The sequence below is a fragment of the Tenrec ecaudatus genome, chromosome 3, assembly GCF_050624435.1.
Source record: "Tenrec ecaudatus isolate mTenEca1 chromosome 3, mTenEca1.hap1, whole genome shotgun sequence".
NCBI lineage: Eukaryota > Metazoa > Chordata > Mammalia > Afrosoricida > Tenrecidae > Tenrec > Tenrec ecaudatus.
In genome coordinates this window covers 37,442,683-37,514,771 of record NC_134532.1, presented here as the reverse complement: position 1 = coordinate 37,514,771, position 72,089 = coordinate 37,442,683, and the positions used below count along the sequence as shown (strand labels likewise).

Below are 72,089 nucleotides of genomic sequence, written 5' to 3'. Positions count from 1 at the left end.
GCTCCTCTTCAGAGCAGGCCTGTTCTTTCTGCCCCTCTCAGCCATTGTGCCTTCTCAATATAGGCTCATTTCTTAGTTCCATCTTTACAGTCTCCTCTCAGCTCCTTGGTGATATGGTCCTCTTGATCTTGCCTGCCTGTCCGACAATCTTGGCTGAAAAGCTCTTTGTGGATCTCTCACCATTGGCTCTGTCACTGTGTCCCATCTGCCCTGGTCATTATCTTCATTGGTATATCTCTTGCTCCATGAATATTGCAGTTCATTTTGCAGGACCAGCAGTAGACCTGTCCCTATGAGGTAGAGGTTCAGGATGTTCCATGATTTGCCCTGCAGTATCTCACAAAACTAAATAGCCACCAAGTAAATAACTCTTCAAGATGTGGAAGCTGGTGAGTCCCAAATCCATAGGTCAGTTATCACTCTGGAGCAGTGGTTCTCAACCTTCCTAATACGGCAACCTTTTAATACAGTTCCTTACGTTGTGACCCCCAATCATAAAATTATTTTCCTTCCTTCTTCATAAGAGTAATTTTGCTGCTGTTAGGAATCATAATGTAAATAGGACGTGTTTTCATTGTTACAAATTGACCATAATTAAAGCATAGTGTTTATTCACAAAACAATATGTAATTAGATATTGTGAAATATTTGTTTCTAATGACAAATAAATGAAATTTTGTTTTGAAGCAATGTGTAGTATGGGTAATAGTCTTCACACCCGGTACTCATATGTGGGAGTATCTGCACGTGGGTGGACCTGCCTGGATACAGATAGAGGAGCGGTGTTTTGGTTCCTAAGACATTGGAAATATGTGTTTTCTGATGGTCTTAGGTGGCCCCTGTGAATGTGCCATTTGATCCCCAAAGGGGTTGAGACCCATAGATTGAGAACCGCTGGTCTGGTGGATTCACCTCATTGATGTGTTTACAAAGGCTGATGAACCAGATCATCAGGTGAGACCACAGTCCACTGCCTCACAAAGTGAAGTTGTTGAATCTGGTCAGCTAATAGGTTGCAGGCTGAGGAACCCAAATGGGAAGGTCACATAGCAGGCTTTTGGTTCACAGAGTGGTGGAAACTCTGAAATTAGGTCACACAGGTGACTCCCAGTTACAGGGTTGTCAAGGAAATGGCTCCTGCATTTCTGGAAGCTGGAAAATTCCCAATTCAAGAGTTCAAGCTGAACCATGTGCCTGCAAGAGCTAACAAAACCAAACCAGCAGGTCAGATGACAGGCCAATATTCCACTGTCTCTTCTCAACCATGCCTGCAGGCAGTTCTCTCTATCCCGCCCCTCACTCTTTCTGTCTCTGCATCTTGACATGATGGCTTCTTGGGCCCATCTAGCACCTTTCTCGCCTAGGCAAGATTAGAATGGCAACAGAACTAGGAGAGGCCCATTGGAGAGCATATAGTGAAAGATGGGAGGTCCAAGAGGACATTGTAATTAAAGTTAAGTCAATACTCTCCAAAGGTGGCTGAGAAGAATTTGTCCGAAGGTAGGCAAGAGGACCTTGTTCTAAAGTGGCCTTTAGGAGTATAGAACGTTGTTCTGCACTCAGGAAGGTAGATATTGCCTATAAACTTTCTGTTCTTGGTCCTGAGTTATAGCATCTTGTTCCTGATCCTGAGTTGTACCTTGTTCATTAATAAATCACTTTTATCTATGAGTTTTGTGTGGCCATAGCAAAGGATTAATAAACCCAGAAGAGAGACAATGCTGTGGGCAGAATGACTTATGTAAGAATTGACAACAAATTTTGGACAACTGAGGTATCTTTGAACTTCCATCATAGGGATCAGTTCTGAATTGAGCCGGATAGCTGTCAGCACTGAAGGTATAGAACATCTCATAATGGAGATGCTGTTAGGACTCCTAATTCCATTTCACATATACTGTTAACATGCTTGTTAATATAAACAGGTCTGTGTTTATCTACTGTGTGTGAGTATAAATCTGAGCTCTTTCTAGATCATTCAGATAATTTCACTTCTGAAAATTCTAGTTTTATGAGTGGGTGCATTATTGTTGGGGCATGGGTGGCCCCAACACTCAAACGGGTCCTCAGGAGCAACTTTGCGATTGTGGAAAATATTAAAGATAAGACAGACAACAGGCACAGGGACTCCTCTTCCCATGTCAAAACTGAGAGGGAATGTATTTTCCAATGGGTATAAATAAAGGGGCTTACAAATCTCTCATAAGTCAAGTACATGTTACAGTTAACTTATATAGTCAATGGGTAATATAAGCAGGTAACAATTAAAAAATGGAGGTGAGTCGCCACTTTGACCTAGTGGTAGCTGACCTCAAACCTTCCACCCCCACTCCCAAACCTTCCCAGGTTTTGCTACAATTATGGATTGTTTGCTGTAGAACAAGATTGCTCTTATCTACAGACAGCATTCAGGCATAGCTACTTATCCAGAGACACAAATGAGGAATCTACTATGGTAGCTCCTTTAAGACTGCTCCGTAATGGAGTGCTTTTGCAGGGGGCACTTTATTTGGCCTGAAGAACGTGTATTGAAACCATTTTTATCTCAGAACAATGAGATCTTTCTCAAAATAGGGCTAGTTTTTTGTGCCCGTGGTTGCAAGTTTAGCAATAAGTTCAAATAGTTTCTCCCAACCTTCAGTTTACCACAAATTATGGAATGCACTATCACAGAATAGTTTTTATTACTCTCTTGCTTTCTTTATTGTAAGATACACTCTCTTAAATCTTCAAATGGAAAATACCTCATTAAATAGTCTCCTCTTTCTACAGGAATCACTGACATTCGATGATGTGGCTGTAAAGTTCACCTGGGAGGAATGGCAGCTCCTGAACTCTGCTCAGAAGACCCTGTATCAGGATGTGATGTTGGACAACTATTGCAAATTGGTTTGCATTGGTGAGAAGAATTCCCACCTTACGTATTAAAATCTTTGCAGTGTCTGTAGTGAACTCAAGAGGTAGATTCTCATTGCATCCTCTGGTCCTAGGTTAGAGGGTGCAGTCTAATACACTTGAACGAACACCCTTTGCTTTGTTGCTTTGAATATTATTTCCCCAGAAATACACCACTACAGGCTTCACAAACCTATGTTTAATTTTTGTGTGTCTAATATTTTGCAATTTATTATGAATTGGTTATTTTGTTGTCAACCCAGAAGCTTTGTCTCAATTGGAACAAGAACAACTGTGGTCTGTGTGAGAAAAAAGCTGTAGTGGAAGTTTTTCAGGTGTGTGAGCAAAAAACCTTAAGGGGAATTTTCTGGGGGAGTTGATTCAACTGGCATAAGGCCTCGCATCCATGATAGGTGTCAGATCATACACTGAAACTCCGTGCTTCAATGTGAGTCCTCACTTTCCATAGATGTACAGAGAAAAACTCCTCTAGCTCTGTGAGATTAGATTTCCTTTGATTTGTATGTTTGGTTCCACAATTTTCTTTCTTGGAGATTCCCAAACCTTTCCCTTTTTTATGTTCTCCCACCTTACTATGAAAGTCTTAACTTGCAAGCTTCTCTCCAAACAGAGAACTTTTAATTCTTTTTTTTTTTTTAGCACATTTAATTTTTAACCATCCTCCAAATACAGCACATTCCTCCCCCATTGAATAAGAATGGATTTCCCTTTGTAGTATCTCTCCACCCCCAGCTTGGAGCTCCCGCCATAAACGGGTCTCTCTTGTGCTTCCTTTGCTTCCCCACTTGGATTTTCCCTTAAATTTCTCATTTCCATTTGCTCATTTGTTCTCCTGTCCCTTTAAAGTTTTCTTTATTCTTTCCTTTTTCGAATAGAGATGGTCAAATTGCCTTCACTGTTGGGATTTCTTAACATACACATTTCTCTATATTTTACTCCTTTTGATGCAACACGTTTATGACTTGTGTTATTTTAAGGTATTTAAGGCCATCTTCCCAGCAGAAAAGTTATCAATGTAGGCTATCCCTTAGCATTCTACCTTCAATGTTTTTCCACCTGTGAGATTATCTTTAAAGTTGTTTACTCCTCTGATAATTTTGTCAGTGAAAATGAGACATTTTAAAAATCCTGTATTCTTGGTTCTGTCATTAAATGCATGTCTGCAATTTCAGTCTGCAAAAGTCAGGTCAAATTTTGAATATATTTTTAAATCATTCTATTGGGAGCTCTTATACATATCAGAACATTCCATAGTTAAATCACATCCAGCAGCATTTTACAACAGATACCACAATCAGTTTCAAAACAATTTCTTCTTGAAGTTCTTGATATCAACTCCCCTTTATCAACCGCACCCCACCCCTTAAATTTCCTTTTTGTGGAAAACAGAACCTGGATAATAGACTAAACAGGTTCCCTTTGTTGCTGTCACTCTAGGAGTCAACTGTTTCTTTGTCTCTTAAATGCCTTCTGGATGAGTGCTAAGGGATAGTTGTGTAATTGAACCACAGCTCTAAAAAGGCAGACAAAAGCATGTAGGCACTCGCCACCTCCTTGATGCCTGGTCTGAGTGGGATAGAGAAAGAGACTGTATTCTATCACCAATTTACATAGTCTAGGGCCATGCAAGCCATCCCCCCACCCCAAAACAGGTGTCTCCCTTCCCCCAACCATATATAAACCAGTTTACTATCCAAACTTACACACACATACATACCTAACAAGGTGGTCAGTGTCTGACCATGGAGGTCCCTGAACTAGTTGGTTGAGTTACTTAGCCCCAGTGCTGAGAGCAGATAGAGGGGAGTGACTTATTCCTTGAACAGGGAGTACAATAACACTTCTGTTCTTACAGAAAAAACTGGGGGCTGCTCGTGATTAGCCATGCACTTTTATGAGATATCATTAAGGTATCACTTTAATGGGAGGATATTGTGAGGATGATGGTGATGAAGTTTAATAGAAAAATTATGACTGCGAGTCTTCTGTAGCCCACCGATGCGAAGGCTCCCTCCACCCAGAATCCTGGTCTTACAGGCTTCTTTAATTTTGACAATAACGAATTTGTCTGCTTCTATTCTCTTCCTGGTCCTCAATTCCCACAGCTTGATACTTGTCATGAAGCGTTCTCCTAAAAGAATCAGTCTATCCCAGATTCATATTTTGCCCATTTTGTTGTATATGCCTGCTGAAGGCTTGCATGCCTTGCTACTGTATAAATTCACTGTTAAATGAACTCGATCACTTATTCGGCATTGCAGATGAGGCCTCAGTACCCTGTCTTTGCTGTCTGCTTCGTCTTCCTTAATTTCACATGCTGCTCCTAAGGACTCCTTTGACTATGGGGCTTGATCCCACACTTTGTTTGATTTAACACTTGGTGAAAAAATTTAAATAACACTTGCAGTAACTGGTTTTGCAGGCACATAACTCTTAACCTACCACTGACAACATTGAACTTCAGGAAAGATTTTGCAATGTGTTTTTTGATGTTGAATACAACACTAGTCTTCTTGAATTTGTCAATCTCAACCATATAAACCACTTGATTCTCTAATTAAAATGGCTACAACTTAATGTCCAATAATACATATACTGTAAGCATTTGAACATTTCATTTTGCTTTTGACAACTTAAAATTATTCTTGATAATACTTCATAAATTTCATCTTCTAGTTATTTTCACTCATTTTCATTGATGCCATGTCACCCACTGAAGGTCCCCAAAGCGTTACTCCATTCACATCATTGCTGTTGACTGTACTTTGAGAAGTTAGTACTTCTAAAATGTTATTCTGGTGCCAGTAAACCTGAGGGGCTCATGTTCTAGAAGTAAATTACCAGTTCCTGCTCCCAGTCTGTCTTTCTGGATATTCCACTAAGACCTGGGCACCATGGTTGATCCTACTTGAATTTGAAGTACTGGGTGGCATTGCTTCCAACATCACAGCAACATGCAAGACACCACAGGACACTGGAAATTGAGTTTTGTAAGCTAGAGTGTAGGCTCTCCATTAACATAAGGAATATCTTTGTGTACTGTAATAACTTTCATATATACTTATAAAATTTTTTCTCCTAACTAGAACAATCTCCATTTTTCACATTCCCAACTTTGTCTAGTACTCAGCTGTCTTCCATTAAAGATTGGTAGAATGAATATCTGACGTCTAGCAACTGAAATTAGCAGTCCTTACCACCCCTATGGTCTAGGGGTCTCAGTGTCATGCTTGTGTTACGTTCTTTGTATATTTTCTTGGGCATATTTAAGCAACTACTAAATATCGGTTCATTCATCATTTTCATATTTAACCCGGTTTCTACAGTAACTGTTTTTACAATTTGGATTGTTTACACAATTACATTTGTAATGGTGGGCAAGAAGCATTAAGCATAGTATTTTATTGACATTCATATGAGCGTTGTAACTAAAGATCTACCTTGCATCAATGCATGTTTTTAGGTTCCATTGTAAGTCGAGATGATGAAAAGATTCAATGTTCTGTTCTTTTACAGAGATCCAAAATGTTGATGATCATGCGCTGCAGCACTCGCAACATAAAAGAAATCTGGACAAAACCAAAAAATGCTATAAATTTATTTACATTGGCAAATATTTTTCATCACAAAAATAATTTTCCTCAACAGGAAATTTATGAGATATTTGGCTTACATGAAAAAAAATAGAATTAGGTTTAATCATTCTTGTATTAAATCTGAAGAATAGCAGCAAAATAAAGAAGTCAGTTGGGCTCAATGGGGATGAGAACCCTTTTCTTGAAATTGAACAAGAGCAATTTTGTACTGGAATGAAATTCTCAGAGTGTGAAAAATCCAGTGGTATGAAGTCACAATGCATTCAGCATCGGGAATCTGACAAAATTGAGAAATCACACATAGGTGATAAATGTGGGAAAACCTTCATCAAGGAGTCTATCCTCTGTGAGCATCAGTTCATTCATATAATAGATAAGAATTGTGAATGCAGTCAGTGTGGGCAAGAATTCGACAAAGTATTCAAACTCACTGCACATTATCGAACAACTGATAAAGGAAAAAAACCATATAACTGCTTGGAACGTGGCCAAGCTTTTCATAGAAAATCATACCTCAAGAAATAATGAGAAATCGCATGTGGCAGGGATGCCCTGTGTATGCAGTGAATGTGGGAAAGGCTTCACTACTAACAGTGATCTCATTGCTCATCAGCGAACTCATGCTGGAGAGAAATCCTATGAATGTGGCAAAGGCTTTATTCAGATAGCACATCTCAAAACTCATCTACGAACTCATAATGGAGAAACCCCTTATGTATGTGATGAGTGTGGTAAAGCTTTCAGCCAGAAGCGATACCTTAGAGCACATCAGATGTGTCACACAGGAAAGAAACCCCATGTATGTGGTGAATGTGGGAAAGCCTTTGTCAGGAAGTATGTTCTCACTAGTCATCAGCGAAATCATACTGGAGAGAAACCCCATGTATGTGGTCAATGTGGAAAAGCTTTCATCTGGAAGGATGAGCTCACTGGTCATCAGCGAACTCATACTGGAGAAAAACCTTATGTATGTGGTGAGTTGGTAAAGGTTTCAGCAGTAAACATTGCCTTAAAGCACATCAGACATTTCATACAGGAAGGAAACCCTATGTATGTGGTAAATGTGGAAATGCCTTTACCTGGAAGAATATTCTTACTGATCATCAGCGAACTCATACTGGAGAGAAGCCCTATGTATGTGGTGAATGTGGAAAAGCCTTTACCTGGAAGAAGGGCCTCACTGTTCATCAGCGTACTCATACTGGGGAGAAACCCCATGCATGTGGTGAATGTGGAAAAATCTTTATCAGGAAGAGTGAGCTCACTGTTCATCAGCGTACTCATACTGGGGAGAAACCCCATATATGTAGTGAATGTGGAAAAGCCTTTATCACAAAATATGTTCTCACTCTTCATCAGCAAACTCATACTGGAGAGAAACCCCATGTATGTGGTGAATGTGGAAAAGCCTTTATCCAGACATCACATCTCAAAACTCATCTACGCATTCATTCTGATTAAAAACCTTATATATATGGTGATGGTGGTAAATCTTTCAGCCAGAAACTGTGCCTTACAATACATCAGATTTTTCACACATGAAGACCATTAAATGTGGAATATCTAATATGCAGAAGTCAAGTATAATTCAACATGAGAAAATTCTTAATGAGAAAACCTTTCAATGGGGCAAGTGTAACAAATCTTCCAAAACAAAGAGGTACTAGGGCTTGGTCTGGGCTGATTGCGGGACCAGATAATTGTAACTTACCATGTGACTACACATTCTCTGAATGGCTGTCACTTTACTGACATGGCCCACTGTTGTGGGGAGAGGGTCTTCCAAAGTTCTGCACAGCGCATGGGCACCTCCTTGCTCTTCAGGCTTTCAGTACCCAAACGAGAGCTGAATTTGGTGTTTCTGGATCACAGCTATGCCAAGCAGCAGAGTGCCCTCCCAGATGCCAGTAGTGTCCACTCCATCTGCATGCTCTTTGTTACCACCCAGACACAGCACAACAGTATCATAAAATAAGACTGGAGAAAATAGAAGATGTATGGGAACAATTAGTTCAGAGGATGAATGGACTACAGCAAACCTCAGTCTCCACGACCCTGAGACCAGAAGAACTAAGTGGTACCCAGCTACCACTGCTAATTACTCTGAAGAGGATCTCAAAAGAGGGTCCTTGTTAGACTGGGAGAACAAAGTGGAACAAAACTCAGTATCATAAAATAGACCAGACTTACTGGTCTGATGGAAACTAGTGGAATACCAAGACTATAGCCCTTCACTCCTAAAACTGTCCTCACTCCTCTGACCCAGGTTTAAACCCAACAATGTACAGGCTTGGAGGGGAAGAATAACATTCAAGAGGTATACACTCCTTAAAAAAATCAATCATTCCAAATAAAAAGGACAGCATTTGCTTATGGATAAAAAATCTTAAAAGCAGGACAGAACAGAAAAGAAGGATGAATAATGATGGTAAAACACAGGGAGGGCGAAAGTGGGGAGCGTGCTGGTACATCTTGGGGATTGCAATCTACATAGGAAGTTTTGAATGGAAAACCAATTTACTCTCTAAAGTTTTTTTAAAAATTAAGAGTTCATGTCTCATCAATTATTTCTTGTAGGATAGTCCCATGTAGCTGTAGTGCGTGTGGGTAAACTTTTACCAGTGTTCTTGACATAAACACACGACAGTGAAAAGGCTTAAGTTCAGTCAAGATGGGAAAACTCTCCACAGGGAATCACTTGACATCACATAACACTGATCGCATGCAGGAGGAAAGCTCTGGCAATATAGTGACTGCAAATTTTTTGGCCTCATCTGTCAGTAAACTACATTAGGATTCTAACTGACATAGTTCTGGTTTGGGATTTGTATAGCAGACACCTCATGAATACATGAAACGTTACCATGCATATGCTTTTGGTGACTGACAGTGCCTCCAGTATCCAATTACATTTTATTTTATGTTCCAGAAAGCCCATAGGATAAACTATGATGTAATAATTGGACAAAAGGGCTGAACAAAATGTCTGCCACATTGTTTGAATACAATGTATATCCTGCAGGAAACCACATGAGTACAGAGACTGGGAAAGCTGATGGACTCATCCTGTGTGCATATGTACCAAGTCCAATGTCTGATTTTACATTTGATCTCTCTTGACCCATGTTAATTCCGTTAATTGGAGAGATACTGTACTATTAAACAAGAATGTGAATGGCCTTGTTGTCATGCAGAATTCTTTGGAAAGTGGATGATTGCAGATGCAGTTAAGGTAAAATATAAACCTTTATCCTTTGAGATCCTTTTTGACTCATTTAAAATATGTAGTGTTTAATATTCCTTTTTGATGGACCTTTATCTTTTTTCCTTTGTTGTTTTTAAAAATATATTCCTCGGTATAATACTTCCATGATGTCTACTAGTGGTATTGCTGGTTTATATGGGATTTCAAGTACTGGTTGTTTTAAGTAGTGAGATGGTTTTTCACAGTGGCTGCATGGTACTTGTGTGTGTCTGTATGTATTTATAAGTCCACCAGCAGTATATATGACTCCCAATCCTTCCATATCCGCCAGCATTTGTCGTTTTGCTTCTTTGGTTTTGGCTGGAATTAGGTGTTAAGTGCTCTCATTGTGGTTTGAATTTGCATCTCACTGAAGGCTAGTGATCATGGGCATTTTTTTTACATCTGTTAATCATTTGTCCTTCATTTTTAGTGAACTGTGTTCATATCTTTTCACATTACTTGATTGGGTCTCTTGTTATTTTCTTTTTGAGATGTTGTAAAATTCTGTATATTTTCTTAATCAGCCCTTTGTCTGATGTGTCATTGGTTAAAAATAAATAAACGTTTTCCTAATCCGTGGGCTCCCATTTCACTCTTCTCATGCTGTCTTTTGATGCGCATAAGTGGTGTGATTTATTTATGTCTAAATTGGGAGACTATTCTAGCCAGTGAGCTCTGGGAAGATCCATGTGTCTCCGAAAGCCAGTTTGGCAGTCGAGGGGCTGAGGGTATTACGTTTCTCTCAGTGGGTAAGCAGGGAGAGGCTGAGGACTCGACTCTCCTTTTACAAAGGCTAAGGCAAGTTAATTTTTCCTAGCTTTTGGAGGGGAAAAGCTAAAAATGGGTTGGTCTTTTTTATGCTGGTTGGTGCCTCTTTCAGGGACTGAACTTGGACATTGTGAGGGGCCTCACTATGGGTGTGTAGAGGAGACAAACCCTGGTCTTTTGATTCTCCAGGAGTCAATGGGGCACTTCCTTCCTGCAGGGTTTAGCATAAGGCTGGGGAAGGTCAGACTCCCTGGGAAGAGTAGGGTAAACTACCTTAGGGACGGGATCCTGGGCTAGCTGCTGCACTACCCTTAGTTGTCAACAAAGGTCCTGTGTGGGAATTTGCTAAAATCACATGGAGATCTTTCTGCTTGGCACATTTTAAAAAATCATTCCAGGATTCCATACATACATCAATTATATAAAGCATATCTGTACATTCTTTGCCCTCATCATTTTCAAAGCATTTGCCCTCCACTTAAGCCCTTTGTATCAAGTCCTCTTTTTCTCCCTCCTCCCTCATGAACCCTTGATAATTTATCAATTATTATTTTGTCATATCTTGCCCTGTCCGGCATCTCCCTTCACCCCCCTTTTTGTTGTCCATCCCCCAGGGAAGACGTCACATGTAGATTCTTGTATTTGGTTCCCTCTTTCCAACCCACTCACCCTCTACCCTCCCCTTATTGCCCCTCACACCCCTAGTCCTGAAGGTATCATCCACCCTGGATTCCCAGTGCCTTCAGCTCCTATCTGCACCAGTGTACCTACTCTGCTCTATCCAGATTTGCAAGGTAGAATTCGGATCATGGTAGTTGGGGGGGTGGGGCGGGGAGGAAGCATTTAGGAACTGGAGGAATGCTGTATTCTTCATCTGTGCTACATCGCACCTTGACTGACTCATCTCCTCCAGTATACCCTTCTGTGAGTGCATCTCCAGTGGCCGACGAATGGGCTTTGGGTCTCCACTCTGCACTTCCCCCTTCATTCACTATGGTAAGATTTGTTTTGATGATGCCTTATACCTGATCCCTTCGATACCTTGTGATCGCACAGGCTGGTGTGCTTCTTTCATGTGGCCTTTGTTGCTTCTGAGCTAGATGGCTACTTGTTCACCTTCAAGCCGACCCCAGACACTATCTCTTTTGATAGCCGGGCACCATCAGATTTCTTCGCCTCATTTGCCTATGTACCCGTTTTCCATGACGATCGTATCATGGAGGTGTGCACCCAATGATGTGATTTTTTTGTTCTTTGATGCCTGATAACTGTTCCCTTCGGAACCACGTGATCACACAGGCTGGTATGTTCTTTCATGTGGGCTTTGTTACTTCTGAGCTAGATGGCCGCTTGTTTATCTTCAAGTCTTTAAGACCCCAGATGCTATCTCTTTTGATCGCCAGGCACCATCAGCTTTCTTCACCACATTTGCTTGTTCACCTGCTTTAGCTTCAGCGGTTGTGTAGGGAGGGTGAGCATCATAGAATGCCAATTTAATAGAAGAAAGTATTCATGCATTGAGGGAGTGCTTGAGTAGAGGCCCAAGGTCCTTCTGCCACCTTAATACTAAACCTATAAATATAGGCACATAGATTTATTTCCCCATCCTCATATATATATTTGCATGTGTACATGTCTTTGTCTCATCCTCTATAAATGCCCTTTGCCTCCTAGCTCTTTCCTCTATTTGCCTTGACTTTCCTCCTGCCCCACTAGCATGCTCCGTACCCACCTGGGTTACAGCTATACCTCTTCGTTACCTTACCCTTGATCACTCCCTACCAGGCCTGCCACTCCCACCTCACCACCAATTTGGATCCCTTGTTGTTCTCTTGTCCCTTGGTTTGTTAACACCACTTCCTTACCCCCCACCATCCCCTATCCCCAGTTCCCCCGGAACTGTCGGCTCCGTTGTTTTTCCTCCAGATAGTTCAGCCTATTTTATTTAGACAGACCTGTAGAGATAATAACATGCACAGAAACAAGACAGAGGAAAACAATGCAACTGTATACAACAAAACAACAACAAACCACTGACGATCAAAACAAAAGACATCGAGAAAGAAAAGCTTGTAGTTAGTTCAAGGATCACTTTTTGCCCAGATCCAGGCTTTTTGTCAGGCATTTTGATCTTCTGTCAGCCATTTTCCTTGAGCAGCATTGTTTCTGAGCTCAATATATATTATTAACACTCATATTTTGCCATTTCACACAGGAATAACCAAAGGCTACAACCAAATGTAATAATCAAAACTTTAACCTCATATTTCCAGAAAACGATTCAGTAAACTGCTTTGATATGACTTCTGGCTAACTAAAGTAGAAGCACATCCACTCTCCATCTTTATGATTTGTTTCTCCAGTATCCCACTCCTGGAACCATAATGACTTAGTCTAGGTAGACTAGAGAAGCAAATCCACAGAAACTCATATGTGTATAAGAGAATTTTATGTAAAGGTTAAGTGTACATTAAGAAAACATCCCAACCCAGTGCTGTCCAAGCCCATAAGTCTGACATTAGCCCATATGTCCAACACCGATCTACAAAGTTCTCCTTAATCTCACAAAACACACCTAATGTGGGAAGAAAGCCAAATCAGTGAGTATGTAAGCATCTCAGCACTGGGAGGGGTCTCCATGAGGCTTCTCCAGCATGAAAACTGCATCAGGGTAGGTCCATGTGGCTTCTCAGGGATGTCTCAGGAAGTGAGCCTTGCCAGCTGAGGCAGAGAACTAGGTATGGCAACTGCACATTTGTCCGGTCATCAGAGAACAAGGGACAAGATGGGCTAGGATCACCAAGCCATTTATCTCTCTGCCCTTCAATTAAAGTACCCTTTAATCCCACTTGTGTTTATAGGCATGTTGGAACAATAAACCTTAACTATCACACCTCCTATAGCAGTGTTTTCAACCTTCCTAATGCCTCGATCCTTTAATACAGTTCCTCATATTGTGGTGATCCCCAACCATAAAATCATTTTTGTTGCTACTTCATAACTAACTTAGCTATTGTTATTAATTGGGTGGCCCTGCAAAGGGGTCGTTCGACCCCCAAAAGGGGTCATGACCCACTGGTTGAGAACAGCTGTCTTACAGGGTTGTCTTGCCGAAGAATTGAATGAGTAGCTGAGAATCTGAGTTTTCTTGAAAACCAAAGGGACACTTCTCCTATTTTCTATAAAACTGCTCTGACTAGCAATAGACAAGATGGCAGTAAATTTGTGCTAAGTGCAGAGGCCAGATAGATAAATATTCAAAATGTCAAAAGCATATGGCATGAGATTCCGTTTGATAAAGCTATTTCTGGAAGGGTATTGCTCACACCTCCTTCCCTTTCACATTTTTCTGTTACTTTAAACCACTTGGGTTGGTAATGTGTAATGCCTGAGGCTGGGTATCAACTTCTCTAGGCCAGGATTCTCAGAGAGTTAGCAATTATGATAACAGCAGCCCGGGTGACTATGCTTGATATAATGCCATCACTTCAATGAAGAGATTTTCTGACAGCAGCCAGAGAGTTGGAGGTGTTATCCTGGTGGGCGTGGTTTTCCCCAGTAGATTGGTAAGTGAATCCTCTCTGTTAGCTGTGTAGCTTTTGGCCATGTCCAGGACCTCACCAGATGGGTGGATCTCCAGACATGAGACAGCATCTTGCCATATTTCCTATGTAGCTTGGATTCATCCATCTGCACAACCCATGAGGAAGCAGCCTGCCACCTGATCCACCCATTTTGGGTTCATGAGGCACTGGACTTACTTGAATCAAGACAAGGGTCCAGACTGATATCTGAGCCTCTCTGGCCTCTACAACTGTGAATTGAAAAGGTGAGTACTGTGAATAGAATTCTTCCTATTTGTGAGACTCTGTAAGCATGGCTGGACAGGAGAAAACAGGGCTTTGTTTTGGGGTAGAGGCTCAGAAACTCACATGGGGCCATTTATCTTTTCTATAGGGTTTTTATGAGTAAGCATTGACTCAATAGAGTGAATAAGGATGTTGAGGGCAAGATTATGGAGGGCCGCAGTAACCAGCTTGGCTCTCTCTGAGGTCTCAGAAGACACAACTTACCATTCACAGGCAGGATTCCTTTTGGAGCAGATTCATCAGAATGAGTTCAGGGACCCAGTATTTTGGAATTTGCCATCCTGTGTTTGTTGAAAAATGAGGCTTTACCCATGGCCTCTCTGGAATGGCTGACCATAGAACTTTCCCACCATTGTTCATAGCAGCTGTTGCCCAGAGATATAGGGAGACAGTGGAAGTCACGGTGGAGTCCTGGCCCTTCATCTCGCTGCCCCTGGTTGTTCTAGTGACATTCTCACAGGCCACCTTTTGCTTGTGAGAGGCAATTGTCTTCGTATTCTCAGTTTCAAGAGTGTTTAGATAACATTTGACATTCCGTTGCTTTTAATTTATGTTTGTCAGAGAAGAACCATGCCTCATAGTGTTTTCAAAGGTTGATTTTTCAAAATAACTCACCAGACCTATCTTTTAAATTTTCTCTGAGGAGAAATGCACCAACTTCTCAGTTAGCTGTTAAATATGGTAACTATTTGAATAATTAGGGGCTCCAAGTTTAAAGAAGTTACTATGAATTTCAAATTTATTTCAAGAAGGAAAATGACACATTGTGATGCTTTAATTTGAAGGGGGTGTTAACTTTTTCTAACAAAGTTGTTCCATTTAAGATCTTTGTGTTTGCATTTATATTTGTTTGATTGTCTAGTAAAATTCTCTAAGGTTTTAGGAAAAAGACGTTGCATTCAGTGTGCTCTTACTAATGTTTCTGAGATGCTTGCTAGGTGTGACATAAGAGTGGATCGATTAGAAGGTGGGTGGAGATAACATAGGCTTAAATAAGACACTGTGATAGAATTTTCACATTAGAATCTGGGTAGGTGTAACCCAATAAGAATTGTGTTAGGAAATTTGAATTAATGTGGTGAGAATATTTCATTTAGAAGCATAATTCATATATTGAATTCTATTTATGGATCCTAAAATGCCTATCTCTGACACAGAGCTTTATGCATTTCTTGTTAAGAGCCATGGACTCTGTCCTGACTCATCCTTATCCTCAGTTCTGACTCACAGTCAGCCTTTGTTAAATTGGAGACAATACTGTCCAATCCATTGTCGCTCATAGGATCCTAAAGGATAGTATCTTATGGCTTTCACAACTGTCTTTCTGTAAGCAAACAGCCTCATCTCCCTTCATTACAGTAGCTGATATGTTTAGCCCACTCATTTGGCTGTTTTTGACTTAACCCACTAAGACAGGAGATCTCCTTTCATTAGTCATTAGAGAAATATAAATCAAAATCAGGGATTAGATATCATATTACACCAATTCAAATGGCAATCACTTTTTAAAACGTGATTAGAAGTTTTGAAAAGGATGATTTAATAGTGGGACCCTTATCCATTACTGGTAGATTATAATAGGAAAAAGCATGATATGGATAAGTAGAGGCTGTGGTGTTAAGAGCATTTGAGCAGCCCTGTGAGATGGAACTAGTGGTAACTGCTTGAGAAAGGAGCAAATGAAAGTCTCAGAAGAACAATAGTCAATAAAAACAATAAAAAGATAAGGAAAACAGGTGCTGCTGAATATCACTACAAAACACCCTGATAAGATCAGTATGGATCAGGATGGGAGAGAAAAATGTATAGCAGATATCAATTTCTTTACCACTTTCAGAATTATTTCACCTCTCTTTAAAGTTGGAGGACACTGATATGGTTTTCCTCAAATTCTCTTTCGAATTTGAACAGAAATTGCCCCCTGGAATCAACTTTTGTTGAAAAACAAACAAAGATGGCACAAAAATAAAGAATATTACTATTTAGTACAGGACTCCATTTAAAATTTAAAACGATATGTACACACATGGGTACAGAAAGCAAGTGATTATTATAAGGAAAAGATGAGAAGATCAAGTGGAGATTAGCAAGAAACAATAACAACATGGTAATAATTTATATAATTAGTGTCCCTGAAATATGTGTGAGAAAAATGTCAAATAAGAATCTAATTTGCTGAGTTAACATCAAAAACACACTAAAATTTTATCTTTAAAAAGAACTACAGAGAGGAGAGTGAGACTGGGAAGTGGGGCAGGTGGAGGGAGAATTGGGGTGGGGAGAAACTGAGTTGATGTCACAGGGGGAACAGGGCACTAACCCACCCAAGGGGAAAGTATTGGTTGTGTCCCCAAAGAACTGGAATGTGCATATAGATCCCGCCATGACACACCAAACCAGGAGGGTAACGTAACACGTGGAAGAATCCACAAAAAGACTGGCCCATACACCGGCCCTAACCAGAATCAGCCCGACCCCCACCATGGACGGGCATGCCACAGAAAATGAAAACAGACCGTCTGGTGAGGGAAAGAAACTGACCTACCATACCCAGAAGGAAGCTGAAGTAAATGAAGGAGGTGGAAGGGGTGGAGCACACCTGGGCCCACCAAGCTCAGAAGATGATAGCCCAGCTAGAGTGCCCAATGCACAGAGAGGACCATGTGGTCTGCCCCACTGAGAGATGTGACATGCTGCACTGACCCATGCCTCAACATGGGACAGCACCGGAGACATTGTGGGATGTGTGACTGAGTTGGCCCTACCACACTGAGGCAAAACACTGGAGCATGTAGTTGAGCGTCGGGGAAAGCAGAGCAGGGAGGCCCCGGGGGAGTGTAAAGGATGGACTTTGGGGCCAGGACTTGACACCCTATCAGACTCATCCAGAAAACACTCCTAAAGGTCAGCAAACAGACCTTGGACTGTTAGCAGGCTTTTATTTCTTTTTTTGGTTTTGTTTTTTGTGGTGTTTTTTTTTTCTCTTTTAAATTTTGTATGTCAGTGACTTTTTTGTTTGTTACTTTGTCAGTGTTGCTGCCGTCATTGCCATGTTCTTATGTGTGACTTTGGTGCTTTCGAAGCCATCCACAATTTTATGCACACATTATTATTTCTGCAGGTCCATCTAGATAAGATAGGCTGGATAAGCAATATGAGAAGAAAATAATGGAACCAATGGTCCTGTAGGGACATGAGAGCATTGGAGGTGGGGGAAGGGAGGAGTTATTGTCCAACCCAGGCACAAGGGAAAAACAAGTGGTTCAAAGCCAGTGGCAGAGAGGAATGAGAGGACTAGTAGGGAGTGACCAGGAACAATGTAAGTGAGAGGAATTACTGAAACCAGAATGAAGGATGAAAATGGTATTGGGACAGGAGGAAAGCATAAGGAAATAGAGGAAAGGAGTAGGAGGCAAAGGGCATACTTACAGGCCTAAATACAGACATGTACATATGTAAATATATTTATGACTATGGGGGAAATAGACCTATTTGCATATAATTATAGCTTTAGTAGTAGGGTAACAGGTGGACATTGGGCCTCCTCATACACATTCCCTTAATACAAGAGCACTTTTCTCAGCTAAACTGTCATTCCGTGATACCCACCTTCCCTACATGATCACTAAAGACAAACGTGTGCATAAGCAAACATGGTGAAGAAAGCTGATGGTGCCTAGCTATCAAAAGATATAGTGTGGGCTCTTAAAGACTTGAAGGCAAACAAGCTCAGAAGCAACAAAGCCCACAGATAAGAAGCACACAAACCTGTGTGATTGCGAGGTATTGAAGGGATCAGGTAGCAGACACCAAAAATCAAAAACCATCATTGTGTGATCACCTTCCCCATATAAACGTTGAAGTCAAATGTGTGCATAAGTAAGTGTGGTGAAGAAGGCTGATGGTGCCCAAGTATCGAGAGATATAGCATCTGGGGTCTTAAAGGCTTGAAAGTAAACAAGTGGCCATCTAGCCCAGAAGCAACAAAGCCCACATAGAAGCAGCACACCAGCATGTGTGATCATGAAGAGTCATAGGGACCAGGTATCAAGCACCAAAGGTGAGGGGGTGGGATTCATATCATCATGAATGAGGGGAGCATGTGATGGGGACCCAATGCCCATTTGTAGACAACTGGACATCCCTTGCAGAAGGGTAGTGGGGAGGAGATTAGTTACTCAGTGTTCAGTGTAGCAATAATGAAACACAACATTTCTCTAGTTCTTAAATGCTTCCTCCCCTCCAACTATCATGTTCCCAATTCTGCCTTGTAAGCCTGGTTAGACCAGAGGATGTACAGTGGTGCAGATGGGAACTGGAAACACAGGGAAACCAGGACAGATGAACCCCTCAGGACCAGTGGTGAAAATGTCAATTCCAGGAGGGAAGGGGCAGTAGAAAGGGGAAACCTATCACAAGGATCTACATATAACCTTCTCCCTGGGGGATGGGCAACAAAAAAGTAGGTGAAGGGAGACACTGGGCAGTGTAAGATAAGATACAATAATAATTTATAAATTATCAAGGATTCATGAGGGAGGCAGGGGAGGGAAATGAGGAACTGATTCCAGGGGCCCAAGTGGAAAACGAGTTTGAGAATGATGAGAGCAAGGAATGTATAAGTGTGTTTTACTCAATTGATGTATGTGCAGATTGTGATTAGTTGTATGAGCCCCAATAAAATGATTTAAAAAAAATACTACAGAGAGAAGATTGAGACAGTCTTCAGGAAATGACATGAAAATCCCAAGCAAACAAGAGCAGGATATTGTTTGGAAACAAAGTTATAAATTATTACATATGAGAATGCCACTAATGAGGAATGATTTCTTTTGATCTAATCTAGTACAAAAGACATCCTATGTATCTATTTATGTTACCAGAAAAATATGAACATGTTTTAATCTCTAAAATATAGCAACATAATCAAATCTGAGAGTATAATTCCATTTCAACCACAATGAGCATAATGAGACATGGAAGAAACATTGCTTCTGAATTCTGCTGCTTAGTTTTTGCAGAAGACTGGTGTTCTGAGGGCTAGCACAAGCCAAGGCCAAGAAGAGCAGATTCCGTAAACGAAGCATAGACATGCTTATGAGAAGTGAGGCGGTTCTCTAATGGGTGAGTTTGTATTCAGGTAGCCTGGTAAATTTCCTGAACATTTGGAGGGTTCCACTGATATAAAAGAAAGTTCCTCCTACCTCTCTTTTTTTTGTGTTACTTTACTCAGGGTAAGAAGACTTGCATCTGAAATGAGTGATTCCAGTTTATATGGTCTTCTCTGCACTTTCTCTCATAAACATTTCCCCCAATTAACTGGATGCCCTTAACCCCTGCTGAGGCTAGCATGCATATATACATATAATTTTTATAAAGCTGTTTCAAACCTTTATTCTTTCATTGTAGAATCAGTTTGTCGAGTTATAAAAATATATGCTGGCCTCTTGTTTGAATGTGAATTGAATTTTTAGATGGTTTGGAAACAAATGACATTTTAAAAATTCACTTTATTGGAGGCTCTTACACTTATAACAATCCATACATCCGTTTTGTCTAGCGCATTTGTATATATGTTGTCATCATTTTCAAATCATTTTCTTTCTACTTGAGCCCTTGGTATCAGCTCCTCATTATTTCCCCACCCTTCCTCCCTCCCTCATGAAGTCTTGATAATTTACAAAGTACTATTTTTTCATAGCTTACACTAACCACTGTCTCCCTTCACCCACGTTTCTGTTGTTCATCCCCCTAAGAGGGGATTATATATCTATTGTGATCGGTTTACCCTTTCCCCCCTCACCTGCCTCCTACCCCCATAGTGTAGCTACTCCCATTATTGTTCCTGAGGGGGTTACCTATCCTGGATTCCCTGTGTCAAGAGCTCTTATCTGGACCAGTATACATGCCAGATTTGTAAGGTAGAATTGGGGTCATGATAGTTGGGGGAAGGAAGCATTAAAGGACTAGAGGAATGTTGTATGTTACATCGGTGCTATATTGCACCCTAGCTGGCTCCTCCCTTGTACATATTTTTTACAAAGTTTTTAAGCATATGAGCACACTTAGTAATATAAACTGGAAAAAAAGAACCATTGATTAGGTGAATTTACTGAATTAGGGGTAAAGGAAAAAATACTAAGTAAAATAGTTCGCATATGAGCAGTGTGTACACATCACTGCTTGCCCTCCTGTTTTCCTGTTCCTGTAGTTCATCCATTTCCCCCCTAGTGCAAGTCATGTGAGAGGAAGAATTGAGGTTTAGGGTGAGGGATGATGAGCGTGTAGGCAGCTAGAACTGTGATATTTTGCAGCCATGTAAAAGATCATGTAGACTATCAAGTGTCAAAATGGGGGAGAACAAAAATTTAATCAATATATGCAAATGTGTTTTCCTAGATAGGACGTTCCATAGGATTCACGAACTTGAAAATGTATCATTGTTAGAATCAGTCTGTAGTTAAGATAAGAATCTAGGTTCTGGGATTAATCAATGTTTCCAGTTCAAGAAATAGACTCAAGGGATAGAATTAGGAGTTAAGTGTCATGAGTCAAGAGTCAGGTGTTAGTGGCCAGATTAAAGGGTCTCATCATTAGAAAATGTAGTGTTTAAAAGATTATGTTTTGAGTTGATTAGGAGCATATGTGTTAAATTGTAATGATGTAGAGTCATGGCTTTAAGATTAGAAATTTGAGGCTTTGGTTTCTGAATTTCAGATTAAGGGTTATAACATTAGAATTAAGATTCTAGATTATATTCAAAGTTGTGGTGCCAATTTAAAGATTTGGCTTACATGCATTAGACTAGATTTAGAGTGTATGGTCATAGGATTTGTGAAGCATGTTGAATTTGCTGTGGGTAGCAGGGAATACTGAGGGTGTTCATAGAAGTTCTGTATGCTAAGGGGTTTTTCAGGTGGTTAGGGGTGCCGTGCTTTAGGACGTATCAGTGATTTGTAAAGATGCTAGTATGTTAATGTGTAAGGGTTAATGGTTTGGAAGTTGGTGATTAGCAGTTAACAGTTAGGGATTTAAGTATCAAAAGTCATTCTGTGTGTTCAAATGCAGTCTACAACTTTTTTTTCTTACATTTATTAACTATAGTATTTATGGCCTATTTGGAATCTTTTATGTATGAAATCATTAATTTTTGATGAGCAAAGAATTTTTATTTTGGGGTAGTTTTTCTTCCTTTAAAAAAATCTTTTTCAAGTTTGTTTAGCTAGTACAGACAGTACAATTTTTTATTGAGTGGTGAAAATGAATATGTATGTTTTGCCTATTTCTGAGGTGGGGTAATGCTTTTGTCTTTCCACTAAGCCTGATATTTGCAATGTCTGTTGTTGTTCTCATGAATGTATATTAATATATTGGGTTATACCTGTTTCATGTGCGATTTGTAACTGTTTTTTTTAAACATTTTATTAGGGCTCATATAACTCTTATCACAATCCATACATATGCATACATCAATTGTATAAAGCACATCTGTACATTCTTTGCCCTTATCTTTTTTTTCTTTTCTTTTTTTACATTTTATTAGGGGCTCATACAACTCTTATCACAATCCATACATATACATACATCAATTGTATAAAGCACATCCGCACATACCCTGCCCCAATCATTCTCAATCATTTGCTCTCCACTTAAGCCCTTTGCATCAGGCCCTCTTTTTTTTTCCCCTCCTTCCCCACTCCCCCTTCCCCCATGTGCCCCTGGTAATTTATACATTGTTATTTTGTCATATCTTGCCCTATCCAGAGTCTCCCTTCCCCCCCTTCTCTGCCGTCCATCTCCCAGGGAGGAGGTCACATAGGGATCCTTGCAATCAGTTCCCCCTTTCCAACCCACTCACCCTCCACTCTCCCAGCACCGCCCCTCACACTCCTGGTCCTGAAGGTATCATCCACCCTGGATTCCCTGTGCCTCCATGAAACACCTTTGATTTTGTATAGTATATATTCTGTGTCTATTTAGATAATTGATTCTTTTTTTCCATCAACAGGTGTATTTGAGTACTTATTTTCTTGTGTTAAATCAATTATGGGAATGGGATACATTACAATTAATCATGATGTATGCTTAGTTACATAATTTGTCTGACTCAGTTTTCAATTTTTTGAAAGAACTCATTCAAGCAGCCTCATTATCAATATTAGTCTACAGTTTTCTTAAAGTATCATTTTCTGACATTGGTGTCAGGTTTATTTCTGTTCTCATAGAAAGAGTTATCTTCCAAAATTATTGTTGTGCTTGAACCCAATAACTTGAACATAAACAGCAAAAAGGTGTTTATTCATCCTATGTAAGTACTCTGGTTTCTAGCTGCCAGAATCTTCAGTTTTCATCTATCTTACAGTTAGGCTAGAAACTTCTCATGAAATTTTATTGATTCAATTGATTATAGACTTTCTAAATGGGCTGAAACCCACTTAAGTATCATCAATCCCTTGCTCTGATATTCCAGGTGACCCCTCAGTGTAGAGGCCTATATGATTCATGCTTCCCTTCAAAGATAAATAGCTGCTCACGACTGAGTGACTGTGTGCTGCCCTTACACTAGAGTCCATGTTCGTGAAAATACTGTGCCATAAGGCATCCTGTGTGGACTTTAAAGAATCTTCTTCAGCTCACCTCCAAAAGAATAGTTTCCGAGGGGTAGGAATTCCTCAATGCTTTTGTCATCACCTTGTTTGTTCTATTTTTTAAAAATCAAACAAAAGTAACCACTTCCCCCTTTACATAAGAGAAATAATAACTTTTGTAAACACAACTAATATACTAGCATGTTTTTGTCTATGTCTTGGGTGCTTATTAGTGGTTGCTGAGGCTGTTGTTATGTTAGCTGTCATTGAGTTAATTCCATCTCACAGGGACAGAGTGCACAACAGAACAAAACACTGCACTCTCCTGTGCCGTCCTCACAATTTAGGATGAACCCATTGGGGCAGTCACTTTGTTAATCCATTTAGTAGAGGAATTCCTATTTTTCAATGCCTCTCGTCTTTACCAAACATAATGTCCTACTCCCGAGACTGTTCTCTTTGATAACATGTCCAAAGTACATAATTTGAACACTCACCATCCTTACCTCCAGTAGCACTCTGACATTACTTCTGCCAAGGCAGACTCATGTGTACTTTGAATGTCCATGGTACTTGGGATATTGTTGGCCAGCACTACAATTCAAACACAGTGAATCTTCTTCAGCCTTCCTTATTCAGTGTCCATCTTTCAAATGCATATGAAGCCATAGACAATAGCATGTTTGGGTCAAATGAACCCAGTCTTCTAAGTAATATCTTTGTTTTTCCATCACTCTAAAGAGGCATTCTTCAGCAGATTTATCCAATGCAATATATGTATTGATCTCTTGATGGTTACATTCACCATTCAAGGTTTTTTGGGGTTTTTTTCTTCATTTTTTGCCCATAAGCTAACCATTTTTCTGGAAGGAGTTAACATTTACTCAAGCTTAGATTAAGAACGTTGATCAAGGAGGGGCCTGGTATCCAACCTTGTTCTTCAACCCACCTGCCTCAGAGCTCGAAGAGTGAAACCTGGACTTAAGACCTAGGGAAATGGTGAGTCTTACATTTCAGATATTCATGATGACTGGGCAGGAGACAGTCAAAAATAAAGTGTGTATTTTTCTAGTAGCCTGACTTGCAGATTAGTTTTATAGGGGCACTAATCTACACCCCTGTCAAATAACGGCCACTTCACAGGACCTTGCCTTAGAAACTCTTTGGGGCTTTCAAGAGGGCAATGCCAATGATATCCAAGTAGCCACTCAGGCTAATGCTGCCTACTTTATCAAAGCATAGCCTCTTCCCTCTGCACTCATTTTGGCTTCCTACCCCTCCAGTCTTCCTGGTGGAACATATTTTACAAGCTCATGCCTCCACACTAGCTTTCTTCCCCCTCCCTAGAAGTCCAAGACTATGGATGGGACATCCTAACCCAAATCGATAAGCCCTCTCCCACAGTTTGTGTTATTTATCATCAGTCAGCATTACTTGGAGAGATTGAAACCCTTGCTCTAGGCCCAGATGACATAATGGATAAGGCATATCTTTCCTTGATCCATCTCATGTAATTTTAAGCTTCTGCCCTCACCCTGGCTCTTGGCATCACCTATCTACCTACCTTTAGCCATTCCTTGAGTGCAAGTTGTAGTCTTTTACAAAGGCTTTACCATTGGGCATCCTTAAACACAAGAGCTGCAGAGAAGAGAAAATAAACATCCCTTTGTGCTTGTTCCCTAGTTAAGGTTGTCTCTGCATTGACAAAGTGACCTCTAGGATTTGTTGCTCATGTCCTTCTGTCCCTTGTTATCCACTTCTAAAGAAGTTTCTCTGGCTACCACACTCTGCTGTGCATATTATTATGGGCCTTTAATGGACTCCCTCAACCGTAGTCATTTCTTTTTATTTCTTTCAGTTTTTTGTTTTGTTTATTTCTTTAAAAATTAAAAAACCATTTTATTGGGGACTCTTAACAGCGCTCATAAAAATCCATACATCAATTGTATCAAGCACATTTGTACATATGTTGCCATCATCATTTCCAAAACACTTTCTTTCTACTTGGGCCCTTGGAAACAGCAGTCATTTCTTAACACACAATAGATATTTTATCTAAGGGCATGGGCGGTGCTAAAGTTTTATGAAGAGCTCAGCATGGGTTTCAGCGGCATGGATGAGCATGATTCAGTTGGATTACTTTCGCCAACCATGCCAAGTGTTACGGACAGTGGTGGAGTGCGGTCTGGTAAATAACTTCCTTTATAACATATAACTTCCTTAAATTAAATGTCTTGTGAAAAAAGTTGTTTATCTTTAATGGGGCTTGAGGTTATTTATATCTTAAAAACATCCGATTTACTCTAACACTGAATATTATATGTAAAGAATATGTATTAAATGTTGTGCTAGACAGGGTTCTCTAGAGAGACAAAACCAGATTGCTAGTAATTTTCTATATATATTTATAAAGATAGATATATAACACAAGAAATGAACTATTAAATTATATACAGATAGATAGATATATGACATAATAAATGAACAGTTAAATTATAAAGCAATACAAATTACTCAGTGCAACTCACTCCCCTGAGAGTGTTGGTAGACACTAGCAGTCCTTTAAGTCTTGAGGGCTGCCAGTTCCACCTCTGTAGAGCTGGGCTGTATATCCCCAGGCAGCAAACAGCAAGACAGGTCACTAACTGTCACCAACTTTCGGTCCCCAGCTCTAGAGATGTACATTCCAATCATGTGGGCTTAAAGGGACCTCAACTTACAGTGACACAGTCCACTGGCTATGCGTCCCACAGGTAGTGTAGCCTCTAAATTGAGGCACAGAACAAGCATGGCAGCCGCACACTGGTCCATTGATCAAAGAGGAAGGGACAAGAAAGGCGAGACTCACCGAGCCACTTATCTCTCCAGCCTTCAATTAATCTCACTTGAGTTTATCAGCCAGGCTGGCACAATAAACTATCGCAATCCACCCCTTGGCAACCTTTCCAGACATTGATGAAAACACACTTATACTTATCATCAATCATCTATCATATATGTAAATAAAAACACACTAAGTCCAATTGTATCTGATATATCATACCTGAACAAAGGAAAGATATGCAATAAGCACATAAAAAGAAAATACATTGACAATTACAAACCTCGCTTTTGCAATTGATCACGTGGTCGTAATTGATAAGTAGAACTACCTTCTACTACTATCAATTCTGTGTTACCTTTGCTCTCAGCAAGCACCTCAGCTGGTTGCAGTTTTTTTGCCTGGTGGAGTGAACCAGGCCTTCATTCCTGAGGGGTCTGGGTCATTATAAGTCCTGTCAGGATTGGGTTGCTATAATTTACCATTTACTTTAATTACAGGGCATCGTAACACTAAGAGTCAGCCTATGGGACCTCCTGGATTCCAGACATATTCTTCTTTACCTCCATTATGTAGTACCAGTCCAATTTCTCCTTGGTAATCAGGATCAATCACAACACTTAGTACAGTTACACCCCTTCCTGACCTGTTGATCCAAAGGCCTGAGAAGCCCAAAGTGGCCAGGGGACATTATAAGCTGCCAGTTCAGTGAAATCCATGCTGTGTTTCCAGGTGGGAGAGTTCCTTCCCTCGGGACCAGGACTTCCAGGCCTGAGGAACACAGGGTTGCTGGGACAGGAAGCAAAAGTGCTGCAAGTGGATCACTAGGAATAATAGTGAGTGGTGCCATTCCAGCTTCCACCATTTGGTTCCTGGACCCATGAATTCTGGATATTGGAGACACAGCACCATATATTGACCGCTGGTTTAGAACATGTACTAAGATTGACTTAGTACATTAATATCTTACTTGATCTATTAAGATATATATTATTCTGGCAGACCTGTGATTTACATTGTCAGTGAACATTATTATAAATTTTGCCTGATGACCAACCCCATTGTTTGTGTAATAGCTTCCAGTCATGTAAAGATTAATTCTGTACAGGTAAATAACTCAGTTATTGTAATGTGCAGCTAGGCTATACTGGTCCAATATCCATCCCTCAAGAATGTCTTAAAAATTGGTATTAGGCTCTAATCAATGACACTATTAATGGAAGAGTCTTAAGCTCCAAGGTTATGATTAATAAGATTCTCCACCATTAATTCACAAAGATGTCTCTAAGGCGAACCAAAGGCAGATTAAAAAAACAATGTCATTCCTCTTCAATTCTTATTTCCTAGCATAGTAAATCATATGACTGCATGATTCAAAATGGCCTGTGCAAATCCATTTTTAATGACTTCTAATTTTCCAAGACTCATATTTTGTATATACCACATCATGATTAATGGATGTTTCAATGGTGTCTTCTCAGTTTGAGTTATGCCATATTACCCAAGGAAGGTCATGAAAAGACTTGCTTCATCTCAATCAGTGGTTCTCAACCTTCCTAATGTCGTGACCCTTAAAACAGTCCCTGATGTTGTGCTGACCCACCCCAACCATAAAATGAATTTCATTGCTACTTCATGACTGTAATTTTGCTAGTTATGAATTGGGCAACCCTTGTGAAAGGGTGGTTCAATCCCCGTGAAAGGGTCACTCAACCCCCAAAGGGGTCATGACCCACAGGTTGAGAACTGCTGACAAGATCATTAAGGTCAACTCTACTTAGAATATTGGAAGTGACCTGTAAGAAGAATAAACCATATCCAACTTGGAGGAAGAACAGCCAGAATACTCCTAAGACGTGAGGATGGTAAGCCTTAGTCTCACGTATTTAGACATGTCATCAGGAGAGTCCTGTTACTGGAAAAGGTTATCACACTAGGTAAAATGGAGGATCATTGAAAAAGAGGAAGGTCCTGCATAACAGTGGCTGTCACATGGGCTCAAACACAAGGGCAGGGTGACTATGAGTTGGCGCCAACTTGAGGATCTCTGAGGACCTATCTTTTGAGGTGGCAACTCTTCCCTCATCCTAGTTTGAGTGTCGTCCTACCTGAGGGATCATCTTCTGGCACTGCATCAGATGATGATCTGCTGCTATTCATATTGTTTTCAGTAGCTAATGTTTCAGAGGCGGTCTGCCTCTCAACCTTAGTCTGTGTGAGTCTGAAAACTCTGAAGCCTGACTACCATGTTTGGGATTTGAAAAAGCAGCTGGCATAGTTTCCAGCATGACACAGACCACCACATTCTGACCAACTGACAGATGAACAGTGACATCCACTCTGATTGTGTATAGACCCAAAAGACTTGAAAGCAGATCCTCATAGAGGGATGGGGATACCATTGTTCATTGCAGAAATGTCAGCAATAACCAAACAGCTCCAATAAATGTTCATCAACAGATGAACATACAAACAAAATGTAAATACAAGTACTGCTGTGCCAGTAGAAGAAATGAAATCTGGATACAATAAGGGCAGAGCTTGAAGACATGCTGAATGAAACAAGCCAATCACAAAAGGACACATATTGTATGACTTCACGTATATAAAAAGACAAGAAAAGGCAAATGTTTAGATATCAAAGTTTATTAATAGTTACTAGGGTCAGGATAGAGAAAGTGGGGGGTGGAGGGAAGGGGTGATGGAAAAACTACATGGATCATGGAATGTTAGCTTGCAAGCAGATTCTTGTAATTGCTGTCAATAGGCTAAAACCTGGAAATAATAAACAGGCAAACGTTGTGTGATGCAGATACAAGGGGGCTTCAAGAAGTTGGTGGGAAACTTCCATTATTTTCAATTTTATTTGCAGTCATCGCTGGGGCTAATTTTTGCTGCTGATTTGTTTGCTGGCCTGTTCTTGCACCTGCCTGACCAGGACCAAGGCCTTCCTGAAAGCTGGAATGACATGGTCCACTGGGGTGACCAGTGTTCCCCAGGCCCCATACTCACTCAAAGCAGAGCTGCCAACACCTGTAGTTGCCCAGGAGCCAGCAAAGGCCCCCCACACTCCCTATCCCCAAAAATCCACACCCCCTTGCAGCCAGCCCCACCTTGCAGGAATGCGAGGTAATTGGGAAGCATGGCTATGGTAGGATCTTCTTTGTTCTCAATTTTCTCCAGATCACAGTCCGGGTGCTTCGTCATTTGGGAAAGCTTGCTGCAACATGGAGGGAAAAGACCCAGCCAGTCAACTTAGCAAGCTATTCCTGGGGCCCTTGCTCTGGTAAGCAACACAAATGCCTGCATAAGATGCCCACATCCTGCCTCCTGATCCACATCCTGGTCTCCAAGCTGGACTCCATCATCTTCCCCACCCTAAAACTGTCCCCTCGGTCCGATCTGTTCCAATGACCACATCACAAAGTTGAGTGTCAGCTTCATTCTTTCACCTTATATGCTACCAAATCCTGCCAGCACCTCCCACCATCTGCCCCCACCCCAAAATGGCCCCAGTATCTCCCATCAGCCCCCACTCCTTTCCCTTGGCCATGGCCACACCACATTCTTGAACTATCCCAACAACCTCTTACCTGCTCTGGCTGCATCCACACCTGCACCTTCTCCACGTGCCTGCACCAGGCTCCACACTGAAGCCCCAGTGACGTACCTAATATTGCCCTGACCACGTCACTGCTCCACTCAACTCCCTACAAAGGTTCTCTTTCCTCATCAGGAAGCCTGATATGAGTTATTGGAGCCCGGTTAGCACCAGGACCTGGCTGGCCTGTGTACAGCTCCTTCTTCTTGTCCTTTCAAATGCCTGTGCCCCTGAGGCATTTGAAAGGGAGGACAGGCCCCAGCAATGTTCCTGCACCTTCATCCTCAGCTGTAGGGCCCCATGACCTTGATTTCCACTCAGCCCAGCATCATTAGGATGTGTGTGCACACCTCTGGGTCTCTCGGAAGCACAGATCACAGCAGTAGCCACAGACTGCACGCCAGACCTGCACTGAGTCACTTAACCCTCAATGCAAACATCAGGCTCACGTTAAAGACCAACCACTAGAGGCCCAAGGAGGCTCAAAGACTTTCCCAAGGAAATCAGCTAATGAATAGAAGACTAGAATTTGATCTGTAGCTGTAGAATTCTCACTGTAGGGACCTGTCAGCCTACACAGACATGTTGGAGGGCTTTGGTCTCTACACAGGAGCTGGCATCTTGAAAGTACAGTGTGAACCTTCACGGAATGAACAAGAGCATGTCTCTGTACATGAATCACCCTCCAGACTCAGGCAGGGACTGGAGCAGAACTTCCCCCTGGCCAGGGGCCTGTAGGGATTCCCATGTGGCTTGGCTTTCCTAGACCCGCTAGATTGGGAGGTGGAGAATTAAGACTACAGTAAAGAGCAGGCATCCTGGTAGTCTGGTGGGTTGCATGCTGGGCTTCTAACCAAAGAGCCATCAGCTGGAAACCACTGGCTGGAAAAAGATGAAGCTTTCTACTCCTTTGAAGAGTTACAGTCTGGGAAACCCTCAGAGGCAGTTTTACGCTGTCCATAGGGTCCCTGGGTCAGAATCGCTGGCAGTGAGTTTGGAGGGGAGTGCTGCCTCTTGTCATGTGAGCACGTATTCAGGGAGTGGTGTGGGGCACCAGGGCCAGTCCCTCAGTCTCTCACTGGCAGAGCCACGCTGCACCTGGATGATTTCCTTGAGCAACTCTATGGCCTCCCAGATCTGGGCCATGGCTTTGTTAAAGCTGGAACTTTTTCTAAAACCGCTTATTCAAAAACCAAACCCAAAAGAAGCCCCCAAACCAAGCAACACACTCAGGGAATTTTTATTAAAATAGAGATAAAATTACTCCAGGAGGGAATACACAGTTAAAATGGAGTCTGCATACATCTAAACATAGGACAAGCTACCAGAAACTTCTTCAGAGGCAACAGAAACGGAAATTTCCCTGTAGGCAATAAGCAGGAGCAGCTCCCACACTCCCCCACACTAACAAATTTGCAGAAATATGGATCCAGTTCAACTGCCTGGATGTCTTTTACTGGCTACTTTCTCTGCATGAAAAGCAATTAATTATTGAGGGCAATTTTCCCCTGTTCCTCTTAAAGAAACCTTCTCTCCAGCTGGCTGTCCTCCACGAGGAACGTTTTCCTCCAGCTTCTTTCTACTGCTAAACACAAACAAACGGTTTGGTAAAAATTAAAGAAACAACAGGCACAATTTTTGAAGACTGGATGTGGGACCGGGAGAGCTTCCTTACTGGAGGGATCTTGCTCTTCTATGGAGACCTATACACTTTCCCAAAGAAAGACTAGCCTTCACTTTGGCTGAGTTCCTGCTCACTGAACCCCATCTTTGTACAGCTGTGCCCATCTCTTTCTCCTTTCACTTGCCACCTTCCAGACTGTTGACTGATAGCAACCAAACTGGGTCACCTCCCTTGAGGCCCCCAGTCCTGGAAGGAATTAGCCCAGCAACCTGGGAATGCCAATCATGTCTCAATGCGCGGTGGGTGTGCTGGAATATCACTTCAACACCCTCAAGGCTGGGTGTACTCGCCGCAGACACCCTACTGGCTGGCAAGGAGCCAGGGTGTTTCCAGACCGGGTTCTCCCCCCAACCCGCTCCTTGAGAAAGTTACTGCACAGATGACAACACTGGGCAAACCTCAGGAGGAAGCCCTAACGTTCTGTGCACCAGCTGCAGCCACTCGCTTCCTGAATAACGTTCAGGAATACGTAGCGAGAGAAGAAAGGGACCCGGGGCTCACCTTTGAGCTGAAGATGTTCCAGGAGTCTCGGGGAGGAGGCACCGCTGTATGGAGACAATGTAGGGGGGCTAGGAGAGACCTGCAAAGCGACTAATCGGGAACACTGACGCCCCAAACCAGTCTGGGATCCCCCTTTCTCAAACAGGGATTCTCACAAGGAATCCCAACTAATCCCCAAACAGGGGGATGGGACCAGTCTCTCGGACAGCCCCCAGCCAGGCTGCTGTGTGCAGCAGGGTCACCCCAACTGGTCACCAACGCAACCCCAACGTGGGCGCGCTGACTACACAGAGCTCAGGATGCAGGCGCTTCTCTGGCTCCATACTCCGTGCACAGCAAGTAGGTTCCGTGCACAGCAAGTAGTTACCGAGCTATGACCCTCACTTCCGGCTAGGACACCGCCACTTCCGCCCTGTTGCAGCGTGACCCAGAATAGGAGAAGCATAGTCATGGGTGTGATTGGGAAACACATAAGTGAAAATTCAGGCAGGACTTAGACTTCATTAAGTATAGCTATTCAGGAAAATACGGATGTGGCAGAAATTAATATGGATGTGGCAGACATCAAAAACAGTAGTTCTTAAATTCCCACCAACATATTTGAAAGTTTGTTCTTAATAACACTGACCATACAGGAATGAATTCAGATGAATTGGAAATAATGCAATATATAGGTCTTAGTGGGGGGGGGGACCCACCAGATTCTTATCCTGACAAACGGCTAGATTATTATCAGATGTATGATCAAAGTCACATACCCCATACAGCACTGAGGTAAAAGCACCAACCTGTCTGTGACATTGAGTATCCACATGGTAAAAGGTGACACCTGAGTCACTGTGATAGTGGGTCAAGATGTCATTCTCTTACAACCAGAATCTCACAGCTGTGCTCAGGGCCACATAAAACAATTAACAATACACTTCTACCATATCGACACAGTTGTATACAAAACAAACTGAATATGTTCTTCAGCTCTTGGATACTCCAGTACATTTTAACTTCCATATGGTGCTTCTACATGTCTGAGACTGAGAAAATCAACCACTACATCACCTGTCTAGTTTTGGACTATTGTCTATAAGGACACTACTTGCTGTGGTAAAGATGAAACATGTTCTATAAAATGTAAAAAACAAAAGCCCAAGGAGCTGTTACTCTGCTCTCTATGGTTCTATGAGTCAGAATTCACACAACAGCTCTGACTTTATTCTTTTAAATGCATTTTCTTATTCCATATAAGTAAAACCTTAGAGTTTTGTGTATTTGCAAACCGGAGGGAAAAACAAGAGATACATCACTTCAACCATGGTGCTTGGCAAAGTATAGGGGCAGCAAACAAGAGGAAACTTTTTAGATTGATAAAGGTGAGACAACGGGCTCAAATATAAGAACAATTATGAGGATGGTTTAAGGCAAGCCAGTGTTTCTCCCTGTGGTAATAGGGTCACTATGATTTGGAACTAACTTAGTGACACCTAACAACAACCTCTCTTGTACAGGGACTGTATGTACAATAAGTACTGAAATGTTAGAGTGTTTCTTTTTTAAATAAGCAGTAAAGTAATAATCATTCCAGAATCTTGTTGAAAATATATAATCATGTTGGTTTTTTTTAAGGGTAGAATTAATATTTTATTTTCATTTACAATCAGATGGTAATTGATTGTTCCTTTTTTAAATACAAAAAGATTTACACAGCTGATGGCTAGTTACATTTTCAGGAAGCATAATTAACTCATTCATGGTAGCTTCAAGTTTTTCCTTATTAGCACCAGAAAATTCACCCACCTTTATACAACTGAAATGCTGGCATACATTTGACTTCGCACTCAGAAGCGACGTCCTAGCAGTCATCCTCATCAACTTCAAGGCAGGCCGCATTGCCAGACTTTGCACACAGGGAATGACAGAAAGGCCCCCACTATGAGGCTGAGAAGTGAATCACACCAAGCTTCTCTCCAGCACTGTTCAGCGCAGCCTGAGAATCCTCCTTGCTATCACTCTGCTTCACCATTTTGACCACTGGGCTTTGTTGAGTGACCGGGGTCACAAGAGGAACAAAACAGGACAAGGCACTGGACTGAGCTTCACATATATATCTTAATAGAGAATACATGCTGATGATTATCAGACAATATCTACAAGATACAAATTATTATGAGAGGCAGAGGGTTGCATGAAAAAATCTCAAATTCCCTTAGGATATTTTTCCAACCTTGGGCCTCTACTCAAGCACTCCCTCAATGCATGAATAATTTCTTTAATTAAATTAGAACTCTGCGATGCTCACCCTCCCGACACAACTGCTGAAGCCAAAGCAGGTGAACAAGCAAATGTGGTGAAGAAAGCTGATGGTCCCCAGCTATCAAAAGAGATAGTGTCTGGGGTCTTAAAGGCTTACAGATAAACAAGCGGCCATCTAGCTCAGAAGCAACAAAGCCCACATGGTAGAACACACCAGGCTGTGTGATCACATGGTCCTGAAGGGATCAGTTATCAGGCATCAAAGAACAAAAAAATCATATCATTGGCTGCACACCTCCATGATATGATCGCCGAAGACAAACGGGTGCATGAGCAAATGTGGCGAAGAAAGCTGATGGTGCCAGGCTATCAAAAGAGATAGTGTCTGGGGTCTTAAAGGCTTGAAGGTGAACAAGTGGCCATCTTGCTCAGAAGCAACAAATTCCACATGGAAGAAGCACACCAGCCAGTGCGATCACGAGGTGCCAAAGGGACCAGGTATAAGGCATCATACAAAAAAAAATATGTATACCTGCAAGATGAAACAATAGTGAAGGACAAAATTCAATACATGTCGATTTCTACAAGAAACCTTATTTATTATTTTAACGCATGAGAAACTTTAAAAGAACATTTTATGACTATAGAGAATATGGGGTAAAATTATAAAATGGACTCTAGAATGTGTTACACAGGTGTTTTAACAATAAAGGAACATATTTGATGATTACATAACTCTATTGGTTTAGGAGAGTAATTAGATCATACATCAGAGCAGTTTATCTTTACATTTGTGGAAATGGGATCGATTGAGTTAGAGAGCGCCTATCTCTGACTTTGAGTTCATATTTCAACTTCACTAAGTGGGATTATTACCAGGGATACAATAATGTAACCGACCACATAAATAGGACAAATAATATGATATGGTGAAGACCCATATCATATTAATAGATGCATAAAAGGCATTTGACAACATCTACCACCTATTCCTGATAAAAACCCTCAATAACATAAAAATAGAAAGGAGAGACCTCAACACATGAAATATATTAAAGGAAACACATTCTGTGTAGGACAATTAGTTGACTGGAACGTGCTCAAAATAGACACTTGTTCACATAGAAAGGTTTCATAAAAAGAGAAATACAGAACCCACAGATTGGGGGGAAATAAATTTTAGCGGTGAGGAGAGGGAGAGAGCAGGGGAGAAGAAGACAAATGGAAAACTGGCATTTTCAGGAATTCCCATCTTGATGCTCACCTGATCATACACAGGGAGCAGAGCCTGAAATCAGTGTCTGAGTTTCAGAGGCGTCCAGGTGAAAAGCAGGAGAGACGTGGTCAGGTGGAGCAGATGGCAGCAGATGCTGTCAACTGTGTGTCTCTGTGGCCCTAGGTGCTGGGGTGTCTCTTGGGGAAATTCCCACTTGGGAAGCATGCCTTCTACCCACCACTTTTCTTTTTTTTTCTTCCACCACTTTTCTTTCAGTTGGTCTTTGAGCCTGGGCTTGTGTGGTGTTGTGATTCAAATGCAAACGCTTTTCAAATGCAAGCAGGGCCATCCAAAGTGATCAGGTTTCAGCAGGGCTTCCAGACTAAGAAGAAACTACTAAGAATGAATTCTTTGCCATTCCAGGCCCAGAACCTCACCTGCAGGCCCCTCCCTCCACGACACCCTCATTATCTCCAGGCCCCGCCCTTTTGCGCAGACACCACCCCACCACCTCCCCAGGTGATACAATTTCCTGCTGAACCCACTTCCTCTGAGTGAGAAGGATCCGAGAGGAGAGGGCGACCCACGAGTTTCTGCAGGTGAGTGAGTTTCTGTGCTGACCCCAGGCGCGGAATCCCCCGCAGGCCTGGAGTCCCCAGCTGTGTCTGGGTTCCCGTGGACGTTACACTTCCTGCACCCTGTCCGACAGCGTTCCATGTCGCCGCGACGCCCTGGGGACATTTCCAGTTAAATCCTTCTTGAATTGGTTGCAGGCTTCTGCCTTCGGGCTCGGGAATACTCTGGTGGCTTTTCCTGCTCAGAGCTCCTCCTGCATCCTCACCCCTCCCTCCAGAAAGTCGCGATTGCGGGTGAGTTTTTTTCCTAGGGCCTGTCCCTTCGTGTCAGGTCGTGGGCAGTAGAGCATGGGGACCCCAGAGTGGCCTTTACTGAAAGCAGAGGCCAGCCTTGCAGTCATCGGGCCACCCCACTGCCGACCGAGGTCTGTATTAGAGCTTAACTTCTCAGCACCTTGTTTTGCAAAAGGGTACCAGAGCAGTGACAGCTCCAAATCCCCACACAGATTAGGTCCTTGCATAGATTGCAGAGCCCCACATGGAGTGAGCCTCCATTGAATGGTTTCTGCCCAGGAACCAAGGTAGTAGGTAATCTGGTCCTCAGGCTTTGCAGGGTGGCTTAGCTTCAACTCTGCAGGCAGCCCATGGAGAAGCAGTCTCTCTTGGAGGTTTGCCTGAGTGTGTGTCCTTGATAGAGGTCACCAAACTGGAGACAGTCCTTCCAGGAGACTCCTAGGCAGGAGCCATGTCCTATCAGCCTTGCCCTGACTGCATTGGTCAGGAGGCCCTGGACCCATCTTGTAAGCCCGCTATCTAAGGATGGAATGTCTGCCATTGAGATGCATGCTTTTGTGGGTTTCCTTTGCCCTGCCCGTCCCCCACTCCCTCTTTAGCTCACATCTCAGTTGTGAACCTTGGAAGCCATTTCCACCTCCTGTTGGTGGCTTCCTTCATTCAGGTGATGTGTTTGTGTCCTTGTGCTGTCTTTGCCTCATAAGATTTAATAGATGTTCTCTTTAAACTATGTTTAAAACAGGGTCTCCTTTTTACTCTACTGCATGTTCTTAACCGTTTCTGCCCATCAAAAGCTAGTTTGTGCTCTGATTTAGAGCAAAAGGAACTCCAATCTCAAATATAATTTATGGAGAACATTTATTAAGTCTTAAAAGAGATGAAGAGAATCCAAAGACGCAGGAGATCATAGTGCAGTTCAGGGAAACAGTCAAGTCGAGAATCTAATGAAATAAGATTGCAACAGAGGAAACGGTCACACGTTTCTCATTGGAGGAGCTTCAATACAGCATTGTTATCAATGGGAATACAGAAGCAGGGACAGGACCGTAACTGAGCCACCTTCATTGCCAGATAGAGCATTTTACAAGATTGTTCCAAGTCCTTCTGACCCAGGCAGTCAGGGCTCAAGTGCTAAGGCATGGCTCCAGACTATAGGACCCCCTGCATTGCCTGGAGATAGGTGGATGGTGTCCACTTTCCAAGTTCTGCTGCCTCTGGGCCAATTTAATCTATTTCCTTGCTTGATGATCAGAAAGAATTCAATGGAGGCTTAATCTACAGCCATCTATCCTATAGCCCTTTACTCACCTGAGTGCTAAGACTTTAATCTCTAATACAGCTCCTGAGATTTGTGTCTGCGGATGCTGGACTTTTCCACTTGGAGTGTGAAGAGTCCCAGAGGGGGATGTTTCCCCTAATAAGCCTCACCTCAGAGATTGGTTGCATTGATGGCTCATCTCTCTTTAAACTGCGCTCTTCCCCCCCTGCCGCCGCCCTCTTATGATCTTTCTTGGCTTTTAGAGCTTGCGGGCCCAGATTTAATATCCACTCATATTTTTAATAGGAAATTTTGGCTTCCTTTTACATCCTTTTGATTTGCAGGACCCAGCAATTATTTTACTTACTTATTTTCAAGTCATTTTATGTATTAATCTGGAGAAATAATAGGTCTTCCCCTGTAGTGTTTCAGTTTTGAAAATCCACAGGGCACTTCTACTCTGTTCTGAGGGTCACTGTGAGCCAGAATTGATGTAAGTTAGTGGCACATGCGGTCAAGGTCAGCACTTTTTGGTAATTTCAGTTATTTTATTTTCACAGTCACATAGAATTGAAATCTATCATTTATCCTACTGTATACAGAAAGCGTTTTGAATTATCCTGATGTTTATTAATTAACCAGATGAATTTAGCTTCTGTATTTTCCAGCTAATGCTTAATTGAGTTGGTCCCCATCCTCCCCAACCCCCTCTCCACACATGATTTATTTTGAAATCATTAATGGTGGACATACCTCCACATCCTAATGGCTGCATACTGTGACTGAACGACCCTAAGTCTCATTTGCTAACCTGCTGACACTGGACTCTCTTTATTTCCATTGTTTAAGCTTGTTATTTCTGCATTGGTCCCCAGAACCACCAGATTCAAAATGTTAGTGGGCTGCTGCCCATGCCCATGTTGGATACCAACAGGAAGTTCCCTAGCTGCTCCATCCCCCTTAGTCAGCGTGTACAGTTGTGATCGGAGGAGAAAAGTATTCCCACCCGTTCGTGGTTTCTTGCTGTATAAACCAGAGTTCGAGTAGTGCGCTTGGGGCCCGATGGATTGAGTGCCAGCTGTTTCCTGGCGGCCAGCTCCAGTGAAGCTTTGCATTTGATCCTTTTCCGTGTGGCCCTGATTAATCTTCAGACCTGGATATAACAGTTTCTTGGAACCGAATTCTAAGTGTGTAATTCTTTTTATCCTTTTGATTTACTTTTTTCATATGTTAACTCTTTCTTCAATTTGTTTGCATTTGCTGTTCAAGAACTGAGTCCTACTAATAGCTCCTCCTTTGAAAACTTGTGTCATGATTATTTCTAATACAAGGCAACCTCCAGATATATAACTCTTAAATATAGTAAGGTAACATATTATTTGAAATAAGGTACCATTTTCTCTGTGCCCCACTGCATGGTAATGCTTGAATGTTCTAGCCTTTTATCCACGTGTTCTTGATCAGAGGCTTGTTTTGTCCACTGCGCTACAGTGGATTCTGTGAGTGATGCCACAGTACCTTACACTCCTCCTTGGGGTTTCTAGGCTATAATCATCTTTTACCAGATGGCCGCCTCATGGATCACAACTGCTTTCATTTCATGGAGCTGCCAGTCCTTTAACCACTGGAGCAGTGGGGCTTCTTCACGGACTAATTTGGAAAGGCCACGCTGACATGTTGTTCATTATAGACATGGTGATTCTTAATGGGAATTATGTTTGTTTCTGATTTCATCACATTTTCAACACAATATCCATGTGCATACATAGACATGATATACACTCATCATGTTCAATTTTCCCTTTGGTTAGGTGTCATGGAGTTAGTTCCATCTCATGGCTATGTCATGTGTTATAGAGCAGAACAGTTCCATAGTGTTTCTGGAGCATCATGTTTGTGGAAGCAGATCTGTTCTTCCACAGTAATACGGGCTGTTTACCCCATCAAGCCTCAGGGGAACTGTCTAGTGCAAGCTGTTTGTGCCACCTAGAAGCATTGATTGTCCCTAGTCCCCAAAACAAACTCATTGCCACACAGTCAATTCTGACTCATAGTGTTCCTCCATAGATATCTCATATCAAAATCTATACAGAAGCAACCAGCCTCATTTTCCTTTTGCAGATGTCCTGGTGGGGTTGAACTGCCAGCCTGCGGGGTAGCAAATGAAGCCAGAATTCATTCCCGCCCCCACCCCCACCCCTCACCCCCACCCCGCCAAGGAATGAACCAAATCAAGCATATGCCATCAAACCCACACCAACTCCTGGAGACTACTCCATGTGAGTCAGAGCACAGGGATGTTGCAGAGGGGTTTCTGTGACTGGTTTCTCAAGTGCATCACCCAGGCTTTCTTCCGTGGAGACTGAGTAGACACAAACTTCCAGCCTTTCCATGAACACCTATCCATGTTAACCATATCATGCTCAGGGACATCAAAAACTAAGCAAGACATACACGCATGCATGTACACACATGTCAGAACCTATGTAACCTGGCAATCTTTCAAAGAAGGAAAATTCAAAACTATACAATGAGGTTGAGTTTCTAACTATAGCATGAGAAACCACACAGTTGAATTTTTAAAATTTGCAGAACACAGAAAAATAAAGTCATTCTGTAAATTTTCAGCTATCAAATTTTTATGTGAATCGTATAGATACACGGTAACCTAACTGGTCTCTTTACCACAGCTAGAGACTAAAATTAATATCAGCTTTAGTAAATATTTATGAGAGATGTTATATGTAAATAGCTTAATATTCTTTCTGAATTATGGAAGATGAACAGGGATCCTAAAGATTTTTAAGATGTACAATATTTGAGGAATTAAAAAAGATTTATTACATTATTCTATTTAGCATAATATTGCACTGTTTTGCATAATTTATTAGGAAAAGATATGCAGTGGCTTCTAAAGGTGCATGGAAAACTTCCATTATCTTTATTCCATTTTCCCATGACCTTTTTGAAAGCCCCTTGTGCATTCATGGCAAGAAGGATTAGCTACCAATGAGCTCCTTGTATCTCAATTAGGTAATACTTGATAAATATCAGTCATTTTGCCTACCATTGGGTTCCATATGGTGACCGTATGTGGTTTCAGAGTAAAGCTATACTCGGTAAGATTTTCAATGCTAACTTCAGAAGTTGGTTGGTTTTTTCTAAGGTACTGCTACCTTGCCTTCAGTTTCTAATCTTCTGTTTGGTAGCTGAGCACTCAGTTGCTCTCACCACTCAGGGACTCCATTTAAGGACCCGCATCTTGAAGTGTGAGTGCTTGCAGGCAGAGCCCTGTGTAGCCTGATATGTCAGGAATTAGCTTCCCTTACAAATTGGTGGGCCTTTCTGGGCTGCTTTTCTTTTTCTGTAGGTCTTTCATGAGTTCCTGTAATGATACTTTATTGTATGTGGGACACGTGAACAAAGGAGCCCTTTTGTCCAGTGGGTTAAATATTGGGCTTCCGACTGCAAGGGGAGCTGTGCACACTCACCAGAAATGTGCAGAGAAGATGAGTCTGCCTGCTCCAGTAAAGATGTGCAGGCGTGGGAGTCCTACGGGGAGTTCTGCTGTGTGTGATAGCTCTGCTGTGAGTTGGACCAGATGTGGTGGCAGGGATTTATGTGTGAACAACGCCAGCCCTTGTTCTTGACCAATTATTAGTTATTTGAGGCTAAATGCAGTTTGATTCACATTTTTTGTGGACTCTTGTGAAGTGCAAAAAATAAAATATTTTTGGTGACAGTTTTGGGAATGATATATTAGTGGAGGAGAGTTTTTTTGGAACATGCTATTTTTTTTTAATCATTTACTTTGGGCTCAGACAACTCTTATCACAATCCATACATCCATCCACTGTGTCCGATGTCTCCCTTGACCCACTCTTCTGTTGTTCATCCCCCATTTGTCTTTAGTGATCTTATTGGGAAGTTGAACACACAATGGTATGAAATTTTGGAACATGCTACTTTTTTATTGATTTCAATCTTTTTGTATTTCTTCATTGAAGTCTCAATGACACACCTCTCTGACCTCCTTCATCCTTATTAAAATGTATTTGTTCAACCTGGGGTTTGACTATCCTTAAAACATAGCAAGTACATTCCTTCCTAATACCCTGTGGTCTGGTATTTTCTCCTCTAGGAACAAACTCTTTTGGACTACCCATTAGTTAATCCCATCACATCCTTCAAATCACTGTTTTCATTGAATGCAATTGATTAGACTACTAAGGGCAGATAAGGAAAACCACTTGTAAACAAAAGGGCCCCATAGGCAGGTACACAGAATGTTTTCACAGTGGAAATCAACTGAGAGAGTACCTATGTTCACCTCCCCTCTGTATTGAGGACAGATGTTTGCTCTGGGTCCTAACTAGCGTAATTAATTAGAGACATTTAAAAGGATGCTTTTCTTGTTGTTCGTTACCATCTAGTTTTCTCCAATATATTACAACACTGTGCACCCATGGTGATGTAGTGGGCTATGTGTTGGGTTGGTACCCACATGTTCAGCCATTCAAAACCACTCACTGGTTTACAGTAGATGAGGCTTTCTACTCCCTTAAAGAGTTGCAGTTTCAGAAGCGCACAGGTCCTGTTCTACTCTGCTCTCTGGGGATGCTTTGAGTCAGAATTGACTCAATGACTGTAATTTTTTTTTTAATGTACATCAGAAAGAAAACCATGCCCTGTGACCTCCGTACTCTGACTTCAACATGGTCAGCTTTTTTCTCTGAGACTGGAACGGTGACTTTGGGCTCTTCACATATTGGTCATAAACCTGAACATCCTCATTTGCATTTCTTTTAAATATTGCCTCTTTTGTTTTACTTTCTTGCTGGTGCTTCTTCATGCTCCACTTATTTTTCCAGTGTGGGAAGTTCCATGAATGCTTATTGCTAATGAGCTTTTCATTTGGTGGCTGACCATGGAGCTTCCCTCTCCGGCCCATGAAGACTTGGGTGCTCTTTGACTTCTTTGCTTGTATGTTTGAGAAACTGAAATCGAACTGAGCATTTGCAAACTCATCACAGAACCTTCCCATGTTGTTAGAATTTCCTTATCATGCCAGGGTTCTCTGGCTAGTGTTTCCTAAAGTGATCATTTTATTTCTCCTACACTAGCTCACAAAATGTAAATATGTATGTGTTAATGCTTAGGCTCCACCTCTGTTGCATTTCTCATACGAGTTATTATCATTTGACCTTGTGCTTTTGTTCTTGTTAGTTGCTGTGGAGTCATTTTCAACTCATAGCCACCTCATGTGTCCAGGGTTGAACTGTTGGTTTTGGAATGGTGTGCCCCCTCAGAACACATTGGTCTGGTTTTGTTCTGATTTGCTCAATGGTTTTTTTATTTGCTCAATCAATCTAAAAATCTCTTATATGCAAGAGCCAGTTATATGGCCCTGAGGTAAGCAGTATTGTCTGAGGGGCCTGGCTTTTCCAGAACAATGAGTTCCAGATATCTGAATTGAATAGATTGTTTTCTTCATCTCCTCTTTGTACTACACAGAAGATCTAGATCATCCCTGTAACTGATGACTGACAGAATAACAAACTCTCGGCATATGAACAGAAATGTAATTGCCAGGCATTTAGTTGTACACACATGGACCTACATACTGACCCGGTTCAACAAGTTGCCATTTGAGCAATACTGAAATTGTGATTAACGTTGGTGACTTCAGCTCTATCCCATTGGGAGCAACATCTGCTTAAAAGTGACAAACGGACTAAATGAGCCTATGTGGCCAAATCTTTTTGGAAATTGCCTCAGAATCGTGGTTGCTGGATAAATGCAGTGTTTGATCATGAACATATTGTGTGAAAGGGGCCCTAGTGGTTCACTGGTTTAATCGATGGGCTACTGGCCAGACCCTCTGTGGCTCCAGCATTCCAGGCCCATCAAGGGAGGACAAGGAGGCTGCGTGGGCCCGTGAAGATTTACAGACTTGGAGACACTAGCGAGCAGTTCCACTCCCTGTTTTATGGTCAAAATGAGTTAAAATGTACTTGACAGCAGTCCATTTGGTTCATCATGAAGGAATGGGAAGGCTTTAAAACATGGAACCCGATGCACTGCTGTGGATGAGATTTTGAAAGGCTTATTGGATCGACATAAGCTTACATTGTTGTAGCAGAATTTTGGAGTGACTGTGACAGCTCATGTGACTTTATGTCATAGCTAGTTGGCCATGCTGTGAAATCTTAGCATAAAGTGCAACCTTTTCTATGTTGTTGTTAGGGGGCTTCGTGTCCATTCCAACCCCTAAAGCCCTCTATGTAACAGCGTGACACACTGCCCTGTCCTGCACCATCCTCACATGTTCCCATGATGGAGCCATTGCGACAGCCCCTGTGTCGATCCATGTTGGCGAAGGCCTTTCTCTTCTTTGCTTCTCTCTCCCTTACCAAGCACCATGTCCTTCTCCAGGTACTGGTGTCTCCTCAAAAAATGTGGGAACAAAAGGATGACAAGTCATGGAGGCCAGTCCCACAGCTGAGAGAATGCTAGTGGTCATCATGTTCAGCTAGTCGACCTTCCATGAGCTGCAAATGTGAACAAATCTTTAAAAATCTAAAATGTGAAAAACATCTCAAAACCTGGTGTAAAAGTACTAGGATCCTAACACAGTTTAACAGTCAAATGCACTGAAGTTCATTCAAATTATAAGAAAATTGGAATCTAACTACATCTTCCCAATCAGCAAACAGGACATGCTATTATGATACTGAACATATTGTGCTCTTTTTTCAATATATCCTATGAGCTTAGTGTATATTTATGTAAGTATCCAGTATTCTTTTAGGGGAGCAGTCCATAATAATTACGTGACAGTAACTTTGTCTCAGAGTGGGAAAATTTTCAAGATATCTACATATATTCTTCTTTTAAAAAATTCTTTTATTAGGGGTTCATTACAACTCTTATCACAATTTATACATACATCAATTGTGTAAAGCACATTTGTACATTCATTGCCCTCATAAATCTCAAAGCATTTACACTCCACTTAAGCCCCTGACATCAGCTCCTCATTTTTCCCTCTCCCTTCTCACTACCCCCTCCCTCATGAACCCTTGAGAATTTATAAATTATTATTTTATCATATCTTATACTGTCCAAAATGTCCCTTCAGCTAAAGAGAAAAAAACAAATTCTGCAGTGTTTCCTAGTTGTTATCTTGCTTTCACCTTGTGTTTCATGTTCTGATAAATATTCTGATTGGTCCTGTGCAAGGTGGTGAATTGCTTTTTTTAAAAAAAACATTTTATTAGGGGCTCATACAACTCTTGTCACAATCCATACTTATACATACATCAATTATATAAAGCACATCTGGACATTCTTTGCCCTAATTCTTTTTTTTTTTTTTTACATTGTATTAGGGGCTCATACAACTCTTATTACAGTCCACACATATACATACATCAATTATATAAAGCTCATCCATACAATCTTTGCCCTAATCAGTCTCAAAGCATTTGCTCTCCACATAAGCCCTCTGCATCAGGTCCTCTATTTTTTCCCCTCCCTCCCTTCTCCCCCCTCCCTCATGAGCCCTTGATAATCCACAGATTGTTATTTTGTCATACCTTGCCCTATCCGGAGTCTCCCTTTCCCCCCTTCTCTGCCGTCCATCTCCCAGGGAGGAGGTCACATGTGGATCCTTGTAATCAGTTTCCCTCTCTAACCCACTCACCCTCCACTCTCCCAGTATCACCCCTCACCCCTTGGTCCTGAAGGTATCGTCCACCCTGGATTCCCTGTGCCTCCAGCTCCCATATGCACCAGTGTACAACCTCTGCTCTATCCAGTCCTGCAAGGTAGAATTCGGATCATGGTAGTTGGGGGGAGGAAGCATCCGGGATCTGGGGGAAAGCTGTGTTCTTCATCGGTACTACATTGCACCCTGACTGACCCATCTCCTCTCCTAAACCCCTCTATGAGGCGATCTCCAGTGGTCGACACTTGGGCCTCGGGTCTCCGCTCTGCACTTCCCCCTTCATTCACTGTGGTATATATACATACACACACACACATACATATATATTCTTTTTTTTTTTTTGCATGATGCCTTATACCTGGTCCCTTTGGCACCTCGTGATCGCACTGGCTGGTGTGCTTCTTCCATGTGGGCTTTATTGCTTCTGAGCTAGATGGCTGCTTGTTCACCAAAGTGGTGAATTTCTATCCTCCCTCCAATGGAAGAGAGGATATGAATGTGGAATCAAGGCTTTTATTTTTGATCATTCATCTGATTTATTTGTTCTGACTGTTCTCTATTTCTGAAACAGCTAGATAGAAATATGACTGCAGTTGGTCAAAGACAAATTGTACAGAGATAAACTCATTATGCTAGAAGCATGCAGTCCTTGGGAAAACATGTAATTAGTGAGGAAGTGTGTCTAGTGCAGTGGTTCTCAACCTTTCTAATGCTGCCACCCTTTAATACAGTTTCTCATGTGTGGTCACCCCCCCCTACCATGAAATTATTTTCATTACTGTAATTTTGCTACTGTTATGAACGGGAGACCCCTGTGAGAGGGTCATTCAACCCCCATGGTGGTTGCAACCTACAAGTTCAAAACTGCTAATCTAGTGGGTGAAGTGGGTTAGCTAAACCCTGATGGAAATCCTTAGAATAAGACCCCTGTGTCTGTTTCCCAGGACTGTCATCTTCATCCTTTCACATAATGGAATGCATGATACCTTGCCGCACCAGAATCTATGGGATGTTTTAGGACACTGGCTGTTGAGGAGGCGGCTCTGAATTTCTCCAAGGAAGAATGGGCATTGCTGAACCTTTCTGAGAGGAAAGTATAGAGACATGGGATGATGGAAACTTTTAGAAACCTGGCCTCAGTAGGTATGATTATTTTCATTAAAAAAAAAAAGGTGTGTGTGTGTGTATATATATTTGTGTGTATTTCATACTCATTGATGCTACTGCAGTATGTGGGCTGAGTAATGGGAATACTCTGTTACATAAACAAGTGTAGTACTTTCCTCTCAGGGGCATGCATGTCATGTTTCCCCCATGAATATAAGGCTCTTAGTGTTATACTGATTTCTTATATCAAGTGTGACTGTATGTCGACTAAATTTCCTTACGTGTTACAAATGTGAGTGTTGACCTTTTGTGCAGAGAGGCTATGTGTGTGTTGTGCCTTGTAAGAGCTCTGTGTTTTTACAAGGTTTACATGATAGCTTTATCTATTTATTATCTCTTTATCCATTGTGTGTCAAGCACATTTCTACATGTGTTACCTCATCATTCTCAAAACATTTGCTTTCTACTTGAGCCCTTGGTATCAGCTCCTCAATTTCCCCCCTCCCTCCTCACTGGCCCTCCTTCATGAACCCTTTATAATTTATAAATTATTATTTTTTCATCTTTACACTATCTGATGTCTCCCTTCACCCACTTTTCTGTTGTCCATCCCCCTGGGAGGGGGTTTTATGTAGATCCTTGTAATCGGTTTCCCCTTTCTGCCCCACCTTCCTTTCACCATCAAGATATCACGACTCTCACCACTGGTCCTGAAGGCATCTTCTGTACCAGTGTACATCCTCTGGTCTCACTGGATTTGTAAGACAGAATTGTGATCATGATAGTGGAGGGGAGGAGGAGCATTTAGGAACTAGAGGAAAGTTGTATTTTCATTGTTTCTACACTGTACCCTGATTGCCTCGTCTCTTCCCTATGATCCTTCTGTAAGGGGCTGTCCAGTTGCTGACAGACGGGTTTTGGATCCCCAATCTTCACTCCACTTCATTTACAATATGCCCGATACTGATCCCATCGACACCTTGTAATCCATAGGTTGTGTGCTTCTTCCATGTGGGCTTTCTTGATTCTAAGCTAGATGGCCACTTGTTTACCTTCAAGCCTTTAAGATCCCATATGTTATATCTTTTGGTAGCTGGGCACCATCAATTTTCTTCACATTTGCTTTGCACACAATTGTCTTCAGCTATCCTCTTAGGAAGGTGAGCATCATGGAATGCCAGGTAATAGAACAAAGTGTTCTTGCATTGAGGGAGCACTTGAGTGGAGGCCCAATGTCCATCTGATCCCTTAATACTAAACCTACGTAGATCTATTTCCTCACTCTCATATAAATATATTTACATATGCACATGCTTGTATTTAGACTTCTGTAAATGCCCTTTGTCTCCTAGTTCTTTCCTCTATTTCCTTTTACTTTCCTCTTGTCCCACTATCATGCTCAGTCTTTAGTTCAGTAATTTCAGGGTTTCAGTAATTCTTCTCAGTTACATTGCCTTGATCAATCCCTACCAGGCATCTTACACTCTCCTTGCCACTTATTTTGTATCAGGGGAAAGGCCAGCCCCTAACACATCACAGCAGGTCAGTTGGTGCAATTGTGCAGTGATAATAAGTAAAGATTATAGTAAAGTCATAGGGAGCATGAGAGATAGAAGAGGGATTGAAATAATGGAGTTAGACACATTTCATAGTAGCATGCTCACCTCAGCCTTACTTGATGGTCCACATGGGGAGAGAAATATTTATTGCTAACCAAGGCTTTTATATCATCTGGGGATGTGCAAGCCCCCTAATTATAGGTGAAGAAATCCATCACAGGAAAGTGTTGTGCTATAGGCAATATAGTAATGGGAGTGGGGTGATGTAGGGGTTCATATGCTGTTGGAAGAGGAGGGAGTAAGGTTATGCATGTGACAAGATGGGCAGACCTGAGATTCAGCATGGCAGCCTAACTTTGGATGTCACTGAGCAGGTTTGACCTGTTCTCTGGCTCACTATAGAAATCATTATCAGTAAGGTGTACTGTAAACCCATCTTGCAGGGTCCAAATTGAAGCCTTTAGAGGGAAGTATCTCATTGTCCTTAATGGCAGGGAGTGGGCCCTATTTGTGGTGGGACTAGACAGTCCTCTGGCAGCTGACTGCCTTCAGGGGTATAATTTGACAATCATTTACCATTAATTGTGAGCAGTGTCCTAAGTCTAACATATATTTGGGGGAGATGACTTGGGAGAAACCTTTATGTTTCCCACAATTTTGGATCACTTATTGATTATTTCCTTTTCCCCAGGTTGGTTAACACCACTTTCTTTCCCCTACCTCCCCTTCTCCCATGTCATGCACCCCTCCCCAACCATGGGTCCTGTTGCTTTCTCCTCCAGATTGTTCATCCGACCTATATTATCTAGTTAGAACTGCAGATATAATATGCACACACACACACACACACACACACACACACAAAAACAGCAAAACAAAATGACAAAAGAAAACAAAACAACAGCAACAAAAAATCAATGGGAAAAAAGAGAAGAGCCTGTAAAAAGTTAGAGGTTTGTGTGTTGACCTTTAGGAGTGTTTTCCTGTGGAGTCTGATGGCGTGCCACACCCTGGCCCCTAAGTCTAATTTTGGTACTCTCTTGGGACTTCCTTGCTCTGCTCCCCTTGCTGTTCTGTTGCATGACGCCCTTAGTGTTTTGCCTGGGTGTGGTGGGGTCAGATCAGATGCAATTCCCACACTGTGTCTCCAGTGTTGTCCCCTATAGGGCTGTAGGTCAGTGGGGGGTGTCATGACTCATAGACAGGGCAGCCACAGTCCCTCTTTTTGCATTGGCTGCTCAGAGCAGGCATTTTGTCCTCAAAGCTGGGTGGGCCAGGATGTGTGCTCCACTCTCTCTTCCTCCCCCTTCATTTTCTCCCGTGTGCTCTGATCAGGCATGTCCCTTTCCCTGAGCTGTAGCTTCAGTGTTGTCCTCTGAAGTAAATTCTTCTGTGGGGAGGGGCAGCTGTCCTCTTAGTTGGGATTGGGGCTGGCCCCTCTGATACTTTTGTTGTAAATAGATTTTCACCCACCAAAATTCCACAGACCTAGAGGAACATAGGACTGGCTCAGTGTCAACAAATTGTTGATTATCTTTTCACACTTTCCTTGTGATGTGTTTTTCTCCAAGAGCAGCATGTCAAGGTACACCTTTTCGGCCTCATATGACACTAATGTTATGGGGATCTGCCTTAGGCTGGGTTCTCTAGAAAAATAAAACTATAGACACTGACATATGCATAAGAGAGAGCTTTTCATCAAGAGAACATCCCAGCCCAGTCCAACTGAAGCCCATGGGTCCAATGCTACCTAGAGCATCCATGGCTCAGTGTGTTCAAGTCCCCAAACTTCAGTGTTTGGCTGAGCATCAATCCTTTCTGCTGTCCAGCTTAATATATGTGTATCACATACATATATGTGTGTCTATATAGTCACTCTAATATTATATGTGCACACGAATGCCTTGGTTTAGTTTATTAATTCATCAGTATATGAGGACCTTCAGCACTACAGAAAACTACAGGACTCTAAATTCATGACTTTCATCACAGAATGGGTGTGAAAAAATTCCCTGTTTCAGGGTTTAATCTGAATAAGTTTGCACTTCCTTTTCTGTGAGATAAATGCTATAATTTTGATCATGCTGTATTTTCTTTTTTTATTAAATCATTTTATTGGGGCTTGTAAAACTCTCATAATCCACACATCCATCCATGGCGTCAAGTACATTAGTACATGTGTTAGCATCATCATTCTCAAAGCATTTTCCTTCTACTTGAGCCCTTGCTGTCAGCTTCTCATTTTTATTCCCCCCTCCTCATGAGCCCTTGATAATTTGTAAAGTATTATTTGTTCATCTCTTACACTGCCCGATGTCTTCCTTCACCCACTTTTCTGTTGTCGATCCCCCTGGGGAGGGAGTTATACGTAGATCATTGTGATAGGTTCCCTCTTTCTCCCCCCACCTTCCCCTTCCCCTCCTGATTAGCAATTAATAGTTAGGGAGTTAGGTACCAAGAGTTATTTCAGCGTGTTTAAATGTAGCCTACAACATTTTAACATTTATTAGCTATTCATGGCATATCGTGAATATTTTATGGATATGATAATAAAATTATGATTAAAGGAATTTTATTTCTTTTTGGAAGCCTCTTCTTCCTTAAAAAATGTTAACCTGGTAGCTCTAGTTAGAACATACAGTCAATTTTTAATATCACTGGTAACAGTGGACATTTATGGTTGACCTTTTTCTGATGTGGGGTGAAGTGTTTTCAAGTATGACATTTTGACTTTTGCTTTTTAGGAATGTATATTAGCATATTAACATATTGAACTATATCTGTTTTATGTTAGATTTGTAGAGGTATTTTTCCTTAGCATGAAAAGTCTTTGACTTTGTTTAGTATGTTTTATGTATCTATTTAGATTATTAATTCTTTTTACATTAATTGGTATGTTTCTTTTTTTAAACGTTTTATTAGGGGCTCATACAACTCTTATCACAATCCATACATATACATACATCAATTGTATAAAGCACATCCATACATTCCCTGCCCCAATCATTCTCAAAGCATTTGCTCTCCACTTAAGCCCTTTGCATCAGGCCCTCTTTTTTTTCCCCCTCCCTCCCCACTCCGCCCTCCCTCATGTGCCTTGGTAATTTATACATAGTTATTTTGTCATATCTTGTCCTATCTGGAGTCTCCCTTCCCCCCCCTTCTCTCCTGTCCCTCTCTCAGGGAGGAGGTCACATGTGGATCCTTGTAATCAGTTCCCCCTTTCCAACCCACTCACCCTACACACTCCCAGCATCGCCCCTCAATTGGTATGTTACAGTGCTCATTTTCTTACGTTAAATCAACTCTAGGATAGATTCTAATTAATTATCGTATGCAATTATTTTAATGTGTTTTCTGACTATTCCCAATGTTTTCAAAAACGTTTTCATGTAGATCCATTATCAATACTGCTCTACATTTTTCTTGAAATATCATTATCTGACCTTGTTAACAGTTATTACTGGTCTCATAGAAAATATTAGTAAGGTTACTCTGATAATCATTGTTATGTTTCACCCAATAACGTGAACTTAGACAAAAAGAATAAAGTGTCTATTCATATTGCGTCAATACTCTGCTGTCTAGCTGCCAGAATCTTCAACTTTAATCTGTCTTACAGTTAGCCATGAAATTTCTCATGGAATTGAATTGTTATTCAGTTGATTGTAAACTTTCTGAACATCCTGAAACCCACTCAACTCTCATAGATCACTTGCTCTGGCTGGATCCTCTGGCCTTGCAGCTGACCCCTCAGTGTCGAGTGATAAATGATTTACACCCCTCTTGACGGACAAATCGTCACTCACACCTGAGACTATGGATGGAACATCCTTGAACCTAAGCCAATAAGCCCACTACTACAGTGTGTGTTGTTTGCCATCAGTCAGCATTACCTAGAAAGCTTGGAATCCAAAATTTAGGTGAAGATGACAAAATGGTTGATCAGTCATCTCTTTTCGGGATCCATCTTGCACTTTTAAGCTTCTTCCCTCACCTTGGCTCTTGCCATGACCCATCTACCTGCCCCTTGCCATTCTGTGACTGTAGGCTACAGTCTTTCACAAAGGCTTTAAAATCAGGCATCTGTAAACACAAGAGCTTAAGAGAGTAGCAAATAAGGTTTCCCTTGGCTTTTTTTCGTGTTTAGAATATCTCTGTCTTGTCCAAGGTACCTCTAGGATGTCCTATTGGTGTCCCCCGTCTCTTGTTGTCCACCTCTAAAACAAGTTTCTCTACTTACCTCACTGTTGTGCATAAATGGACTACCCAACCATAGGCTCTTCACACACAATAGATATGTTGTAAAGAGTACCAGGATGCAAGGGGATTGGAGCAGGTCAAATTTGGGGTTACACTTGGCTGGAGTGGCATATATGACCATGATTTAGCTTGCTCACTTTAGCCAAATATGTCAAGGGTTATGGTCTGAGGTACAGTAGAGGCTAGTAAAGAACATTCTTCATAAAATATTCCGTTCTTCAGTTAGATTCCTGGTGAAAAGAAGATATTTACCTTTAATGGAGCTTGAGAAATTTGAGGCCTTAAATATTTCCACTTTATTCTAAAAATAAATATTATATATATTAGTTGTGGATCCAAAGTTGATAATGATATTTGGGAAATTAGTAAAATTGCTCTGCAAAGATAGAGTGGACTCTTTTTTAATGCAAACCCCCAGCTTTGAGCATAATTTTGATCCCAGGTGGTGGGGCTGGTCACTATTTAGCACAAAAAGTACAGGCCAAGAACATGATATGCCTTTTTCAACATTGCCTCCTCTTCTGTTTCAGTACAAAATTTGCCACAAAGAAATACAGTCCAGTCTAGGGAGCTAGAAATCTGGTACTAGTGTCTTGCACATTGAAGCATGACAAGGAAGGATTTCAACTTCTGACTGGGTCGTGACCCAAATCCCTTCATCTGACTCCAAGCTGGGTGAGCATTCCTGGGGTTCCTGGGGTCAGTACTGGGCAGAGGAGTTTGAGGGGAAGCAGGAGGGATCTGAGCTTTCTGGTGTCTGAACCCAGGAAACACCAGTGTACACTAAACCAGGCTGCCCCATTGGTCAGGGTCCGAGCAATTTGTGCATCTCCCTGAATGATAGAATTTGCTGGTTATGTAACCATTTATAATTGTATTAGAACTTAAATTGTGAGCACTCCAATTTGCAAAAGGTGGGTGGCATAGTGGTTACAGATTGGACTGCTAACTGCAAGGTCAGCCATTCAGAATTACAAGTCACGCCTGAGGAGGAAAACAAGGTTTCCAATTTTGTAAAAAGGTATAGTCTCAGAAATCCACAAGGGGTCATTCTACCTCCCTTTAAAGGGTCACTGTAACCAGAATCCACTCTGTGGCACTGAGTTGGGTTTAAGGTTTGCGTTGCTGATGACAGTGACAACTCTGTCCGTTTGCTGCCTCCCCAGTTTGATTAAGCCTCCATTGAATTCCTTTTGATCATTAACCAAGAATGTAGATCATCTTCCCCTTGGGGAGAATGCCTTTACAAAATAGATTGCTTGCACTCCTCTCCATCCAGCCCCCTCTAAGGGACTGCCTAGATGTATCCTTGATGGAGCTCACCTTACTGAGGACAGCACAGGGGCCATTGTCATTAGTCCCGCCTTGACTGCCTCAGTTTGAAGGCCCTGGACCAATCTTAAGTCTTTCTATCTAATAATGTGCATGTCCCAATTATGGTCCCATTCCTGCTGCTGCAGTCCCACCTGTATCTGATGTATTGCTTTGCCACCAATCATGATCTGTGACATGGCCTTTTGTTCTGTGTCCTATTTATCCAGGGTCCCAACTCTGAATCCTTAGTTGCATTTGAACTGCTAATGGCCTCCCTTATCCATATGATGTGTGTGCATGTCTTTTGTTGTCTCTTAAAGTTTAATAAATGTTCTCCTTAAATTATATTTGACAAAGGAGTCACGTTTCGACCCTAACACACAATTTAGGATCATCAGCGCCTCAAGGTATAGTTCTTTGGGACAGCATCTTGACAGCCTACCTGCAGGTGAGGTCAGGCCCTACAACCCCCTGGCTTCTGTCCTAAATGTACAAACGTTACAAAGTTCTCTTGGTTCTGTGGATAAATTCTCTCTCTGCACCTTAACCTCATACCAGATACACTCAGCTCTATGTGGGTTGGCAAATCTAGTTCCCCAGATAAGTACTCAGATGTACCCCCATTTCACCTCTAACCTCCTGTCCAAAGGCACTCAGCTCTCTTGTTCTGTGGTCTGGGATTCCCACGGCTCTGTCTCAGGCTCTTGGTTCTGCTGCCACCATGTTTCTGTTGCTGCTTCTCTCCATCACTTCCTCTCTTGTGTCACAGCTGCCTGTCTGCTGGATTGAAGAGTTTCTATGCAAGAATCTGGGCTCCAAAGGCCCCTACTCCTGCTTCTTCTTCTTTTTTTTTAAAAAAAATCATTTTATTAGGGACTCATATAACTCCTAGTACAACCCATACATACATCATTTGTGTAAAGCACATTTTTACATTTGTTACCCTCATCATTCTCAAAACATTTGCTCTCCACCCAATTCCCTGGCATCAGGTCCTCATTTTTTCTCTTCCCTCCCCACTCCCTCCTCCCTCATGAACCCTTGATAATTTATAAATTGTTATTTTGTCATATATTTCCATGTCCCATTTTTCTGTTGTATGTCCCCCAGGGAGGAGGTCACATGTAGATCCTTGAAATAGGTTCCACCTTTCCAACCCACCCTCCCTATGCCCTTCCAGTATCACCACTCACACCACCAGTCCTGAGGGGATTATCTGGCATGGCTTCCCTGTATTTTTAGTTCCCATCTGCACCAGTGTACATCCCCTGGTCTACTCAGACCTGCAAGTCAGGATTCAGACCATGACAGTTGGAGGAGGGGAGGAAGCACCCAGAAACTTGAGCAAAGTTGTATTTTTCATCGTTGCTACATCACACCCTGATGTTTCATCTCCTCCCCAAGACCCTTCTGTAAGGGAATGTCCAGTGGCCTACAAATGGGCTTTGGGTCTCCACTCCACACTCCCCCGCTGATTCACTATGGTAAGATTTTTTGTTCTGATGATGCCTGATACCTGATCCCTTGACACCTTGTGATTGCACAGGCTGGTATGCTTCTTCCATGTGGGCTTTGTTGCTTCTGAGTTAGATGGCCGCTTTTTTAACTTCAAGCCTTTAAGACCCCAGATGCTATATCTTTTGATACCCCAGCACCATCAACTTTCTTCACCACATTTGCTTATGCACAAATTTGTCTTCAGCGATCATATTATGGAGATGAGCATGCAATGTAACGACTCTTCTCCATCTATCTTGATCAATAATTTGGCTGGGTAGCATATTCTTGGGCTTGCATTGTTTTCCTTCAATTTTTTGAAAATGTTACTCCACTCTCCCCTCTTCTTCAGTTTCTGCTGATAGGTCTGATCATATTCTTATTTGGGAACCTTTATATATGATTGCTTGTTTTCCCCTTGCTGCTCTCATGATTTTCTCCTTTTCCTCAAAGTTGGATAATTTAACTATTATGTGCCTTGATGACTTCTTCTTGGGATCCAGTCTTGCTGGGATTCTTTCAGCTTCCTGAATAGTTGCCTTGTTTTAATTCACTAAGCTTGGGAAGCTTTCCTCCACGAATTCTCTCACTACTGTTGCAGATGACTTCTTTGTTGTGTCTACCTCCAGTAAGCCAATAATTCTAATGTTGTACTGCTTCATAGCATCAGACATAGCTCTTAAGTTTTCTTCAGCTTCTCTGATGATCTTATTAGATTTTTGTTCTCGTTTGTTGAAGTCTGCTTGGCTGTCCTCCAAGTCATTGATGCGGGTCTCTGATTCTTCCAGTTGCTTGTTGAGGTCCATAAGTCTGCTACTGGTTTTTGTTATCTCCTCCCTAAGCTCCTGTATTTCTCTTTGATTTATGCTTTGTACCTTTTCTATCATTTCATCCTTTTTCTGTATTGTTTCCCTCATGTCCCGACTCCAAGTAACATTCTGAAAATTTCTTTCTGTGGCAGCCCAATGTCTGCTTCCTCTATGCATGACATTACGTTCAGGACATCTTCTGGCTTTGCCTTTTGTTTCTCTCCTTTTTTGGTTGAGGTTGTTGGGGCTGATGGCTGCTTGTGTTGCGTTGTTTTAGATGAGCAAGGTGCCATTTTCCAGGGAGTCGAAGAGCACTGGCTCTCTCTGGGAGACTTTGAACTGCCTATAGCTTATTTCACTATGGAATTAACCTACCACTTTGTCCTCCTGTGGCTTTCCTCTTAGGGGAGTGACCCAGAAGGTTGCCTGCTTTGGTGTTGCAGAGGTTGGGCAGAGGCTCCTGCAGCAACTTTTGTTGAGGAGTGTTGGCTGAGCTGCCTTATGCCCCCCAGGCACAAAGGCAGGAAGGAGTTCCCCAGTAAGAAGTTGAGCAGAGTATCCTCTGTTGGGGGTCAGTAGGGATTTCTCCAGCCTCACTAGCTACACAGGGTGGAGCTCACCTAGCTCAGTGCGGCTCAGGTGTAAATGCCCTAGGCTAAGGAGAGTGGTCTGGAGGTTAGCAGTAGAGTGTGAGAGACCAAGAAAAAGGAAAAGAGGAGAAAAAAATTAAAAAGCAAGCCAAATGAGCCCGTGAGGGGCAGGGGAGGGGGAATATAGTGAAAAGATGGATACAAAGCAACAATGTAGCTGAGCCCTTATCCAGGCCAGTGAAGCTGCAAGGGTTTAATCTTTGTTCGTAGGTGGTAGCAGCAAGCTGTGGCTGTGTTGAGAAAAGGCCGCTGTACAGCCCTCCAAAACTGATAAGGTGACAGAGAGGAGATGCAAAAGTCTAATGCCTGCCCCAAGGCAGGTGGTGGCGAACTGTGGCTGTGTTGAGACCAAGCTGCCCTACAGGCTCCAAATAGTCCTGGCTCTGGCCGAGACAGTGGCGGGGCAAAGGTCAAGCCCCAGCCAGCCTCCACTGAAGTAAGCCAAAAGCCCCCAGCCCCTCAAAACCCCATGGGTCTGTGCCTACTTATCTTTATGATGCTCCTCCTGCGTTCCACCAGTGTTCAATTATCTCTAAGCAATTCTCCTGGGCTGAATTCTGTGGAGTACCTCTGGTGTTTGTTACTCCTCCTCCATCTTGCCGGAAGTCCCCCTGGTTTATCTTTTTTGTTGGTAGTGAGATCCCAATTTCTGTCTTTGAAATAACTCAATTAGTTGTAACATGAATTCCAAAGTGACTAATCTGTAGGTTAGGTTTCAGACAGTTTATTTACATAACCACAAGGCACAACGGTACCTATGTATTGTTGGCCAAGCTGCCCAATCGTCTTAAACCAAGAAAAAACAAACTGACTGCCATCAAGTTAACAATGACTCATAGTGAACCTATATATATGACAGTGAACTTATATGACAGCCCCAGTGGTTTTCCAAGACTGTAACTCTATAACGGAGTAGAAATCCATGCCACTCATGGGAGAAGGAAGCCTCATCCTGCTTTCGAGGAGAAATTGGTGGTTTCCAACTGCTGACCTTGCAATTAGCAGCCCAACAGTAACCACTATGACAGACTACTTTGCCTCGTTCACATTGGCAGGCGACAAACCCAGATAAATAATTTGGAGGAAGTTAAGGGGACATAGCTAGACTGTGTACTTGTATAGGCCACCTGTCTAACATAGTGATCCTCAACCTTTCTAATGCTGCGATTCTTTAATACAGTTCCTCATGTTGTGGTGAACCTCTAACCATAAAACTACTTTTGTTGCTACTTCATGACAGTAATTTTACTACTGTTAAGAATCAGGCGACCGCTGTGAAAGGGTCCTTTGACCCCCAAAGGGGTCTCAACCCATAGGTGGAGAATCACTGATCTAACTGCATTAAGTACTACAAATAATGATACATTGAAAACGTTATCTATATTGGGATTCAAAAGTGCACTCATGATTGGGGGATATATACTTCTTCATTTACATTTATATGTAATTTATATATGTATAGATATACATTTCAATCTAATAAATGTCATATAAGTGTTTATTATGGAGCCTTGTTTTTGACATGTGTTAAGTGTTGGACTTCTATCCTCAAGGTCAGAGGTATGCACCCATTAGCATCCTGTCATGGCTTTAGAATCTTGGAAGCTCTGTACAGCAGTTCTCCTGTGTCCTCTCTGCAGCTTATACGTCTAACTCTACTTCATGGTGAGTTTAAAAGTGTTTCTAAAGTGATTTTTCAATTTATAGTTCTTCTATAAAATAATCTTTAGTTTATAATAGCTCTTTATATAGCCCATGTAAAATGTTTCCAGATGCTTTAGTTAACATAATCATCTTAAAGGTTCATTGATTTGTCATTCTCTTTGAGAGTCACACAGTAAGGAATTAGTAGTTTGTATGCTGTGAGGTAGGGATCCAAATTTTGTTTATTTTTTTGATATTTATATTTGATTGCCCAATCTATTTGTTATAAAGTAATCTTTTATTCACATATGTGAAAATTATGAGTTTTAGATTTTATTGCTCATGGTATAAGCATGTTTCCCATTACTCAATAAGGGCACCATTAACAGTATTGGGGACTTTGGGTGTTAAGAAGAGGGAAAGAACAGTAACAGCATCTGGACCTACTGGTTATGTGTTACTCACACTGTATTCTCCCATCAGCCTGCAGATGGTGCATCACCAGCAGCTTAGAAGAAGGAGGAAGAGTGCCTTGTATTATTACTTTTGGGATTTCCTCACGAGAGATTGAAATTTGTGAGCATCATTAGAGCTGATCCAGATAAGACAGAGCATCCCAGTTGCCTGTAGTGTCCTAAGGACCAAAGAAAATGGCCAAGGCTCAGGTGCTTCTGATGTGTTTTATCCTTTTCTGTATTTCCTACTGGAATTGTAGGAGCCTGTATAATACTGATTCAGTTCATTGGAAAAGCAGAACTTTGAAATAGTAGAACTTAGAGCTAAACTTTTATTCTGATTTCAACATTTGGCTGGAGAAGATTAGGAATATATTGATCATAGGATTAACAATAAACTATTGATATTGAACATAGTATACCACTGAGGATTCTTTGGATAACATTATCTTCCAGCTCATAATTTATTATTCTATGGCCAGCATATCTTTCAAATGATATGCTATGCATGGTTTTTAAGGAGTAACAAAATCGCTTCTTTAGGAGAGTTCAGTAAACCGAATGCTTCTTTCTGAAGGTGATATGTTAAATACTCTCCCACACAGCAGCATTCTCATGAATGCATCTAAAATGAGTCTTGTTGCATTAGTGGTTTAAAAATGAGACAGCATCTCACTTCCTCTAACTAGAGATTCTGGAGAGAGAATCAACCGTCAACATCAGCTCTGATTCATATGAGGCAGAGCTTAGACACACCTGTACCCTCCAATGGTTTTCCAGTCTGACACCAGCATCTTTGCCACACTCCTCTCCTACTCAGCTCATTCATTTTTTTTTTTTTGCAGTGGCCATGGACTAATTACAGTCCAGAGTCACAGGTACAAGTTTTATTCAGTAACAGAGTGTAATTTGGTATCAGAATTAATAGGCTACACACTGACTTTCATAATAAAGAACCACGTAGGCACATTTGCTCTTCTTCAGGGAAGGCCTGTTTTCCCTGTCCCCTATCAGACATTTTTCTTTCTAAAGATAGGCTCATTTCTTAGTTCCATCTTTATATGCTCCTCTCAACTCCTTTTGGATATCCTCTTCTTGATCTTGCCTGCCTGTCCCACTGAAAAGCCCTTTCTGAACTTGTCACCATTGGCTCTGTCACTCTGTCACTTCTGCCCTGGTCATTGTCTCCATTGGTGCAGCTCTTGACCCATGAATAGTACAGTTCATTTTGCAGGAGCAGCAGTAGACCCATCCCTATGTGGTAGAGGTTCAAGATGATCCATGATTTGCTCAGCAGCATCTCACAAAACTCAAAAGTCATAAAGTAAATAAATCCCTCTTCAAGATGTGGAAGCTGGTGAGTTCCAGATCTATATAAAGGTCAGGAATCAGTTTGTAGGTTTTTCCTCATTGATTTGTTTACAAACGCTGATGAACCAGATCATCAGGTCAGACCACAGTCCACTGCCTCACAAAGAGAAGTTGTTGAATCTGATCAGCTAATAGGTTGCAGGTGCTGAGGAACCCAAATGGGAATGTCAGACAGCAAGCTAATGGCTCATAGAGTGGAGGAAGCTCTCAAGTCAGGTTACACAGGCAGCTCATAGTTGCCATTCAAGGAAATGCCACATTAATTTTTTGGAAGCTACAAATCCCTAATCCATGGGTTCATTCTGAACTGTGTGGCTGCAGGGGCTAATAAACCCAAATCAACAGCTCAGATGACAGGATAATGCCTCACTGCCTCTTCTCAAGCCATGCCTGCAGGCAGTTCTCTCTCTCCCTCTTAATATGATGCCTTCTTGGGCCAACCCAGCACCTTCCCTGCCTAGGCAAGATTAGGAAGACTCCAGAGATCTACCCAGCAGAATTAGGCTGGGGGCGCCTTGGAGAGCATGTGGTGAAAGATGGCAAGTTCAAGAGGACCTTGCAATTAAAGTTAAGATAATTCGCTCCAAAGGTGGCTGAGGAGAATTTGTCCTAAGGTTGTCAAGAGGAGCTTGTCCTAAGGTGGCCTTTAAGAGCTTACAAAGTTGTTCTGCACTCAGTAAGGGAGATAATGTCTATGAACATTCTGATCTTGGTTCTGACTTATAGCTTCTTGTTCCTGATCCCCAGTTGTACCTTGTTCGTTAATAGACCACTTTGATCTATTGAGTGTTGTGTGACCACAGCAACAGATTATCAAACCCAGAAGTGAGACAGAGTGGTGTGGAAGGATTGACTTGTTTTAGAGTTGACAAAAAGTGTTGGAGAATTGAGGTATGTTTGACCTCCCCCATCTGCACTGTTCCCGGTACTTATTGCCACTGAAAGTACTGAGCCTCTTATAATGGTGATGCCGGTAGAAACCCTAATGCCATTTAATAACAAATAGGTCTTTATCTACCTTGTATGATTATAAAGCTGAGCCATTTCTAGAACATTCAGATAATGTCACTGGAACTCAAAATTCTAATGTTATGAGTGGGTGCATTATTTTCAGGCACTGGGGTCCCCAACACTCCAAAAGTGATCCTCAGGAGTGACATTGCAATTGTGAAAATATTAAAAGACAGAGAGCAGACAGCCGGTCACGGGGGCTCTCTTCCCATGTCAGGCCTGAGAGAGTGAATATATTTTCCAATGGGTATATATAATGGAGCTTACAGATCTTTCCATAAGGCGTTCGTGTCATGCAGTTAGCATGTACATAGTTAATGGGTCATATCTTAAGCGGGTAAAATTCTAAACAAGCAAGATGCTGCGATACCATCTTGACCTAGTGTTAGTTGACTTCAAACCGGCCCTGTGCCCTCCCCAGGCGTTTGCTACATTTATGTTGGGCTGGCTCTAGAACCTGATTGCTCTGACCTCCAGATAACTTCCAGGCATAGTGAAGTAGCCAGGCACAGAAATGATTCCTCTAATATGGGAGCTCCTTTAAGCCTGCTCCTTAATGTGGAGCTAGCTATTGTTGGGGGCACAGTATTTGACCTGGAGAATGTGTATTTGAAAACATTTATTTCTCAGAACACTGGAGATCTTTCTAAAATTAGCGCTAGTTTTCTCGGCCGATGGTCGTGAATGTAGAAATAAGGTAAAATATTTTGTACCAAGTCCTCAGTTAATGACACATTATGGAATGAACTACCACAATAGTTTTTATTACTGTTTTGCTTTTTTTACTGTAAGATATTTTTAAAAAAAAATCTTCAAATGGAAAATACTTCATTAAGTAGACCTCTCTTACTACAGGAACCACTGACATTCAATGATGTGGCTGTAAAGTTCACCCGGGAGGAATGGCAGCTCCTGAACCCTGCTCAGAAAACCCTGTATCAGGATGTGATGTTGGAGAACTATCACAACCTGGTTTCCATTGGTGAGGAGAATTCTCAAGTCATTGACCTCGTCACTGGCTTTTCCTGTCTTATGTGTTAAAAACTTTGCGGTGTTTGTGGTATTCTCAAAGAGGTCGATTCTCATTGCATTGTCTCATCCTAGGTTAGTGGGTTAGGTCTTCTGCCCTTGAAAGGACGCTATTTACTTTGTTCCTTTGAACATTATTTTCCTAGAAATACAAAACTGCAGTCTTTACAAACATTACGTTAATTGTGGTGTGTGCAAGATTCTGTAATTCTCATAAACAGGTTATCTAGTTGTCACCCCAGAAGCTTTCTCTCAATTGGCACAGGAGAACTGTGTTTGGTATTAGAAGCAAGCTATAGTGGAATTTTCTCATTCGTGGTCAAAATACCTTACAGGGAATTGGCTGCGGTAGTTGATTGAACAGGGAGAAGGCCTCATATCTATGAAAGGTGTCAGAAAATGCATACAAGTGTGTGCTACTTTGAATGTTAGACTTCACTTGTCCTAGATGTTGAAGGAAGTACACCTGTAGCTCTTGTGAGATTTGATTTCCGTTTTCTTGTTTTGCACTATGTGTGTTTGCTTCCATAATTTTCTTTAACATTCTGAAAATTTCCCTTCTTTTATGTTTCCACTTTACTATGAAAATCTGTCTTGCACGCCTCTCTCCAAACAGAGAACTCTGAATTTTAACTGTCCTCTGAATACAGCACATTCCTCCCCTACTGAGTCAGAATGGATTGCCATTTGCAGTATGCAGCACCGTCTTGGATCTTGAGCTCCCACCATAAACGGGTCTCCTTTGTGCTTCCTTAGCTTCCCCCCTTGGAGTTTCTCTAAAGGTTTGGTGTCCATTTTCTCATTCGTTGTCCTGTTCCTTTAAAGTTTTCTTCATGCAGGTGATATCTGTTCTTTCTGTTTTCTTAGACAGATGGTCAATTTGCCTTCTCTGTTGGAATTCTTTAACAGACATATTTCCCCATATTTTACTCCTTTTGGTGAAACATATTTATGACTTCTGTTGTTTTCAGGTATCTAAAATCATCTTCCTAGCAAGAAAATTATCAGCTTAAAATACTTTAGCACTGTACCTTACATTTTTTCTACCTGTAAGATTTTTTTAAGTTGTCTGTTCCTCCAATAATTTTGTAAGTGGAAAGGGCATGTTTTTTTTTTAATTAAGCAATGTCTGCTATATATTTCTTACTATGTAGTGTGCCTTCCTTAGGCCCACCCCTTCTTAATAGGTCCAATACACGAAAGATGACTGTTGCTGCTTCTAAAGAACATTTATGCAGTATATTCCAACAGGTTTTATTGCTGTTATTCAAACAATGCATAGTACATTCAATATTGTTCTCTTTTCTTTTCTGTCTCTTGAGTAGCCTTTTGGTTTCCATGTGTAAGTTGCCTTTCATGTCATCCCACATCTCATCTGGTCTCTGTCATTAGTCTTCAGTCAGACTTTTATTCCTCATGTTTATTCTTTACATAGTCTCTAAGCTGTGCTCTAGCTACTTTGGATAGCTTCTACTTGGATTTGAGCAATTTATGATCTGTTCCACAGTTAACCCCTGGGCGTGTTTTGAGTAATAAGCTTCTCCACCATTTCTTTCTATAGATGTGGTTGATTTGATTTTCATTTGTTCCATTCCGGAAAATCCATATGTGTAGTTTCCATTTCTGGTGTTTAATAAGGAATTTTCTATGAATTCATCATTAGTCTCAAAATGTTATCAGTGAACCTGTGTGTCATTTCTGTTACTAAGGTCACATTTTCCAATTATTGATACTTTCCCAAAATTTTACACTTATCAGTGTGCATGATTGTATGGTTGATCAATGTCAGGCTGAAAAATTCATGTGAAAATTTCAATATATATTTTAAAATAATTTATTGGGAGCTCTTATAGATATCATAACTTCCCATAGTTCAATTACATGGAGCAGTCCTGTACAATAGCTACCACAGTTTGAAAACTTTTTCTTCTTTAATTCCTTGATATCAGCTCTCCTTTATCCCTTCTCCCCTCAATTTCATTATTGTGGTGGAAAACAGAACCTGGATGAAAGTGTGAGCAGCCTTATCTCTATACTCCTTACCACAGGGCTTGGAAGACCAGTTCTAGTGTTGGAAGAAAACCCCCACAAGTCCCAAAGCTAGAACTGCTAATGAGCAATCTCCAGACAGAGTTTTCCCCCAACTGCCCTCCAGTAAGATGTTAGTATACAGCTGTTACAGGTGCCTGACTTCTTGCTTCTCAGCTGAAAGATGCCTAGCTTTGAAAGCAATCAGGTTCCCTTTGTTGCTGTCACTTAAGGAATCAATTATCTCTTTCTCTCTTAAATGCCCACTGGATGGGTCCTAAAGGACAGGTGTGTAATTGAAGGGCAGAAATAAAAAGGCTTTGCATTCTTTCACCAATTTATATTATCTCAGGGCATGCAGCTCCCCCGCCTCCCACACAAACACAGACAGACACCTAGCTACCTAACAAGGTAGGCAGGATCTTTAGCCTGGGGATCCCTAAAATAATTGGATGAGCAACTTAAGACCAGTGCTGAGGGTAGGTGGAGTGGAGTAACTGTCTCCTGAGGGGGGAGAACAATAACAACAACATGTCTGCTCTTGTCGTTAAAGCTGCTGGCAGATAGTAATTAGCCATGCGCTTGTATGGGGTATCATTAAGGTGGCACTATAATGAGAGGATAGTGTGGCGATGATTTTTAACTAAGTGAATGTGACTGGGACTCTTCTCCAACTTAGTGAATGCTTCTATGTTTGCTTTAATTGGTGCACAAAACTGAATAACACTTGTACTAACTGGTCTTGCTGGCAGGCATATGAATATTAGCCTACCACTGACAAAATTATACATCAGGGAAAATATTGCAGTGTGCTTTTGGATAATGAATATGATGCCAATCTTCTTGAATTTGTCGATCTCAGTCTTATAAGCCACTTGATTATCTAATTAAAAATAGCCAGTACCAGTCTATTAAAGTTGAATAATGCATACACTATCAATTTTTTACCATTCCATTTTGTTTTGACAACTTGCAATTTTTTCATGATAATATTGCATGTATGCTATTTTCCATTTACTAGAGGATATTAGCAGCTATTTTTTCTCATTTTCAGTCATGCCATGTCAAGCACTGAAGGTCCCCAAAGCTCTTCCTCCATCTACATCATTACGGTTAACTGTACTTTGAGGATTTAGTACTTGTTCAGTGTTATTTCATTGCCATTAAACCTGAGGGGTCCATGTTCCAGAAGTCGATCACCAGATCTTCCTCCCAGTCCCTATTTCTGAAGATTCCACTAAGACCTGTGCACCATGGGTGGTCCTGCTTGTATTTGAAACACTGGGTGGCAGTGCTTCTGGCATCACAGCAACCTGCACACCACCACAGGACAGCACTGTAAGATGAGTGCTGTGAGCTAGAATACAGGCTCCACAAACATAAAGAATGTGTTTCTGTACCATAATCCCTTTCATATATACCTGTAAAAATGGTTTTCTCCTAAGTAGAACATTCGCCATGTTTTGCATTTCCAACTTTATCTAGCACTTAGTTGTCTTTCAGTAAAGATTGATTAAATGAATACATTAAACCTCTACCAAATGGAATTAGGAAGTCAGATCACTCCTGTGGTCTATTGGTCTCATGTCTTCCTTCTGTTATGTTTGTTGTATGTATTCATGTACCTCTTTAAGCAAATATCAAACCTGTGTCCATTTATCACTTTCATATCCAACCTGATTTCTATAGTAACTATTTTTATCATTTGAATTGTTTACATGAATGTATTTCGTCCAATGGGCATTAAACATTAAGCATAGTCTTTTATTTATAGTCATAAAAGAGGGTTGTCACTAAAGATCTACTTTATATCAATGCGTATTTTAAGGGGTCCATTGTAAACCAAGATGTTTAAAAGAGTCAATGTTGTGTTCTTTTATAGAAATCCAGAAAGATGATGATCATTTGCTTGAGCACTTGCAATGTGAAAGATGCATTGACAGAATGGAATGGTGCTACAAATGTAATACATATTCTCAGCATAAAAATAATTTTCCTCCAAAGGTAACTTATGAGATGTTTGGATTACATGAAAAAAATGTAAAATCAGATTTAATCATTCTGGAATTAAATCAGAACAGAAGCAACAAAATACAGAAGTCAGTTGTGCTCACTGAAGATGAGAAAAATTTTCTCCACAGTGAACAAGAGCAATTTTATACTGAAATGAAATTCCCTGAGTGTGAACCACCCAGGTTCATGAAGTCACAGTGCATTCAGCATCAGGAGTCTGATGAAATTGAGAAACCACACACAGGCGATAAATGTGGAAGAACCTTCATTGAAGACTCTGTGTTCTATGAACACCAGATTATTGGTATACTAGATACGACCTACGAATGCAGTCAGTGTGGGAAAATATTCAAGAAAATGTTCAAACTCAATGAACATTATCAAAAAAGTCATGAAGGACAAAAGCTAGGAAAATGCTTGCAATGTGGGAAAAATTTTCACAGTGTATCATACCTCAAGGGACATCAGGAAACTCATGTGGCAGGAATGTCCTATGTATGCAGTGAATGTGGGAAAGGCTTCACTAGGAAGAGTGATCTCACTGCTCATCAGCAAACTCATACTGGAGAGAAACCCCACATATGTGGTGAATGTGGAAAAGCCTTTATCAGGAAGACTCTTCTCACTGTTCATCAGCGAACTCATACTGGAGAGAAACCCCATGTATGTGGTGAATGTGGCAAAGCCTTTTTAATGAAGAGCGATTTCACTGTTCATCAGCGAAGTCATACTGGAGAGAAACCCCATGTATGTGGTGATTGTGGAAAAGCCTTTATTCGGAAGCATGCTCTCACTGTTCATCAGCGAACTCATACTGGAGAGAAACCCCATGTATGTGGTGATTGTGGAAAAGCCTTCATCACGAAGACTGCTCTCACTGTTCATCAGCAAACTCATACTGGAGAGAAACCCCATATATGTGGTGTCTGTGGCAGAGGCTTTATCCAGAAGATTGCTCTCACTGTTCATCAGCGAACTCATACTGGAGAGAAACCTCATGTATGTAGTCAATGTGGAAAAGCTTTTATCAAGAAGTGTAACCTTACTGTTCATCAGCGAACTCATACTGGAGAGAAACCTCATGTATGTGGTCAATGTGGAAAAGCTTTTATCAAGAAGTGTAACCTTACTGTTCATCAGCGAACTCATACTGGAGAGAAATCCCATGTATGTGGTCAATGTGGAAAAACCTTTCTCACGAAGGATGGTCTCACTGTTCATCAGCGAACTCATACTGGAGAGAAACCCCATGTATGTGGTGAATGTGGCAAAGGCTTTAGCCAGAAGTGTGCTCTCACAGTTCATCAGCGAACTCATACTGGAGAGAAACCCCATGTATGTAGTCAATGTGGAAAAGCTTTTATCAGAAAGAGTAAACTTACTGTTCATCAGCGAACTCATACTGGAGAGAAACCCCCATGTATGTGGTGAATGTGGAAAAGGCTTTATCCAGAAGACTGCTCTCACTATTAATCAGCAAACTCATAGTGGAGAGAAACCACATAAATGTAGTGAATGTGGCAAAAGCTTCATTCGTAAAGGAAATCTCAAAACTCATATAAAAATTCACAGGAGTAAAACCCTATGTATGTGGCAAAGGCTTTATCCAGAAGATTTCTCTCACTGTTAATCAGCTAATTCACACTGGGGAGAAACCCCATGTATGTCGTGAATGTGGAAAAGCCTTTATCTGGATGGCTTCTCTCACTGTTCATCAGTAAACTCATACTGGAGAGAAACCCCATGTATGTGGTGAATGTGGAAAAGCTTTCAGCCAGACACAATGCCTTACAGCACATCAGAGGTTTGACAAAGGAAAAAAGCCCTTTGCATGAATTAAATGTGGAACATCTTATATGTGGACATCAGATCTCGTTAATCATGAGAAATTTCCAACAAGAAAACCTTTCATTGGAGTTAGTGTAACAAAGCTTTCAAAACAAAGGAAGAGGTGCTGGAGTTTGCCCTGGGCCAAGTGTGTGAACGGACAGTTGTGACTTACCATATGGGTACCCGTGTTCTGTGTTGCTGTCCCTCTACTGACATGGCCCACCATTTAGGCGGCAGATGACCTTCCAGACTTCCACAGAGTGCATGTTCTTCCTCAGATGCATGAAGGTTCCCTAGACTATGCATGGTAGTCCCTGGAGAAGTGCTGACAAGGTGGGGAAACCACAGCTTCTGAGAGGAAAGCCTCACTGCCTTCATTCCCTTGTCTCTGCTGAAACTGAGTTTGTGTCTGGGCTCACACTGAGTTCCCATCACTGTGTAACTTGCACAGTAATACATGGCCATGACGTCAGGATTCACAGAGCTCAGTTTTAAATTAACCTGGTTCTGGGATGTATCCCTGGTGATGCTGACTCAGTACTGGAGAGCTAGATTATAGTTTGTGCCCCCCATTCTCCCATATTATCCCAATCCACTCCAGATCCTTTCCTGGAGCCCGGTGGACCCAGGTCACATGATAGCTGGTTAAAGACAATCTAGAGACAGCACAAGTGAGAGATAGGGTCTGTGAGGGCCTCACTAGTCCAGGGCCTGACTCTTGTAGCTGCACCTGGGCCTGTACAGCTGGGGATAGAGAGAAACCCAGTGAGTCATGTGCCCTGATGCTTCACTCCCAGATTTCATGTCTGACTCCCTGAACCACTCACCACCCTGAGTTGCCAGAAAGAGGAAAACCCACACTTGCTTCATGTTCATGTGGATAAGATTCGTGACACCCAGAAAATGCTCTCCAGGTGAGAAGGAATATGAATTTAAGTCCTTGCATGTTGTGGTTTTATTTGGGTTCTTGTCAGGCATTTGCGAGTGGGAGGTGCATGGTATGTAAAGGTGGAAAGGGCTGAATGGGGCCCCTGCCTCTGGGACTCACACTAGAAAAGTGATGCTGGTGGAGTCCTTGAGAGAACACAGCCCTCTCTTTGAGGTCTTCACTCTACCAATCCTGGGGACATCTGTGCAGATTTTAAGTTTAATGTAGCTTTACATCTATTACCATCAGAAGTACACAGATGATCTGGTGAAATTAAACACAATCTCTATGCTTACCATGCAATGGAATCAAGACTAGGCCTACATGAATCTTTTCATTCCCTTTGACCACGTAGGGAAACAAGTATATGTCTCCCTAAAACTCCTTTCCCCTATAACATTTCAGAATATTTGGGAAGGGATAAAATATACTGTGTTATAGTCCATGTTTAATATTGAAATAAAAGTGTTTCCTACCAACAAGGTTATTTGTGGGGTTACAGAAACCCACAGAAATCATAAGAAGGTCATGTTTCGTCCCATGGATTAGTACCCTATGTGTGTGATGGGTATTCTGAGCCCCCTGCTGACAGCAACTCATCACATACAGGAGAGGTGTTTCTTCAGCTTACACTGTCTTCCAACTTCTGTGGGGCACACAGTAACATTTTCTCTGGTCATAAGCATTCAGACGGTTGGTCAGGAGTGTTACCTGGAGTTGTCTCTGCAGATTTCAAAACACGGGCAGTGGAGCTCCCATAGTGGTCAGCACAGCAACTCTAACTGCAGTCTGTATCCAGGCTCCTGTGGGGCCTTAGCATCCCTGCAAGTCAACTTTCTCCCTGAGGTTATTTTTACCTCTGGTCCCTCAGTGGGAAAAGCTTTAGAGGTAGAGAGTGCTACAAGTTGCAAACATTGTGAGCTGGATAAAGTGAAAGGAAGTATGATCTACAGACATAGCTCTTTATACAGATTTTGATATTGAGATATACGCCACAAAAAATACTGGTAAAGAAAATCTGGCTCAAAGACAAAGATATTCTCCAGGATTTAGGCTGCCTTCTTTACAGAGGAACGGGGAAGTATTTAAATCAGGCTTCTATTCAAAATAATTTAAACTGGAACTTTTTAGTTAATTATTTGATGTTAAGAGGAAAGTTTCTAGTCCGAATTTTTTTGGGGGTAGTTTTCTGTTATGTTTGATGGGAAATTTTGCAGATGTTTGTAATTGTTGAAAACAATACTCTAATGCCACTGAACTACACCTGAGAAGAATGTTGCAAATAGTATTTTGTTGCATGTTTCATGAGAAAAATATGTTCCAATACATGACAGAAAGTTTTGCACTCATAGCTGCAAACGGACAGAAATTCTTGCCAGTACAATATTTCAAAAACTTTAAAATACTGAACAGGAAAAGGGATTATGATATAAACCAATAACTGAATTTACAAGAAAAAATTTCATAATGAAGTAGTCTATGTTTATTATTTTATTTGATTATTTGTTTTATGCCCAAACCATCTTATAGTTAGCTGTGGTCATCATATAATCATTTGTCAATTTCACAGGATTAAGAGTGAAGGGGTGGAGTCTAGCCAGTTAATCAGATTATAGCCAATGTGGCCTCTGTGTTGGAGTGGCCTTCTCCTGAGGATTCTGGGAATTCCTTCATTCCTCCTTGAATGTAGGAGTCTGTCTCTCTCTGTCTCTTTCTGTTGACTTCCTGGGAGACATTGCAGCTGACAAGACACGTGGAACTATGCGAGTGCTCTCAGCTGGAGAAATCACGTGGACCCATGCCAGCGCTGAGATGCTTACAATGCCACCAGATCCAGAAGACTTCCCACCCACTGGCCTGTGGTCTTGCTGCATTTGGCATCATTGCATGTGTTTTGTGAGTCTGAAGAAGACTTTAAAAATAGGTATCGGACATATGGTCTAAGATTGGACTTAATGACTTGTTTTGGCTGGACTGGGCCGGGATGTTTTCTTGATATTTGAGTTCTCTTGTATATAAAGATATTTCTCAAGGACATGAGTGTCTATGAATTTGTTTCTCTAGTCTACCCAGAGTAACACAGATATCATATCATCCCACAGTTCCATCACATCAAGCAGGATGAAAACATCTTTCTTGAACTTTTTAATATCGGCTCTCTTTTACTCCACCCATTGCCCCACTGTACCTCCAAGAAATCCTTGTTTGTCTTGCTGCCTCTATACATTTGTCAATTCTGGGTTTGTATACTGTTAAACAGAAAGACACATAACAAAACTCAAGAGTATTACCCCCAATTGCAAAATACATCTGAGATGAACCTAAAAGGAATTGCAAGTTGAGGAAGAAGGCAGTCCAAGTGTAGTCTTCTGTCCTTCCCTGGAGTCCAGGACTGAACCAGTTATGTTTAGGATCTATTATGTCAGTCTGGCTCCTGGAATGTGGTGACCTTGCTGGATAACTCCCTTTCCAGGGCTTCTGTGTTCAAACATACTCTTTAGGTCTGGTGTCCTACAGCCTGCACCTTCTACCTTTGGTTGAACACATGCTAACATTCCCCAAACTGATTGTTAAATATATTACAAGGAATACAAACGACAATGACAAAACTAACTCCCTGCCTTCCAGTAGATTCTCCCTCATAGCACAGCCCTATTTTGTCATCTTTGCTGGTGAGGAGGGAACACTGTTCTTTTAGCAGCGCAAAAGAAGGATGCTTACAAAACAACATCCCTGAACTGGCCGCAAAGTGAGACTGCTGGCTGGGGGGAGTGAGACCAATTACTGATGAGCCAGCTCCATCTCTCCTCTGTGTGTGCAAAGTACTGTTGCATGCAGTGTTTGTTGGTAAACTGTGCTTTTGCTGGGGACCGCAGACAATGGTTTAACAGATTCATGCTGTTAAGTTGACCTTACATTACAATAGAGGGGGATACTATTGGAAGGAAGAATAAGGCTATTTTTGTACATCTACCTTTAAATTGAAGCACAGCAAGTGAAAAAATATATTTAAAAGGAAAGCTAAGTGTTGGATTGGCCCTGTGAACAGCTCACTGCTTTGGGATTGCCAAATTTGCGGGTAGGTAGCTGGGTTGGGGCCTGGGATATAATACCGGGTGTCCTTTAAATTGGTTTATCCACAGAGAGCACAGCTGTGCTCTCAATCATGCCGTCCGAGTTCACAGCACCTTCCTGTGCTTTGCTTCCCTTGCAGGTGCTGTGGCAACTCCCGGCCGAACTGTTGATACTTCAGGATCATTCCACAGAAGCCTGCAGAGACAACTGGAGGCTTGATGCTGAACTACAAGGTCTGCAGAGGGAGGAGAGCTCCCACTGGTGATAATCCCTAGCTATGCTCAGCTCCTTCCTGCAGATGATTACATCAGGCCACGTGGAGAGAGTCTCAGCACTGGGGAAACAAGAGTTCTTGGAATCTGCCAGGAGCAGGGCTAGGTGTCGGTGGAGGTGTTTCTATATTGCTTTGAGAAAGGAATCACAAAATGCCTCACCGTGCTAGTAGAAATAGGACCTGGTATTTCCAGGTTTTCCCGGCACTTGTCCTGCACAGGCCTGGTACCTTTCAGAACTGGTGCCCAGACTCTAGCCTGATCCACTTCTGAATGTACACTCCTCCTCCCTGGGCCATTCACTGTATTAGAAAATTGACACCC

General features: G+C 41.6%; 1 pseudogene; it reads right to left on the bottom strand.

Moving 5' to 3' along the window:
• Nucleotides 1–33,268: 33,268 nt before the first annotated feature.
• On the bottom strand, nucleotides 33,269–33,608 carry LOC142442216 (thioredoxin pseudogene; annotated as a pseudogene).
• Nucleotides 33,609–72,089: the final 38,481 nt, after the last annotated feature.